The 54,559-nt window shown below is 36.2% G+C and overlaps 2 protein-coding genes and 2 long non-coding RNA genes across 7 annotated transcripts; all 4 read right to left on the bottom strand.

The window, feature by feature from the left end:
- Nucleotides 1–2,958: 2,958 nt before the first annotated feature.
- Nucleotides 2,959–5,923, bottom strand: LOC136209694 (glutathione S-transferase L3-like). Of its 2 annotated transcripts, XM_066001257.1 has the most exons (10): nucleotides 5,726–5,923; nucleotides 5,553–5,636; nucleotides 5,372–5,432; nucleotides 5,213–5,299; nucleotides 4,780–4,878; nucleotides 4,587–4,692; nucleotides 4,415–4,494; nucleotides 4,161–4,268; nucleotides 3,336–3,416; nucleotides 2,959–3,146 (listed from the first exon to the last, which is right to left on the bottom strand). In XM_066001257.1, the coding sequence occupies exons 1-10, from the start codon at nucleotides 5,731–5,733 to the stop codon at nucleotides 3,135–3,137; spliced, it is 726 nt and encodes a 241-aa protein (XP_065857329.1). In that variant the 5' UTR covers nucleotides 5,734–5,923; the 3' UTR covers nucleotides 2,959–3,134. The 2 variants fall into 2 exon arrangements, with proteins under 2 accessions (XP_065857329.1, XP_065857328.1); XM_066001256.1 differs by lacking the exon at nucleotides 5,726–5,923 and having other exon boundaries at nucleotides 5,553–5,650.
- A 5,485-nt stretch (nucleotides 5,924–11,408) lies between these two features.
- On the bottom strand, nucleotides 11,409–15,904 carry LOC136209602 (thylakoid membrane protein TERC, chloroplastic). Of its 3 annotated transcripts, none has more exons than XM_066001117.1 (14): nucleotides 15,640–15,903; nucleotides 15,470–15,550; nucleotides 15,253–15,368; nucleotides 15,081–15,157; nucleotides 14,478–14,565; nucleotides 14,233–14,313; nucleotides 14,079–14,135; nucleotides 13,512–13,593; nucleotides 12,867–12,916; nucleotides 12,665–12,721; nucleotides 12,475–12,553; nucleotides 12,022–12,080; nucleotides 11,792–11,849; nucleotides 11,409–11,702 (listed from the first exon to the last, which is right to left on the bottom strand). In XM_066001117.1, exons 1-14 carry the CDS (start codon nucleotides 15,791–15,793, stop codon nucleotides 11,611–11,613), a joined length of 1,131 nt encoding a protein of 376 aa, XP_065857189.1. In that variant the 5' UTR covers nucleotides 15,794–15,903; the 3' UTR covers nucleotides 11,409–11,610. The 3 variants fall into 3 exon arrangements, with proteins under 3 accessions (XP_065857189.1, XP_065857190.1, XP_065857191.1); XM_066001118.1 differs by having other exon boundaries at nucleotides 15,253–15,365; XM_066001119.1 differs by lacking the exon at nucleotides 14,079–14,135 and having other exon boundaries at nucleotides 15,640–15,904.
- A 10,662-nt stretch (nucleotides 15,905–26,566) lies between these two features.
- Nucleotides 26,567–27,786, bottom strand: LOC136208062 (uncharacterized). The gene is made up of 2 exons (XR_010677015.1): nucleotides 27,524–27,786; nucleotides 26,567–27,134 (listed from the first exon to the last, which is right to left on the bottom strand). It is a non-coding gene; the product is annotated as an uncharacterized lncRNA (long non-coding RNA).
- Nucleotides 27,787–39,223: 11,437 nt separating this feature from the next.
- On the bottom strand, nucleotides 39,224–41,064 carry LOC136207952 (uncharacterized). The gene is made up of 2 exons (XR_010676974.1): nucleotides 40,583–41,064; nucleotides 39,224–40,369 (listed from the first exon to the last, which is right to left on the bottom strand). It is a non-coding gene; the product is annotated as an uncharacterized lncRNA (long non-coding RNA).
- Between the last annotated feature and the right edge of the window lie 13,495 nt (nucleotides 41,065–54,559).

The following is a 54,559-nucleotide window of genomic DNA, read 5'->3' as shown; positions in this document are numbered from 1 at the left end:
AACTATATTCATAAACCGTCTCAATTGACGTAATTATATTTATCTATTCATCGAAAACCTTCTCTGGACGTGTATATACCATTTATGTCTCGAAGACCGTCATTCGACGCGTATATTGTCATTTATTTCTCGAAGACCGTCATTCGACGTGTATATAGTCATTCATTTCTTTCTTGAAGACCGTCCCTCGATGTGTAAATATTTATCTACTCTTCGAATACCGTCCCTTAACATATATATATTCATCCATTACTATTCGTAAAGCCGTCTTAATCGGCACCATTATTATTCATAAGCCATCCCAAGCAACGGAATTATGTTCATTACCGCCCCTAGAATGTTTCGAACCTCGCATAAATACTCGAAAGACTCTTGAAAGGGGGGACTACTTGATGAGGAATATGGATCGAAGGCCTTCTAAGCCCATAAGCCCACCACATTCACTATAAATACCCCTACAAAGGGAAGGTATGGCTCTATCTCTCTCTACACACAACTTTATCTCTCTACTTATATACTCCTACTAACTTAAGCATCAGAGTGTACACCGGGGGCCTCCCCCGATGCAGGTTCGATGAGCGGAATGGAAGCAACCTCGCCTTTTGTACCCGATGAACTCCGAAGATCCATTTCCTCATTAGGTAGTATGGTCAAATTAGTTTGTAAACCGTTTAAGTATTCATGCCTCACATACTTTTGTAGTGACTAACAATGATATAGTCAATCTACGATAAGCTTTTGCTAATGATCAAAGGATCCATAGCAATATAAATCACATATCAATTAAGTTTTGTTAGAAATTTAATTGCACATAAAGAAGTCAATATATGAAGTATGTATTTATTTATGACAAGGTATGAGATCCACTTACCAAACCTGTCGAGAAATATGTTAGTGCTAAACATGTTAGATCTCATTATTTGCTTTGGATCTAAACATACTTCTATTTCATTTATTTTGAAAACATGATTATTCAATTAAGATTGAATGTTTACAATACACGGGTGCAGATACCATTTATTGATATTTGTTATTATTCTATTATACATGCCAGATAGAAAATTAGTTTACTCACACGAGTGTTTACCCTTATTTTGTCATAATGATGATAAAAGGAGTAAGGATGAGGTTATTTTTTTTAGCAAAACGAGACCTTGCCCAATAAATTTGAGCAACCTTACATAAATGATGAAATTAGTTTCTAAAGCATAAGATGAATATATGATGGAAAACATTATACATAATGGATCTCAACTTTTTCCTGGCGTAAGACTCACATCGTAAAAATATGGTTTCTCGAATTCTATTCTTAGGACCCTTAACTTGTTCTGGAAGTATCATTTGATTTTACTTATCTTGAAAGGAAATTCTGAAGGTCATGAAATAATTCGAACTGTAAAAGAACCTGGCCATTTAAACAAATTAGACCATGATGGAAAGAACATAATAAGAAAAAAAGATTTCCACTTAATCACATCTAAGTGTTTCTATATTTCACCGTCATAAAATTTATGTTCGGACAATAGAGAAGTGTAATATATAACTTCAAATATAGTCCAAGATATTCAAAATGTTAATGTTGACATCTTACATAAGTATACTTACTATTCCCTCCATTCTCTTGTATAAATCATTTTAGGGTATTTCACGCAAATTAAGAAATATATTGTTGAACTAAAAAATATTCTCTCTGTTGTCACTATTGGGGAATAAGTATTGGAATATTAAAAAAAAACACATGTACCAATATAAAAAAAATGTAATATTTAGACCAAAAAACTAAACTAAAAGTCTTTGTAAAAAACTAATTTACTAGAATGACTTATATAATGAAATGGATGGAGTAATTTAATACGCTAATAAATCAAAACAAACATTTTCTCGAATCTATCTAACTTAATCTAACATGATAATAACTTATTATCTAACTTAATCCAACATGATAATAACTTATTATCAAGTTTCACGTAGTTTCTAGTAGACCTCTGCATGAGCCGATGAACCCGCCCGCCCGGCTCGAGCCCAGGCCCATTTAGCCGAGCCTGAACACATAAAATTGGGGGTCAATTACATGAATATCATAATTAACTACAAAATTACAACTAAATCATATTATCAAATTTAATTCTTAATATGTCATTATTTTTTATATATTACAAACAAAGTATGTTTTTACGTCCTAATTTAAAAATTCTGGACCCAATTCATAAATCCTAAACCCTCCTAGATACCTAATTTATAAATTCTAATCCTTAAAATATATTGAAAATGCTGATTTTACTAGTTTGACATAATTCAAAATCATTACTTGACATAATTGTAAATAATTTTTCAAATATGAATTTTTGTGTAAATTTCTCTAAAATTGGTGTCAGGTCCGGCCCGGCCCAAGCCCGAATAAACCCGCCTAGAAAATAGGCGGGCTTGGACTATATAAATATCCGTCTGGCCCGGCCCGTTCTCTCTCTATATATATATTTATAAATTATATATAATATTTATTTACCCTCATATATATACTCCTCAATTCATCTCCTCCTAACCCTAAATGCTGTAATTTTATTTCGAATTTAACTATTATGTTTATTCTTTTTTATTAAAAAAAAAGTTAGTATTTCATTTTAATTGAAATTTTTTTAATATAGATATGAGCTTGGACGGACGGGCTTGGGATTCCTTTTTTAGGTCCGAGCCCGTCCGAGCCCGAGCCCGACTCTAATTAGTGTGGGCTTGGGCTTGTCAGGTTTTATTAAAAGCCCGACAGGCCCGGCCCAATCCGGACCATACCGAGGTCTAGTTTCAAGTTGAGAATCAGAATCAAAGTCACATATAGTTCTCCCAAAAATATAGTTTTTTATATTCTTAATTCTAACTCTAATTATAAGTCTATGATCAAATGTTTACAAAAACTAAGCACACTGATCTAAGAAGGTAATTGAAAGTTGAAACAACATCAAATAGAATATAATGCTGAAGAGTTTTATTTTTTTAATTATACATTCTGGACACATACAAGTAATCATCCATTAACTACCAAGTAGCAATTTATTCACCAAAGATGACATTTTATTAAGCAGGCCATTCTCTAGTACACCCAACACAAGTTCCACATTCATCTGAAACGGCTCACAAGATCATTGCTCAGCCTGCACGATTCACATAATAATGATATTAGTTTTTAGCCGAGACGGAGTCTGCGGTGGAATAGGGGGAGTCACAGAGAGTCAGTTGACCCCTAATTCAGGGGAGTATTTTATACTGGCTGCCTCACTGGTTCTCCAGACCAACTATTTCATGTTATGATGTTCATTTAGGGATCTTGTCTTATGGCTTACCTGAAACCGCTTCTTGTAGTATGCAACAAGCTCTTTTGGATCTGTTTTGGTCTGCTTGTAAGCCCCAATCTTGTTGATCTCCTGCATGCATTTCATCAATGCTGAAGTCAGAAACCAACAACTGAAAACGCATCCAACCGCGACAATGACATACTCTTTTCAAAATCCTTGTTCATTAGATAATCAGTAATGAGTACTCATGTAAACTTATAGCTCCAACGTTCAGCTATGTAACAGCGAATGACTGCTCATAAGGTTTAACGAAACAAGAAAACTTCGTATATAAAACTCAACCAACATGAAGGTGCAGAATACTAAAACTGAGGTACAAGTAAAAACTGGAGTGTACAAAAGGGTTGTGAGTGAGAGTACAGATTTTTCCGAACTTCTATAATGAAAGCTTATAAACCCTGTAGAATAGAGCTTCGGCGAAGTCTGCATCTCGATCTACGAAGAAACTCCTGGAAAAAAAAAAGACTTTTTCTAGCCTCCCTAGCACTAACAAGCGTTCAGCCATTACTTGGTTATGTGAAGGCCTCTTGGCCATTATTCCCGTAACAAAAGCCAAGTCATTCTCCTTGTATTTTCTAACTTTTTCCAAACCAGAGCGTAAAGGCCAATCGGCCAATACGTTTGTACGTGTTCAAACCTCTCTTTTCTTTTGATTTCTGTCTCTTTTTTTTACCAAAAGAAATGCAATAGTCGATCTGCCATTAGGTAACGGTCGACCAACCATTACATATATTTCTTCTCTTTTTTTACTTTTTCTTTTTCCAATCCAAGAGGGTAAAAGCCGAGTTGTGGATATTTAGAAACAGCGCATACCTCAATCCATGCTGCAAGTTTAGGCCTGCCAGATGTGATGTCGTAGTTGTAAATCTCTGAGAAGTATATTTGCAATCTTTCAACAAATGGTATATATGCTATATCCGCCTAAAAAGAATAGTCATATTACCACAGGGTAAAAAAAAAAATGAGCAACTATAGTATGCATTTCTCAATCGCAAAACAAAGAATCCATCTTTTATGTGTTAAGACCAGAAGAAGAATCAAAAACAAAATTAAGAAAGGCTACTTACCAAACTGAACTGGCCACCAAGCAAGAATGGCCCATCATCAAATTTCTTAAGAGCATTTTCCAAGTAATCAAAAGCAGGACCTGAAGGCAAGTAATCAATACAAATAAGCAATAGTGCATATGCAGAAAGGAGAAAACTATCCATACAACAACAACAAAATCCCAGAACCGACCAGCTTCTTTTGTTGCATCTGCTCCCTTAAGTGAACCATACAAAGTTCCAACAAATTTATCAATGTAGGCAAACAACTCTTCAGCAAACCCTTTCTTAGCAGGATCCTGAAGTAAGTAACATCACATATATGTTTAATCAAACTTCCTATGCAGATCTCAAGTAGCTTTTACACGGAGTTCTGAAAGTCTTACATCGGGTAAAAGAGAGGGGCCTTCGAAGTTACTATCTACATATTTGATCAAATCAAGACTCTCCCCCATGATTTTGCCATTATGTTCCAAAGCAGGCACCTATAGAGAAGGAACATGCATTATCAAGTAGACAGAGTTTTAAACCTCTCCAATGGCTTATTCAATTAGTCCATTTCAAGAGCCTTAGAGAGTACTAAAGCATAATTCATCGCTACTAAAAAAAAAAAAAAACGGCCCGGTCGCACTACGCGTCCCCGCTGAGCGAGGGTCCGGGGAGAGGTCCCACCACAAGGGTGTACTGGGGCAAGCCTTCCCTGCCAATTTATTTGGCAAGAGGCCGCTCGTAAGACTCGAACCCGTGACCACAACAACGTTTACCATTGCGCCAAGGCTCGCCCTCAAATGAAAATCCAAATAATAAATAAAAGCAGACCTTATTGACAGAGTAAACTTTCTCCCCATACCAAGACGGTCTATTTTGAAGGTTGAGAGGAACTAGCTTGATTTTGTCTTGTAATCCCTACAATCGTCAAATCATAAATCATAAGAAAAAAAATGTTAAAAAAGAAAATAGAAAAGTGAAGAAGCCGACCTTGTAGTTCCTGGTGATCCACACTCTCTGTGCAAATGGACATGTATAGCATGTATACAGCCTTCAAATAGGGGCAAAAAACAAAAGTATAAGCATACACTAGACGCAATCGAATCTGAATTCTTATTTCTAAATAGATCAAAAAGCCAAAAAAGGTTCAATTAAGCAAAGAAACACTGACTTAATGGTTCCGTCGAAGAGAGGAGGCTGATCGGCGGTGGCATCCAAAGGCGGGGGCAAATTCTCTTGTACGCTCTTATCCAAACTTAAAATTTTCATAAAAGCAAGAAGAAAAATCAGAGATGAAAACAAAAATAGGCGCTAAAAGATGAAAAAAGGAATGAAGAATCTTACCTAGCCATTGTTGGTGTAGGTTAGTTGATCGGAGAAATGGTTCTGAACAAACGATTTAGGAGATGGTGATTTGATAGTGAAATAGTGTTGCAGAATGGAGAGTTGTCATTTATAGATTGTGTGAGAGTGTGTGTGATGTTTGCAGTGACGAAATCAGCCGTTATATCATCTTCTTCGTATATACCAGACTGACGGAATTTTTTTACGGTGATATCAAATAAGCTAAAAACGATTACATACTTTATCTTATGCACAGGCTTAACTTGCCAGCTGCTAGTTTATTTTGTTCACGAGCTTACTTATGAGCGGTTAGTTTCTTTTGTTCACGAATAGTTGTTTATTGAGTTTCTATTGAGCTTATTCACGAACCTATTCATGAACATTATAATCAAGATTATTTATGAACTTGTTCACGAGCCTATAATTGAGAGTGTTCAGGAACTTTCGAGTGGCTTGTTTATAAATTGAGTTGAGCTAAACCGAATTTTTATCAAGACGACCACTAGACCGCTTATGAGCGGCTCGGTTCATTTACAGCCCTAATGTTGACAAGTTACGACAATTTTAGACATTATAAAAAAATCTAAATATCGTATTCAAAAGTTCTGCATTAGTTGCATATTAATTGATTCAGAAATTAAGGTTTTTAGGTTTGAAAATGGACCCCCTTTAAGCTCGATAATGTTTGGATATTTTTTTTATCCAACATGTAGAGAATAAAATCCAGATAAGACGAGACTTATACTATGCCATGCCCCTGAGCTTCCATCACTGTTAAAAAACATTGTGTCTATTCCCCCGAACTTAGATAAAATGATTTATTGGTCATTTAGATTTGTTTAAAGAGATTTATTGACACCCTAAATTTTCTTGTAGTATTCTATTGATCTCGTAAATTTGTTGATTTAATTTTAACATATGATAAAATAAATATGTGTTGTATACGTTTCAAACCCAGTGATTATTCGGGTGCGAAAATATATCATATATTAATATAAACTATATCTTATAACTATTAGTTAACGTTTCCACGGTAATTTTTAATTTGCTAACCCGAACATCTTAATAGAGGTTTCTATTTAATTTTTCAGTCCTCTTAATTCTTTTAGCATTACTATTATTCTAGAGCTCTCTAATAGTTGGTGGGAATTTTGGACACATTTGTTGACTCTTCCATATTGTAAGTAGACACAATTCTTGGCATGATTAACACTCACGGTCATTATCAAAAAGAAAAAACACTCAAAGGGAAATGGGAAAGTGTAATAGGTAAATTATAAAATTTATCTAATTGATAGGCTCATTTATATATTTAGACTCGTTATATCATTCTTTACAAAATTATACATTTTTAAATTAGACTTTTCTAAAATACTCTTAGTATATATATATAATAACTTAACCATTTATTTATTTCTTCTTCTGTAAAGACTTATTCAAAAACTTGTGCGAATTCTTTGTTTCACCGCGAGTTATGTGTGCGAGTTATTGTTGCGATTTCTATGATAAAGGTCCGAAAGAAGGTAAGTCCCTAAGGTTATTTATGATATATTTTGTATTTTTGTTTTGTTGTTGGTTTAGGGTGTTTGGGTTCGATTAAAACTCCAAAAATCAGTCAATAGAGGTGCAAACTAACTTAAAATATACAAAACTAACCTATAAAAAAAATTATATATGAAACCGAAGTTGGAATGGAAAGGATGGGAAGTGGGATGAAAGAAATGGTTAAATGTTATATATATACTAAGAGTATTAAATCCAATTTGAAAATGTCTAGTTTTATAAAAGGTGATGCAATGAGCCTATCAATTGAACCAGTTTTATAATTTTTCCGAAATTAATGGTTTAATCCAACTATAACTCTTAATGCTTTTGCTAATCGATCAAATACAATTTTTAGGGCCATAATAGATACTAGTTTGATTCTTTTTTACCAAAAAAAAAATTATTTTGAAATTTTACCAAATATTTTTTTATCTCTTATTTAAAATTAAAAAGTAACTCCGCCTGTGAGGGTCACTTGGTGGCCTTTACAGCCGGTCCCAAGCCCGGACAAAGGAGGAGGGTTGCAGTAGGTTTGTGGCGGCCAGCGTAAAACTTAGCCACATCTTATGACATGAACCATAATATAAATACCGTTGGGGCGTTCCCTACTCAGCGACGCGCTGCACTTCCTAGACCCGGGTGTAGTGATAAATGTGCAAGGGTTGCTAGGTCGTCGCCCCGAAGCGGCGCGCCACCCCAGGACCCGGGGGTGGTGTCAAATATGCAAGGGTTGCGGGTAAATAAGCTAGTCCACGGTAATGGTAGGGGTAGGGGTAAGGGTAGTAGGTTACGCTTTGGGACATGGAACATAGGTTCTTTGACAGGAAGATTAGCTGAAATTGTAGATGTTATGAAGAGGAGGAGAATAAATATATTATGCCTACAAGAAACCAAGTGGGTTGGAGCCAAGGCTAGAGAGATAGCTCCTTGGGGTTATAAGCTTTGGTACTCAGGAAAGGATAAGGGTAGAAATGGAGTAGGTATTCTTATTGATAGGGAGTATATTGATGAGGTAGTAGCGGTGTCTAGGAAGAGCGATAGAATTATGAGTGTTAAGCTAGTGATAGGGGATGAGGTTGTGAATGTCATTAGTGCATATGCGCCACAAATAGGATTAGATGTGTCTATAAGACAAGCTTTTTGGGATGACTTAGAGGAAGTGGTGCAACAGGTTCCTAGGGATGAAAAAATGGTACTAGGGGGTGATCTCAATGGACACGTGGGTTCTAGGCGAGATGGGTTTGAGAGTGTTCATGGAGGGTATGGCTTTGGAGATAAGAATGAAGCAGGAAATGATATTTTGGGATTCGCATCAGCCTATGACTTGAGTATCATGAACACATGGTTTATGAAGAGAACATCCCACTTAGTGACTTATCGGAGTGGCGGTAATGCGAGCCAAATTGACTTCTTCTTAGTAAGGAGTGCTTGGAGAAAGAGTTATATTGATTGTAAGGTGATCCCTGGTGAGAGTACGACAACCCAACATAGAGTAGTGGTGCTAGATTTTCGAAGTAGGAAATGTATAAGAAAACAAACACCTCAAGTAGAGACTAAGATTAAGTGGTGGAAATTGCAAGGGGAGAATCAACAAAAATTTGTGGATGAGATGACCAAAAAAGATATTTGGACTTGCAATATGGATTCAGATATAGATTCGATATGGAATAAGATGGAGCATAGTATAAGGGAAGTAGCGAAGAAAGTTCTAGGGGAATCTAAAGGTAGCATGCCACCGGGTAAGGACACATCTTGGTGGACAGAAGAAGTACGACAAGCAGTAAAGAGTAAGAGAGAATCCTATAAACTATTGGGGAAATGTAGGAGTGACGAGAACTACGAAAAATACAAAGAGGCTAAAAGGGAAGTAAAGAAGGTCATACGAGATGCTAGAGCAAAGGTGAATCGGGATCTGTATACGAGATTGGATACGAAAGAAGGGGAAAGAGACATATATAGAATTGCTCGGATGAGAGATAGGAAGACGCGAGATCTCGGAAAAGTTAAATGTGTGAAGGATGTGGACCAGAAAGTCCTAGTTGGAGATAAGGATATCAAGGAACGATGGAGGTCCTATTTTGATGACTTATTTAATGGAGATCGCCAACAAGATGTTGGAGATATAAGTATCCATCACGATATGATAAATCATGAATGCCTGCGGAGAATTCAAAAGGGTGAAGTCAAAATGACATTAAGTAAGATGAAGTTGAAGAAAGCAGTAGGACCTGATGGCATCCCTATTGAGATTTGGAGATGTTTGGGAGAAAGAGGAATCGAATGGTTGACGACGTTCTTCAACAAAATTTGGAGAAACAATAAGATGCCATCAGAATGGAGGAAAAGTACCTTAATCCCTTTGTATAAGAACAAAGGCGATGTCCAAGATTGTGCCAACTATCGGGGAATCAAATTAATGAGTCACACTATGAAACTTTGGGAGCGAGTGATTGAACAAAGGCTAAGGAGGACGGTGAAGATCTCGGAAAACCAGTTTGGCTTTATGCCGGGAAGATCAACTATGGAAGCCATCCATCTAATGAGACAATTAATGGAGCACTATCGAAATAAGAAGAAAGACTTGCATATGGTTTTCATTGACTTGGAGAAAGCATATGATAAGGTACCAAGGGAAGTACTTTGGTGGGCCTTGACAAGGAAAGGCATTTCGCGGAAATATATTGACATCATAAAGGACATGTATGAGGGAGTATGCACGAGTGTACGTACTAGTGTTGGGAAGACTGAAGAGTTTCCTATTACGATTGGAGTGCATCAAGGTTCCGCACTAAGCCCATTTCTTTTTGCCATCGTTATGGATGAACTAACAAGTTCACTTCAACATGGTATACCATGGTGCATGCTGTTTGCAGATGATATTGTGTTGGTTGATGAGACGAAAGAAGGAGTGGAGATGAAGTTGGAACTATGGAGGCAAACTCTAGAATCTAGAGGCTTTAAGTTGAGTCGAAGTAAGACAGAATATTTGGAGTGTAAGTTTAGCGGCCGTAGGAGTAGGGAGGCAGGGACAATCACCCTAGATGGGAGAGTTGTTCAGGCCTCGGATTGCTTCCGGTATTTAGGATCTATTATCCAAACGGATGGAGAAGTAGATGGAGATGTTGCTCATAGGATTAAAGCTGGTTGGTCGAAGTGGAAGAGTGTTACGGGTTTCCTTTGTGATCCCGGCATGCCTAATAGATTGAAGGGAAAATTCTACCGGACGGCAATTAGACCAGCATTGTTATATGGTATGGAGTGTTGGGCAGTGAAACACTGCCACATCCATAAGATGTCGGTGGCGGAGATGCGTATGTTGAGATGGATGTGTGGTCACACGAGAAAGGACCGGGTGCGTAATGAAATAATTAGGACAAAAGTAGGGGTCACATCTATTGAAAATAAAATGAGAGAAAACCGACTAAGGTGGTTTGGCCATGTGAGACGTAGAGCGCTTGATGCGCCGGTTAGGAGAACCGAAGAGTGGCAAAGGGATGTAGTGGTGAGGGGTAGGGGAAGACCTAAGCAAACTTGGAGGAGGGTGATCGAGAGTGATATGAGTTTATTGGGAATTGAGGAAAATATGGTAGTGGATAGGACGAAGTGGAGGGAGCGAATCTGTGTCGCTGACACGACTTGATTTTCACGGTTTTATATGATGGTTCATGTTAACCGACCCCGAATCATTTCGGGACTAAGGCTTTGTTGTTGTTGTTGTATTTAAAATTAAAAAGTCAAAATTAGTTCCAAAAAATAGAAACAAACACACTTAATGTTTTTGTTGGAAATCCTATTTTACATGGAATTCAATTCAATTGAATTTTTTTTTTAATATAAGCCATCATCTCAAATAGCAATTGAATTCCTTTATATTAAAAATATTTTCCAAATTTAGCAAATGATTTGGTAAATACATTAAATTCCAGTAAGGAAATTTATTTTTATTTTTTTGCATGAAATTTACTCCAAACAAGAGGTGGATATATATGTGTGAATTTCCTAATTAGATTGCATGATACCCAATATCAATGGTTAAGAGTGAAAAGTCCTCTTACCAAAACTAAACTAGCCAACTAAAAAGGTTCCATTACCAAAATTCCCAAGGGTTACTATATGCGTTAAAACAACAAAAAGTAGCTTAAGAAAACAAAATGTAAAATCTTATTTTGACATCAAAATGTCTTTTTCACATGAAGAAAAAAAAAATCAGTTGTGTGTGGAAACCAACCAAATCACCATAAGAAAGTGACAAAAACAACCACTTTCTTCATTGAATAAAAGATCATTATTGTTGCTTCTGTACTGGATTACAGATCTATCATCTTCAGCTGCTTCTATAACTAGTCAGATTTCTTCAAAAGACTCAGTATTACACCTGCACTAAGACTTGTTGCTACAACACCAAGAGACGCCTCGGTCGATACATGAATCCCTGCATTAAGGATTAACAAGTCTCGTGTTGGTCCATTTATCGACAAGTGAATACGATGTGGATACATTAATGGGTTTGAAAATGCCTACCGAAGTAATCCAGGATCATCTTACATCCAATGAACCCTAGAACAACAGCTATGGACGGCTGAGAAAGGAGAAACCGATTAATCCAACTCAGCTTTTCAGTAAATTTTCAGTATAAAAGTTTACAGTTCAGGGTTTTTTATAGTCACAATATGATGATGATAATATAGGGGATTATAATTGGAAACAATGGTATAAAGTAGTAACTATTGTAATTAAAGAAATTTGATTACCTGTAAATACTCCAACTCTGCCATACCCTCAGAAATAAGCGTGTAAAGTGACCTCAGACCTACATTAGACAGAGAATAGGATTGTCAATTTCTTACACGACAACACGAATTACAGAGAAATCCTGCTTGACACGTCTCATTTAACAAGATTATCATATTTGTGTCATTTCTATTCAATCCTATATAATCATGTAGAATATATTGATCATATAACAGATTCTAACACAATAACCCATTTTGACACCCTTATAGAGATGGGAACGATTAGCCTCTACCTAGAATTACTTTTGTTCCACAGCACCTCCTCCATACAAGGCAAATGCATTTGTGACTTTGTCATCAATATAGAAGAATCAATGATGAAAGACCGAATTTCAGTACAATAATAATAAAGCTAAAAACAGGCGAAAAGCTTAGAGCTCAAAATTTAGCTAATTAAACAGAATATGTTACCTAGGATGGCAAAGAGATTGGAAGAGAACACTATGAAAGGGTCCCGCGTAACACCGAAAACTGCTGGTATTGAATCGACCTATAAGAATTGTGTCAATTGACATTATATTAGCAATATCAGGTGAAAGAACAAATTCATGTACTTTTCTGTTTATCACATGAATGAAGAGCAAGGACAAAAAAAACCTACTGCAAATGCTATATCACTGAGCTCAATAACAGCTACTGTCAAAAGTAAAGGCGTGGCCTGTCCAAAATGGTCGATGCCTGTTAGAAATGAAGCATACATCTTAGCAGACAAATAATATTGGTATGCTAGATCACGATCCATTGATTTTAGTGAAGGCTAGGGTAACATGTTGAACAACTCATAAGGTATATGAATGACTTACTTTCCAAACACCATCTTGATTTGTTATAAAACGATTGCCGTCGTAATTAGCTGCAACGAAAGGAGATAGATGAAAGAAGAATCTCAAGCATACCCAAAATGACAAATATTAGATAGTAAGTCAGATCAATGCCTGGGCATTTCAATGGCTTCTTTCTTTCTAAACTGTTCTTTGACTTCTTTTTTATTGTCTCAGGGAGGCATAATAGTTATCAGGCTATATCCAAGGTGGTTGCTTTCTTATCCTACAGAAATACCAATACAAATGGTGTATGAATGTAAAAACTCAAATACAAGCATACCGATTTCCAATTCGCAGCTTCATCAATGTAGAATCAAAATCTACCAAGTGAGACTGTTTTTCAAGGCTATTTTCTTTCATTGGCGAAATTGAAATTAATTCTAGCTGTGTTCAACTAATTGATCTTCCTACTTACATAGGCATCGGACTACTTTTTTATCAATGGGGTTTGACCTGAATTGTGACCTATATTTCTCGAGAAATAATCTATTACTGCAAAGCTCTATAATACTAAAAACATTTCCATCAAGCAATCCAACTCGTGCATGTCCATAAGAAATATAAAAACCTGAACAAACATATTGCAAAAATTACGTAGAAATATTTGTAGAGGCAGTATATTACATGTGACAGGAATGTATCTCTGGCAGGTCTTCACCAGAAAGTTGTCAGATAGATCAGAGTCATCCTCTTCACTGGCAAATAGCTGAAACAACATAGAAGGTTCGTCATGCATGAGAAGAAAAACCAGTAAAAATCACCATACGCACAAACAAAGTATATAACGTTGCTTGGTGATGATTATAATGATATTCATCCTAATAATAATAACAATCTAAGAATGACATGAAGTTCCGTCAATAGATTAAGCATCCAAAACTTCAAAAATCCGAGCCAATCTTGTTTCTCCCTGTTTTGGGGTACTTTCAATTTGAAAGGCAAATTAATGTGATTTCCAGACCCAAAGCTGAGGCTGCGAATCAAACGAAATAAAACTAACTGATTCAATCTTATCACATTCTTAATCTTTAGAAGGGCCATATCATATATGGTCTAACTGCCTAGCATGTTACCATAGCAAAAAAATAAAAAAAATAAAACTATTATATAGAACAACCTTTTAAACCCAAACCAAAAGTAACTATGAAGAATTGTAATCTATTAGTACTTCTTCATTCTAAAAAAAAGGACCTTGAAAGATGAGTACAACAGTATTGCAGCCAGCCCCAAGTTGACAGCTTCGAACCTCTAAGACAAGGAAACAAGGAAGAAAAGTGATTCTATCTAGTGGGTGTTCAAACAAATGGTAACAATATATAGACAAAAATATTAGGAGCTTGCCTACCTGGAGAGTAGCTGTTCCAAGCAGTATCAATGACAAACGAAAGATGATTGCACCCGCAATACCATAAGAAAGTACCCGATTCTATAGTTCCAACACACAAAATTTTAAATCACCACATGCCCAAAAATTACATATTTTTAGCACAAGATATAGTATTACAACAATATAACTTGACAACCTAAGGACAAGCAAATTGAATAGCCACTATGTTCATTTAGCAAATAGTAGGCTCATAAAGCACACACCTGATACATGAGTGGCACCTTGAAATATTTGAAAACCAGTACAAAGACAAATAGATTGTCCACTGACAAACTCTGCTCCAATATATACCTGAAAGAATCCATGATAAATCATGGTGGAAAAAATGAAGCTTAAAAGTAATGTTGGAAAAAGGTAGCAAAATGCAGGGTTTCAGACAGACAATTCAAATAACATAAAAAATACAGAGAACAAAGATTTAGAAAATGTAAGCTGAAAGTTACTAATTTATTCTTTGGGAAGCTAAGTAAAATATTCCCATCCATTATGTAATGACAATAGAAAGCAGCCAGGAAATGAATCCGAGAAAATGTAAAACCACAAGCTAAAAGTTAGCATAACCCATATTAGGAATATAGCATCCTTGCATAAGCTAAGTCAATATCCATGAATGCCGATTCAAATATTTTTTTTTAAAAATCCTTCATAGATAAATTGACTACAGCATAAAAAAGTCCCTTTCAGATTCTGTTTTCGTGAGCAGGGCTATCAGTTTCTCCGACACAATTTACACAGACAATACATGTGGAACATATATATTACATAACATGATTTTGACATCCTTATTCTGAGTTCAATTAGCATACCCAGCAAAAAACTCAGATGCTTTACCAACTCCATCTTTCAAACCGATACCAATGCCAAACGCCACAGCAGCGCCAACCTGTAAGAATCAATGACTACATTGACCTTAATTAATAGAATGGCACAGTGAATAGCCTCAGACGCCAAAATCGCAATAGGCTGCAAGCTACTCACACATAAAGCAACAGTTCTAATAGAGGTTGAATAATTTTCATGTTCCTGAGCGTTATCCTCCGGTTTATCCACTGAAGAAGCTTCATCATGTGTACGAGGACTGCTTCCCGCAGCTTCTACAGATCAATTCAGCGCAAAAATCCGCAATGTCAAATAAAAAAGGGAAGCTATCCACTGTAGAGTCGGAAGAATATAAGTTAAACATGCAAACATTAACCTGAGGTTGATAAATCAGCATCCGGTTTAGCACCTCTAGAACAAGCAATTGGATAATACTCGTAAGGAAATCTACGACTGCCTGCAATCCGATAATTAAAAACTCGTACGAATCAGTAGCAATGGTTATGAAGTGAAAATCAAAACATAAAAGGATGAAGAGAGAAAGACCTGTTTGGGAAGAAGGAAGGAAGTGAAGTCCGGTCGATTTGGAAGGTCGAAGTGGAGTTGGAATTGAAATTGAAATTGATGAAACCCTAACGGAGAGAGGATGAAAATTGAGAGGAGGTTGAATGGTACTGTGGAAGACAGAAGCCAATCCCATAGCTTCAAGGTAAGGAAAAGAAATTGGAAGAGAAAGAGGATTGAAAGAGAATTATGAATTATATCTTATCCACCATGGAAGCTCTTGGCTGGCAAACAATGGAATTTGAAGACGATTTTCTTTTCAAATACTAGAAAATTAAAAACAAATATCAAATAACGCTCTTAGTATTTTTAAATTTTATACATTTACCTTCGAATTAAGGTCATACGAGATGCTAGAGCAAAGATGAATCGGGATCTGTATACAAGATTGGATACGAAAGAAGGGGAAAGAGACATATATAGAATTGCTCGGATGAGAGATAGGAAGACGCGAGATCTCGGAAAAGTTAAATGTGTGAAGGATGTGGACCAGAAAGTCCTAGTTGGAGATAAGGATATCAAGGAACGATGGAGGTCCTATTTTGATGACTTATTTAATGGAGATCGCCAACAAGATGTTGGAGATATAAGTATCCATCACGATATGATAAATCATGAATGCCTGCGGAGAATTCAAAAGGGTGAAGTCAAAATGACATTAAGTAAGATGAAGTTGAAGAAAGCAGTAGGACCTGATGGCATCCCTATTGAGATTTGGAGATGTTTGGGAGAAAGAGGAATCGAATGGTTGACGACGTTCTTCAACAAAATTTGGAGAAACAATAAGATGCCATCAGAATGGAGGAAAAGTACCTTAATCCCTTTGTATAAGAACAAAGGCGATGTCCAAGATTGTGCCAACTATCGGGGAATCAAATTAATGAGTCACACTATGAAACTTTGGGAGCGAGTGATTGAACAAAGGCTAAGGAGGACGGTGAAGATCTCGGAAAACCAGTTTGGCTTTATGCCGGGAAGATCAACTATGGAAGCCATCCATCTAATGAGACAATTAATGGAGCACTATCGAAATAAGAAGAAAGACTTGCATATGGTTTTCATTGACTTGGAGAAAGCATATGATAAGGTACCAAGGGAAGTACTTTGGTGGGCCTTGACAAGGAAAGGCATTTCGCGGAAATATATTGACATCATAAAGGACATGTATGAGGGAGTATGCACGAGTGTACGTACTAGTGTTGGGAAGACTGAAGAGTTTCCTATTACGATTGGAGTGCATCAAGGTTCCGCACTAAGCCCATTTCTTTTTGCCATCGTTATGGATGAACTAACAAGTTCACTTCAACATGGTATACCATGGTGCATGCTGTTTGCAGATGATATTGTGTTGGTTGATGAGACGAAAGAAGGAGTGGAGATGAAGTTGGAACTATGGAGGCAAACTCTAGAATCTAGAGGCTTTAAGTTGAGTCGAAGTAAGACAGAATATTTGGAGTGTAAGTTTAGCGGCCGTAGGAGTAGGGAGGCAGGGACAATCACCCTAGATGGGAGAGTTGTTCAGGCCTCGGATTGCTTCCGGTATTTAGGATCTATTATCCAAACGGATGGAGAAGTAGATGGAGATGTTGCTCATAGGATTAAAGCTGGTTGGTCGAAGTGGAAGAGTGCTACGGGTTTCCTTTGTGATCCCGGCATGCCTAATAGATTGAAGGGAAAATTCTACCGGACGGCAATTAGACCAGCATTGTTATATGGTACGGAGTGTTGGGCAGTGAAACACTGCCACATCCATAAGATGTCGGTGGCGGAGATGCGTATGTTGAGATGGATGTGTGGTCACACGAGAAAGGACCGGGTGTGTAATGAAATAATTAGGACAAAAGTAGGGGTCACATCTATTGAGAATAAAATGAGAGAAAACCGACTAAGGTGGTTTGGCCATGTGAGACGTAGAGCGCTTGATGCGCCGGTTAGGAGAACCGAAGAGTGGCAAAGGGATGTAGTGGTGAGGGGTAGGGGAAGACCTAAGCAAACTTGGAGGAGGGTGATCGAGAGTGATATGAGTTTATTGGGAATTGAGGAAAATATGGTAGTGGATAGGACGGAGTGGAGGGAGCGAATCTGTGTCGCTGACACGACTTGATTTTCACGGTTTTATATGATGGTTTATGTTAGCCGACCCCGAATCATTTCGGGACTAAGGCTTTGTTGTTGTTGTTGTTGTTGTTGTTGTTGTACCTTCGAATTAAGGTTCAAAATGCAGTAACATCCTTTGCCAATAAGGATTGGTCCGAGTAGTAAGAAGTTGAATCTCTACTTATCTAAATTGAAATGTTAGAATAAATTAAATGGAAGGTAACACTGAAGGACCTAACTCCATATTTTAGTAAATTGGGAGAATAAATTCAAATTTCTAAAACTAGTTCTCCATAAGTCTCTCTCACACTCTATTGTTACGTAAGAGAGAACCTGATTCTTCTCAAAAAAAATTTGAACTATTGGGACGTAGTTTTTCTTTCCTTCTTCAGCCGCTTAGCTTGATTTCTTTTTTTCTCTTCAAAAAGAATCTGTATAGGGTAAATGATTTTGTTTGTTGAATATAATCAGTTTACTATCGCAAAAATTATATTGAAATTTGCTTTAAGTTCTCATTGACGAGGATGATGGGATATGTGGTAACATTTATAAAAGGGTTTCTTTGTTTTCGTTTTTCTACATGATTCTTGTAATTATTTTTAGAAAATGGTGGATAACCTTTCCTCCGCAATTGAAACAAAATCAGTTTTTCTTTGTGTTGTCCTGTTAATGGTTGAAATCTTGGGTATTGAAGGTAGATACCAACCTTATCGTATTGAAATAAGTTTTATTATGTTTTTGGGTCTTCAATTTTATTTCTTCTCATTGGTACAAGTGTAGTTGATAAATAATTTGTGAAATCTTGAGTGACTTTGGTTACATTGTTTTTTTTAGAGGTCTAGTACTTCTCATTGAACAAATATGTGGATTGGATCTTTCAGGAAGTCACTCAATTGATCTTTAATATTTTTACAAACATTTCATATCTATGAATTGATTTAATATATATGAGCCTTTAAATGGGTCTTTATTTTATGTTAGTTATTCTTCATTCTATTTCCTGCAGAACTATGTGGCTTTGATAATCAATTTGGAAATATCGAGATACGTAGGAAGCTTGATAATAAGATATTATCAAGTCCAAACCAGATATAGATGTAAAATTAGATATGTTGGGGAAAATGTGTATTTCGATTTATTTGCATATTAGATTAGCAAGCACTTATGTTTTAAGATTTCTTAATTGGTACAACGTAATAAACTTTGTGATAGAAATATCAATTTTTTTATTGTAAATAGAATTGGACGTTGGACTATAGAATAGTGACTATAGAGTAATGAAAAAGGTAATTAGTTATAGTTCGTAATGCCTAGGATCAAGATATTATAAATTGGTATCAAAGTCTTAGGTTAAATTCTTCTGACCTAACTTAAGGTATATAGTAATTGAGAAATATGAATCATTGATGATAGTTTATAAATAATTTGGAAGGAAATTTTCAAGGCATATAATAGAGACTATAATAGAGAATAATTTTCAATTTAATATAAATAATTTATGTGTTAATGTATTAAATATATATTTATATAATATATCTACTATTTCTGAATTTTTGAGTAAAAATATAGGGTAAATTACATACGTGGTGTACAACATTTACCTGTTATCACACTTTGGTGTACAACCTTTAATTTTGCACACTGAAGTGTACAAACTTCAGGTGACCTCCCACTAAAGTATACACCCGGTTATTATGACCGGTCAACGCTACCATATCATCATATTACCCTTCCAGCTTATTAAAAACGTGTCCCACCCAATGCAAAAAGACTTTTATATCCCTTTCTTATTTCCCTAAAAAAAATTATAAAACATATGAATTATCTCTCCTCTCTCCTATTTCAACTGACATTACGTCTTCCTCGTTCATCCATGGTTCTTCTTCATCGCGAGAACTGCAACAACAAGAAAAAACCCTAAATTTCAAAAATTGCGGGGGTTCACCTGTAAAACACGCAACGCAAGGGCGATAGGCTGCGAAACCCAAAAAAAGACCCAAGATGCCTTCTTCATCCTCTGCGCAAAATGTATAGAACTTTGGGGGAGGATGGATTTGCCATTGCGGAATCCAAGCACCTCTCTCAACGTCTTGGAACGATTCAAACCCAGGGAGAAGATATTTCAACTGTAAGAATTTTGGGGTAAGTCAGTTCTCAAACAAAAATTTGCGTCGTCCTCTTCTATGTGCTCTGTTAAGCTCTGTTAATTTTTTTCCTCTATGCCAGACTCGAAACACATGTAAATTCTTTTAGTGGATGGATCCTCCAATGAACGAAAGGACAAAATCTATCATCCTTGGATTACTGGGGAAGTTAGATAAAATTGAGAAAGAATGTGAGAGATTGAAGAAATGTGAAAGAGAACGAAACAATGATAATGACATGGCAATGGAAAGAGAAACAGAGGAAGGAGTGACACTAATTCAGAGCTAGAGAAATGAGAAAGAAAGCAAGAGAGGACAAATGTGCAACTAGGTTGGGATTTTTTTGTTATTTTGCTTGGTTGTAGTATTTCTAAGCTATTATTGGGTTAGATAGAAGTGATGGTTTTAAGTGCATTATTTTGTGCGTTTTGGTGCATTATTTTATGGGGCATTATTATGGGGCATTAGGTAATACAATTATATGTGCTTAAAACCAACACTTCTCTTTTGAGTGTGAGCAAACAATAATATGTTCCAACAAACATGTGCTTTTATTGATAAAAAACAGAGATTACTTTAGGTATATACATACCACAGGCAAAATATGTTCCAAAGATTTACAAAGGCATATGGAAAACATCACTTTGGGTATACACATACCATATCAAAAACGGGTCCCAAAAATTTATAGAACATATCAAAAACATGTGCCAGAACACCAAAAACATGTGCAAGAACACACCAAAAATAGGTTTCAGAATACACAAAACAAGTAACACTCAACGCCATGGCCTTTGTGAACTTCTTGTGCATGGTCTTCTGCTTGAATCATTCGTTACACTGATGTCAGGGCCGACTCCAGTATTTTAGAGGCCCTAGGCAGGGCTGGCTCTGATTTTTTTATGGGCCTAGATGAAAAAAAGAGATAAAGAAGCCCTTAATAAATAAAAAATTGTACTTAAAAGTTTAAAATAGAAATTTGGATATATTTTAGATCTAAAATATTATATTATTTGGTCATTTAAAAAATTACTATATACACAGTAAAAAAACAATTTGAGACCATTTTGGCTCAGGTCCTAGGCGATCGCACTCACGGCTTATGTTCAGGGCCGATCCACAAACATTTGAGCCTTTTTATGATTTATTGTCCTACTAGATTATAATTTTCATTTTGAATTTGTAAAAATATTCAGCATAATAAAAAATTTGATCGGTACAGGTTGTTATGTAATTAACTCAATATGTTATATTACAAAAAAAATATTTTTTATTAAATCACGTCATAAAACTCAAATACCGAGCTCATTCCATATAAGCCCAAAATATATATATATATATATATATTATTTTTAAGGATAAGAAATGATTTGCGGTGGTCCATAACGTTTTGCGGTGGTCCATAAATATTCGGACCTTCTTATAAATTGTTGTCCTACTAAATTATAATTTTCATTTTGATTTTGTAAAAATATTCACCATGAAAAATTTGATCGATACAAGTTGTTATGTAATTAACTCTTATATGTAATTAACTCAATAGCATGAATTAGTGAAAATTAATTGTCTAAAATATATTATAACACGTAAATCAATATATATTAGTTATTTTAGATTGAATATATATTAACATTTTGGTTTAAGAAAAAAAAATAAAATTATAAAAAAAATAATTATTAAAATTATATAATAATAATAATAATAAAAACAAAACATATGAAGAATAAAGAGAAAAGAATGAGAACCGAAATATATAATTCTGGGAATCAAACTCATACCCTCACAAATAGCTCCACTATGTCTTTACCATTCAGTCTAGCAATACATTTTGTTATATATCCAAGTCTACATATTTTTAACCATTGCAAATTTAATAATTATTAAATTTGAAAAAAAAATCCGATCGGAGGCCCTAGGCGGCCTCCCCCTAGAGTCGGCCCTCACTGCTGTCTTGAGTATTGCCTGCCTCAGTATTCCGTGTGCTTCTCCTTGGCCTTGAATCATTTGTGGATTGAGTGCGTGCCTCAGTTTATGGTCCACCAGCATTAGTTAAGGTTTGAGTTGGGGGAATGTTTTGGCTTGAACCCTACAACAAGCATTTTAATAATATCAGCCTCTTAACAAAGTGCAACATAAATTTTACAGCATATAACACATTCATTATATAGGAGTTACACTTACATCCATCATCCAATGAACAGTGGTTGGTTGTGCAGCTGGGCTAGGCACATTGGACGGTATGTTTGTACTGGTTCTTGCCCTCTTTGGCTGAAAAAAATTCAATAGAAATTCAATCACAATTCCTACATGCAATTCAATCACAATTCACTAGCAATTCAATAGCAATTCAATCACAATTCCTACATGCAATTCAATCACAATTCACTAGCAATTTGATGACAAGTAGAGAAATTCCGATCAACTTCCGTCCATGTGGGGGCGTCGTTGGGTTCGACGGGGGGAAGCTCCGATGCCAAAGTCAGTAAGGATGAATAGAAAGGCAAACTGAAATGACAAAGGGTAAAGGATACGAGTGTGTGTGTACCTTGATAGCCTAAGGATGTAGGCTATATATATAACTAGGAAGTTGTAACCTTCGGCAACCAGAAATTCGCCATTAATGTTCCACTAATGGCGGTTACAAGTTATCCTTAAACTGGCGGTTTAGCTAATTGATAGCTCATTAATGGCCTTTATGGCCGAGTCGGCTTTAGCTATTACAGTGACGAACCAAGTAGATGAGGAGATTCGCCTTATAGGTTCGCCAGCGGATCTCTTTGAGCGGGATCGTGGAGATCCGCCAGCCGGATCTCCTTTGGGGATTAATACGCGACGTTCTCTAGGTGAATATCCCTTTCGGTCCTCAGGATAATATCTCAATGTTATCACAATTCAATAGCAATTCACTAGCAATTCAATATCAATTCAATCACAATTCACTAATAATTCACTAGCATTTCCATAACCTTTACCTGCGGGGCACTTGATGACTGTCCTTGAGATGTACATGTCCTCTTGTTATGACCCTTACCCCCGCATTTCCTACATGTCATGTACATGTTCCCCTTTCTACTCAATTTGCCCTTCCTTGCTGTATCCTCTAATTCTTCTACTTCTTTCCTCCTTGCTTTCTGTTTTCTTCCACGCTTTGTTCTAACTAGGGATAAGGGTTCAGTTGGTACTCTTGAATCTTCTTCTGGCCACATGTCTATGCCATTAGTTGGCTCAATTATAAAGATGTGCACCTATAAATACAAAGTAGACCACGCTGTCATATAATGCTATTGTAAGCATTCACACATATAACACAAAAAATTAGGGGTGGGCACGGTTTGGTTAACCGGTCCATGGGACAATAAAATTAACCGAACTGAAACTATCGGTTTTTTAACCAATGAAACCGAAACCGGTCCAAACATATCGGTTAACCGTATGAACGGTGAACCGCTAATCTCGGTTAGGTTTTTCGGTTAACGGTTTTTAACCAATTCTCAAAGGTTAACCAAAAATCACCGGTTAACCATAATTTTTACCCAAACCTAAATTTTTAAATAAAATTAAAATACACATAATTTTAAATATCTAAACAAAATGAATTAATATAACATGAACATAACTTAATTAAATAAATACCATAACTAACAGAAATTTCAACATTTTTCATAATAATTTTGATGAATTATAATCGTAACTACAAAAAAAAAACTTTCAACATATGAATAATAATACATCTTTCATAATGTTTTTGAAAGACCACTGGTGGTCCTTGCAATCCATAGCATCTGTTTGGCCTTCTTCATTTTCTTTGTCAGCTCTGTTGAACTGCAAATACAAAGAAACATTGTAAATAAGTAATGGTTATTCATGCATAAACACATATAACAAACAAGGCCATAAAAACAAAGCCAAACAGCTGCACAATTATATGAGTATGATTTGATCTAAATAGGCATTTAACAAGAGATATTAAAAAAACTGTCAATATTACATGAACTATTAATGAAATTGAATTAAGAGAACATCCTAATTTCAATAGCAGAACACGTAAATCAGAGTTTTATCAAAGAACATTGCATTTTGAACAAACATGAATCTAATATCCAAGCGATTGAATCAGAATCATTGAACATTGGTTACAGAAACAAATTCAACTGATGGAACTTACCAATTACTATTTTTTATGAAAGGAAAAAATACATGCTTTTCCGTAGATCAGGGGAAAGGAAGCCTCTGGCTGCTAGGCTAACCGCTAAGAGATCCAATGTGGAGGGAGCGAGACCATCTTAAGATAAAGTGTAGTAAACAAAGTTCCAAATTTCGCCATGAGCCTGCACAGAGAGCTTAATTATAGAACCATTTAAATCAAATTATCAATACAAAACCAACAGGTTAAACGTTAGATAAGTTATTAAAGTTCCCAATTATGTTTTAGAAACAATGGCTTTCCAATGATACAGAAGCCACTGATGAGTTAAACTAATTAATGTGTGAAATGCAGGTTTTAAGCAATTCTATATACAAGAGTAGAGTACAGGGTGATAGTCAATTCAGAGAAAGACAGTCTCCGTAGCCATGTTTTACAACCTACAAGTGACTTAATCTTTCAACCTTGCCAACAACTTGTAACTAAGGAAACCCATGCTCTCCTTATGCTATGGAAATAAAACAAACTTATGTTGTGCTTATGCTATGAAAATAGAACAAGCTTAATAAAACAAAAAGTAACAGTCATATTTCTTGAGGAATTAAAAGCAATGGAAATAAACTTATGTTATGCTTATGTTATGGAATTAAAAGCAATGGAAATAAACTTATGCACAGTTGATAATCAAAATAATTACTCCAGAAGAAACTTATGCTATGCTTAGAGAAGAAAAGCCATAAACGTCTTACCTTGGCTATGCGCATCAACGAGAGAAGACTGTCGGTTCGTTCGAGATCGGAAGCAAGATCGGTGGTTTGAGATTGAGAGAAGACTGGGGGTTCGTAAAGGATGAAGCAAGGTCCGCCGATGCGAGATTGGAAGCAAGATCGGAAGCAAGATCGGACTTTCCTTGCAAAACCAGATCGGACAAGATACGAAACCAGATGGTTCGTTCGGCGGCGGTGCTGCTCGTTCGTTTCGTTCCTCTTTCTTACGGAGAAAGAACGAGGGTTTTTTAGATTCTTAGGTTAATTTGGTATTGGACAAAAAGAAAATATATAAAAATTATAATGGACAGTATAATACGTTATTAGTTAAGTATTTAATATTAGTATTTAGGAAGTGTATGATTTGTATTTCATGTATATATTTACAAACTAAATAAATATATATATTTTTTATATAGGTATATATTAAACGGTTCGGTTAACCGTTAACCGCGATTTTTGTACACTTAAAACCGAAACCGAAATCGAAATCGAAACCAGAATATTTTTTAACTCTAAAGCAAAACCGTCAGTTCGGTTAACCGTATTTTTCGGTTCGGTTTATCGGTTTTCGGTTCGGTTACCGGTTCGTTCGGTTTTTTTTGCCCACCCCTACAAAAAATTGTAAATATACCTTCAAATATGTCTCAACTGAATAGCAATCTGCTATAAAGTTCTCTGCATCATCATTCTGTGCAATTATGGCAGCACATCCATGGCAACAAGGTATACATATTAACTGCCATCTTCTGCAACTGCATTCACGATCATCCAAGTTCACAACATACTGCTCACCGAAGCCATTAATCTATACTCTAGGACCACCAGAGAAGGTTGCCATAAAATGTCTAGCCCAATCTTTGTTTGCTTCCAGTTTTTTCAATATCTTCAGATAAAATCTTCTGTTACTCCTCATCAACTCAGCTTTGCTCTTAATTCTTTTCATAAGCTTTACTTTAATCATCTCAAACATTGTAATGATGCCCTTGTCTCTTGTATCAAGTATATACTTATTGAAACATTCACATAAATTGTTCAATAGCATATCACATTGCGCCCTGCCAATGCACAATTACACAGTTACACACAATCAAATATTAGATCAGTAACAATTAATACATGTGCATTCTAATACCTTGATGAGAAGCAAGCCCTTGACCAATGCTCACTTAGCCTCTGTCTTAACCATCCTCTTGCTTCAGGTGAAATTGCTTCTATTTTATCCAGCCACTCCACATGTTTGGCTAAGTATGGTGCATTTGCAGCATTCCACATAAGTTCTTTTAACTCTTTCCCCTTGAATTTCGTCCTGAAATTGGTGTACATATGACGTACACATAACATATGCTCTGCTTCAGGGAATAGCATCTCAACTGCTCTAATCAGCCCCTGTCAAAGCACCAAGTATGTTAAATATGGACTGTAGATACCCATTTTGTCCGGGGTAAATTCTCATATTTTTATAATTTTTCCCTTTTAATCAATTTATTTTATAGATTTTTATATGTAGTGTACATATCACACAATGTACTATATTTGTTATAAGTCGATGTTAATTATACGAAAGGAAGGCGAAACTATATTTATAGCCCTTATAATTGGTTAAATGTTTATATAGGAATGAAATTCAATTTTAGAGTGTAGTCATTAGTGCTATAAACAGCTAGATAAGTAATAAAAAAAAAATATAAGACTCGTGCTAATTGAGAGTAGCATTATAAGACGTTTAATTAACTAACTTGTTCTTGGAATAAAAGTGAAAAAATACAAATGCAATTTTATTAATAATTCTTATTTGTTACAATTTATGGCCCAAAGGATCCAATCCAAGAAGCCCAATATAATCAACCCATTCCATAAAAGCCCAATCTAGAAAAACCATTCCTAAGCTAAAATACAGAAATACAACAAAAAAAAGAATACATTACAAATATGACTTAAATACAATAATATACACTGCTTGGCCACTAAGTCAGTTTTGAAGCTCTATAAATTGGGAGCAGCAACACAGCACAAAGGACTTTTCCTTTTCGGAGGCCGACTGCTTCTTCCAGCTCCATTTTTCTCTTGGCCATGTCTTTGTGACTTTTTTTCTCTTTCTCAGAAAAAAAAGCTTCTTCTTCCTCTGGCTCCATTTCTTTTGCTCCACTTTTCTTTTCTTCTCCTTCAGTCTTTCCATTTTTACGTTTTGGAGATTGAGTTTCCTGGCAAGGGTCTATGTCATAGGCACTACCCGGAATTCTTCAACCGAACAGAACAGAGAAATCTCTATGTGAATGTAGGAATATGTTATATTCATACAAATCACCAAGGGATTTCTAAACTCTGTATCAGAAATTAATTTTTTAAGCATTTGTCTAACCAAACAAGTTCCCAAAATCAATTAACACAAAAAAAAAATAAATCAACACCAGCAAAAACAATCAAACAAAAAAGAAGCTTCTACGCAAATACAGAAGCAAAAACAAGCTTGATCCCTATCAACAGGGGCCTTTCACACAACAAAACTCCAAGAACCTGTCAATTTTGGAACCAAAATCATCCATTTGTCCATTCTATGCTAAGTTTAGAAAACAGAGCATAAAAAAAATAATAAATGTTAACAGAGAAAACAGTAAAATCAGAAAATAAATTAGGAAGAAACAAGTGATAATAACCCAATAAAATGAACCAAGATCGGGCGAGCCAAACAGAAACGAGAGGAAGAAGCTCACCTCTGTCACGATTCAAACGACAGACAGAAGACGTGAAGCAGGATCCTCGCCGTGTAACTGGAGACGGCACCGCGACGAGGCACAGATCGGACGAACAGGAGCAGGCGGAGGTCGAGAAGGTGCCAGCGACTGCCACGGGATCTATCTTCGAATATCGAAGAAAAGAGAGAAAGAAACGAGAAGAAGAGAGGTGGTCGGGGCAAAGAATCACCGGAAGGAGCTCTGGTTTCGGTTTTGGAAGAGAAGAGGAAGAAGATCAACGATGGCTGCTGCACAAATGTGGTAAAAACCCTAAAAATCCTAATTTATACCATATTTATCTCATTTCGGTCCCTCTAGCTCCTTAGTCATTATAAATTAACCCCTGTATGTTTTTAATGTCTCACTTTTAACCCCATTTCTTTAAATCCCATCAATTAGATCCCCCATATTTTAATCAGGTCCCTGGTTGTTTGAATTAAGCTCGATTAGGTCCTCCCATTGCACACCAGTTTTTTTAATTGTCTAAAATTCTAATTTCGCCCTCAAATCTCTTTTAATTCTTACGTAGTTTAACCAATTTATTTTCATATAACATAGATGTGTTATATCATTAGTAAAAATCATTTGTTTTCATTTGGTTAAATTTAATCTACATTTTTTCTTTTATGAAAAATTAAACGACTTGATTCATAGTCCTATGTCATAAGGATATGAACCAAATGTGTACAATAATGAAGTTAAGACGAATCGACTTATACTTCCTACGTCATAGGGGTATAAAAACGATCAAAAAAATAAAGCTTAATTACCGCAGAACGGTTCAATTTATACGTTCGTGTTATAAGGGTATAAAAAATTTAAGAATAAATCAAACAAACGAATTAATTCATAGCTCTATGTCATAGAGATATGAATTAACCGTTAATAAATAAACAAAAGCCGAACGAATTAATTCATAACTCTATGTTATAGAAATATGAATCGACCGTTACTAAATTAACAAAAAAAACGAACGAATTAATTTATAGCTCTATGTCATAGAAATATGAATTAACCGTTACTAAATTAATGAAAAATGCAATCGAACGAGTTTATTCCTAGCTCTATGTTATAGAAATAGGAATTGACCGTTACAAGATAAAAAAAAGAGGACGAGATAGCTCGTAGTTCTATATAGTAAAAATACGAATTAAAACGTCGTCGGATTAACAAAAAACGAACGAATTAATTCATAGCTCTATGTCATAGAAATATGAATTAAACGTTACTAAATAAACAGAAACCGAATGAGATAATTCCAATTCTATGTTATAGGAATGTGAATTAATCGTTACCAAATTATATAAAAATAAACGAGTTAATTCACAGTTCTATGTCATAGAGACGTGAATTGCACCTTACTCGAATTATTGAAATTAAAAGCATACAACTAATGATCCTACATTAAATAAAATGCTAAATACCCACGACATTAGTTATGTAACAAAATTATACGTCTCTAATACATTATATAAGTACAAATAGACCAAGATAAATCAAATAAGTTTAGCACACAAAAATCACGTCTTTTAGTACCAATATTTGGGCGGGGTAGGGTGATTAATCAAGTTTTCTTCCCTACACGTAACCGACAAACGAACCAAAAATCTCGATTTCGCAGACCCCCTTATCCATTAAAAATTCAACCATTTCCGGTGTCCAATCACGCCGTAATTCTGATTAGTGGCGACTCTAAAATATAGTTTGAAAACAGAAAAACTATTAACCGAATTTTTAGCCTCCGGCGCCCGCGCCCGGAAAATCCGGTTGCGACATGGACCATCATCAATCTTGTTAACCACACACCAATGTTATGAGTTAGTTACCTTTTGTCTGTTAGACATGAATGTCCACTGGCTACTGTTATTGATTTTCAAATCATCAGCTAGTAATTCCAGAAACCATGTCCATGTTTCCTTACTCTCTGTCTCCACCATTGCATGTGCTATGGGGAATATACAGTCATTGGGATCTATGCCCACAGCAGACAACAATTGGCCTCCATACAGCCCCTTCAACTAGTAGCCATCAAGTGATATGAGTTTTCTGCATCCTGTTTTGAATGCTGACTTGAGTGCACTCAAACATACATACATTCCCACAAACTTGGTGTCCTTCCATCTGCCCATAACTATACTGCCGGGATTTGATCGTAATATCTCAGCTCTATATCTGTTTAGTAGTAAATAATAACAATTACAATAGTTAGTGCACAATTCAAGTTATAATATTAAGTGAGCAATAACACTTTGCATAACACTTGAGCAATTACAAATAGTTAGTACACAATACCTGGAAATGTGGTCGTACTGGCTCCTTTGATCACCATGTATGATCTTCAAGGCATAACACTTTGCTCTATAAGCTGTCATCCTACCAACTGTGAGTGACATCACTCTTGATATATCATCCATCATAGCCTCAACTTTCTAATCAGCATCACTTCTAAAACTCTCTAAGTACTTCTTACCTCCACTTGTAAGTCATATGAAAGTTTTTATGCACCTTGTTGTATTGGTGTTTGAAAGACCCACTCTTCAACTGCATTGTCTGGTTGGTTTTGTCCTTTCTGTCTACTCTAGAAGCATATGCTCTCCATGGACACTTCTCTTTCCCACCCACCATTCCTTTGCACACAGCCTCAATCTTGATTGGGGTATTTAAGGGAAACCAAAGCTGAAACCTATTTTTAATTCCATGCTGCCTGCAAGCTTCTTTGAACTCTTCACCATTATTAAAAAGCATCCCAATCTGAAAAGTGGGGTCTACTATATCCCTCTCTGAATTGAATTGTGGGTACCTAGGCCTTCTGCCTTCATTTTCAGAATCTTGCTCAGAATACAATGCATCAGAATCTGCATATTCTGATGAATTATCGTGTACTTTGAAATTAGTGCTTGGATCAACACCACTGCTCCTAACCTTAGTTCTAGTCTTTGGTCTTCCATTCGGAGCATTCTCAACACCCTCAAACAAATCTGCATCATCATCTTCAAGTACGTAGTCTGGATCAACAAACTCTAGCTCTGCATCGGGGATTGGTGCTTGTGAAGTACTTGTTTCTTGTGCTGATGCATCTTCCCTATTACCAACATTCTCTTCAATACCATCTTCTGCTTCACCATCCCCACTATACCCAGCATTAGCACGATCATCTGCCCCCATGTACTCAAACCCAATAGTAGGATGAACACCAACATCAACTTCATCATCTGCCCTTATGTTATCCAACCCTACTTGATCCTCTTCCACCATATTCTCAAACCAACCATGATCACCTCCTCCCATATTCTCAAGCCCAATAGCTTCACCTTCTCCCATATTCTCAACCCCCACATCTTCAGCACCTCCCATATTCTCATTCCATACATCTTCAGCCCATCCTATATTCTCATTCCCTACATCTTCAACCCCTCCCATAGTCTCATTCCCTACATCTTCAGTCCCTCCCATAGTCTCATTCCCTACAACATCAGCCCCTCCCATTTTTTCAATCCCCACAGCTTCATCTTCTCTTGTATCAATACCACCATCTTCAGCTCCACTCTTTTTCTCAATCACAACATGATCATCTTCTACTATGCCCTCAATCCCAACAACTTCACCACCTCCCACATTATCACTTGCACTAGCTTCTCCCTTATAACCAATACATAATAAGCCCATTGCCACTTTCTTTTTTCCTTTACCCTTCTTCCTAACATCAATACATTCTTTTCCTTCGTCTATCTCTTCCAGCACAACCCCCCTTGGCACATAAGCTTCTTCAATGACTATGTCCTCTCTAGTCAATGGCTTCACAAAGATGTGTATCTCACCACATTGTACACCAGCCAGTGCCATACGATATACGTCATCATCTGATCCTAAATGTTTCAAACTCATAGTAATTTCTTCATCAAATTGCATCCAGTAATATTGGAAATGGCCAATACAGTCTTAACTAACCACTTTAGCTACTATCCCAAGAAGAGACAATGTATCCCAATGTGCATCAGGCGATATATATACATCTTCCCCACCATATCCATGCCTATTCATATGGCCATTGTAATATAAAATGATATAGAAATATACATCTTCAGGATCTGCATTAAAATAAATAAATACTCACATACAGTTAACAAAATAAATGCTTTCCTAGAATAATAAATTCACAATTCAATAACAAAGTACATGACATCCTTTACAACTTTTACAACTTTTACCTAACAAACAAAACACATGAATGAATTCACTTTCCAAACAGAGACATTCCATTAAACAAAGTCACCTGAAGTTTGTACACTTTAGTGTGAAAATTAAAGGTTGTACACCAAAGTGTGATAACAGGTAAAGGTTGTACACCACGTATGTAATTTACCCTAAAAATATATGATCAAATGTTTTCTAGAATTTGGGCATTAAGTGGTTTTAGAAGTTTGATAAATTATTTGGGTATTAATAAAAGTTCATGGGTTAATTTCATGTTTTTAAAAGGAAAAAAGCATCTTGAGGCCCCTGATCTTTCATTGTTTGGTGCATTAAGCCCTCGATCTTTCATTTAGACACATTGAGCCCTTGATCTTTCATTTAGACACATTGAGCCCTTGATCTTTCATATATGAGTGTATTAGGCCCTTCCATAAATCAATTCATATATGGGTGTAGTAAAGGCCTGTTTGGTTCAACTGTTGATGTTGTTGGTTCATATATGGGTGTTTCTAATATGGACATGTTTTAAATTAATCTACAAATAAATTAATAAATAAAAAATATATTATACAAATTAATAAAAATAAATTATATAAAGAATAAAAAATTAAAAAAAAATATTGAACGGAACAAAACTTTGTTTTTCGATAATTTTGTTCTAAAAATAAAAATAATGTTAAAAAGGAACACATTTTATGGAAATAAGAAGGATAATTTTGTCAATAATAACGTAACTACAAACAACTGTCCATGAAAAGCTCTAAAAAGAGATTTTCGTGAAAAGCTCCAATATGTTGCAGTGTCTAGAGAAAATACTAAACACTGCGGTTTTATAAACCTAACCAAACGCTATATATTCTGCGGTTTGGAGTGAAACGCTAATAATTAACAACTAATAACAAACAGCTTACTACAACCGCAAACAGCTAACAACAACAACATCTATTAGCTAACAGTTGAACCAAACAGACCATTAATACACCCATATATGAATTTATTTACAAAAGGACCTAATACACTCATATATGAAAGATCAAGGGCTCAATGTGTCTAAATGAAAGATCGAGGGCTTAATGCACCAAACAATGAAAGATTAGAGGCTCAATGTGTCTAAATGAAAGATCGGGGGCTTAATGCACCAAACAATAATAGATCAGGGGCCTCAGGATACCTTTTGCCTTTTTAAAATATAAACTATAAGTTTAGGAAAATTTTATGATCCTAAGATTAGGAGGATGTAAATTGATATTTTTGTTAGAAAACAAGTATATTTACGAGTATTTTGGGTTTATAATCTAAGTTTTGATTTTGATAAACTTATCTTGAATTCTTGGGTTAATTGATTTTTAGTTATGAAATTTTTGATATTTTGACAAAAGGAAATACCAAAATTGATGTGGGAAATTTGATGAGATTAGTTTATAAGAAAGGAAGTTTTGTATATATATACGTAGTCCTACTTTAAATGTGTACTATGAAAAAAAAATTAGTATCCATCAAAAGTAGTCCAAACAGGTGGGTTTGTTACTTAAAGACCATATTTAGGGAGAAATATGGCATGCGTACATAGTCTAAAGACCTAATCGGTATGGAAGCGAAGTGTTGGGTAAGACTATACGGGATTAGACAATATTAAAGATATGTCACGAATATGTTTATATGTTATGGATTGATATATAAAGGGATACTCGATGATGGATACAATATTGAAATTTGGTTCGAACTTTGGTTTTAGTAAAGCATTTGTATAATGATCATTATGTTTTGATTATGTTTGATTTGAAGATATTGGATATAAATATGGTTAGTTTGATAATTGAATAAAAATGTTATTTTTAAATTATAAACTTTAAGGTATTCTTTTGATTAAATGATTTTACAAATATATACGTATAACTATTTTAAGTAAAAATTAGTTTCTATAGTTGAGAGTTACTTACTAAGATTTGTATCTCATATTTTCAATTGTTTTAATGTTTTAGGAGAAGATGTATGAGGTAGAGATGATTTAAAAAAAATGAAAGTAAGGTTTGAGTTTGATAGTTTTTGTGAAATTTTGGTCTAATTGTTATTTGAAGGAAAATAGACAAGTCTAGGCGCAGCGGAATAATAAAATTTTATCTATTTTATCTATTTCCCTTTCCAAGATCTGTTAATTGTTATTTCATATAAAGAGGGATAGAAAGTAATACCTTCGGTGAAGAACTATCTACGGTTGCAAACGAAGTGCCCACAACTCTTAATCTGTGTATTACGAACAACAAAAGAAACAACACAGAAAAGATAACTAATCAGTAATCAACCTTAATAATAGCAATCGCAATGATTGCCTCTAACAGAAATCGATACGAGATCAAAGAGAGAGTAAGAAATAATGTAGATTAGCCGAGACGAAGACGGAACGGTTCATCCTCCTTTTTCATTGTGTTAGGCGAAATATATAGGATATGGAGTCTATTTATAGACTTCTCAAAACCCTAATCCTAGTTGTGTTGGGTAATTAATTAATTAGAATCTTATTCGGAATATGATTACTAATTAGATAATTAAATAAACACTTTATTATTATCTAAATAATAACTAATTATATCTAGATAATATTATTAATCAAATTAATAATTTAATTATTGTTAAGGATAATTAATTAGAGTTTCAATCACGTAAAAACTTCTAATTAATATTATCAGATAATACTTTAATTTAATTTATAATCATAATCTAATTATAATTATTAAATCAAATTAATATCCCTGTTTAATTAATGAATTTCGGCCCATATATTGTGTCTCACTAATTTACACTTTCGTCCTCCGATTCCAAGTCCCATATGCGACCCATTAGGTCCTTTATTGCCACTAGCCGTATATATCCTTTGAAATTAATTCATTATGATTAATTCCAACATATATATAACGGAATACCGTCGCGAGCTGTTACTAGCAGAACCTATGATATTCCCCCAGAGCAATTAAGAAGTCAGGTTGATAACTGACGTTAACCTTTCTGCATTAGGTACAGTATAATACGATCCTTCATCAACTATATCCTGTCGGTCAATTCCTTATAACCATGGAACGTGTCAAGGTTATATATAACGAAGAGTCCGGTTTTACTTGTACAGGTTGAATTCACTCTGAAAATAAGTTAAGTGAAATGTTCATTTCTACTCTTAACTCTATCACCTTGCAAGGATTTCAGTCAATTCACCACAAGCGGCCATTTGGATATATCTCTCACTTATCGGGAGTGACGAATGCTCAATCTGACATTAACTATTCTGTAATTACTTTGTGTGATACCCAACCCTGCTCTCACACACCCCAGGCTCTCACCTGTTGGATCGTGCTCGCACAGAATCAAAGTATCAGACTCCATAATCCAGAATCACTAATTAACGAATGTTTGAGTCTGAGGATTAGTTATACTTACTAATACCAATGAGATGAACAGTTGACACTTTTAGATAAATTAATCCATGCTGTTATCTCAAGTCGGGTCCCAATCCTAATGAACTCCTTCACCGGATCCATGTAACTGTCTAGATATCTAAATATCTAAAGCTTGTGAGATCAGCTTTCTGTCTCGACAGAAAACACTGTTACATGCAAGTCTCAACAGTAATATGCCAACCCCTATAACATATTACTTGACTTGGGTTAATTTTAAGTCTATTGGTCTATTATAAAGTATAGTCTCACTTCATGCTTGTATGAACACTTTATAACTACTTAAATAAACTTAGGATTACTTTCTTTATGAAAGATTTGTGCCTTTATATATAGTTACATTTTAATGCTATATATCTGATTAAACAAATGACTAAATAAACAATTTATTCATTAATATTTATATCCTAAAACAATTGTCTTTAGGACACTAAACTCCAACATTCTCCCACTTGGACTAAAGCCAATTATTTGTGAAAACATTCCCATAAGCGTTCGTATGACGATCATGAACCTTTTGGGGTAAGGCATTCTTTTAAATGGATCTATAAGATTGTGCCTTGGTGGGCACTCTTTTAATTCTCACGTCTACTCTTGTTGTTATCTCTCGGAAGAGATAGTAACCACTGAGGTAGTGTTTTGACGTATTATGAGACTGCGGGCCCTTAGCAAGAGCAACAGCCCTATTGTTAATCTCATTAACAATGTCAGGTACCACGCCTAGTTCATTAATGAACTTGCATTCCAAACTTCCTTTTAGCTGCTTCCGAAGCTGCTACATATATATACTCTGATTTAACTTACTGGCTCGGTCACGATTTCCTGCTCAGAACTATTCCAGCTAATCGTACCTCTTTCAGAATAAACTTGTATTCCGTAAGATCATCTTTATCTGTGTGATGACTTATATCTGAAAGTCTCCAACTTTAAAATTTCATCTCCATATACCCGGAACATATCTTCAGTCATTTTAAGTACTTAAGAATGTGCTTGACAACAATCCAGTGATCATCACTCGGATTGACCTATAATCGACTTTGTCATGCTTAAAGCAAAAGTGATGTTAGGTCTAGTGCAAAACGCTTTGAGCACTTTGTCAATGTGTTTAGACTAGGAGGGGTCAAGCAGCCTTCTCAATCTATCTCCATAGATCCTAATCCTTAAGATGTAAGCTGCTTCTCCTAAGTCTATTATGGAGAATTTTATCCGATAACCAAAATTTTTACCGATTGCAGTATAGCTACGTCGTTCCCATTAGTAGAATATCGTCGATGTATAATACTAAGTAAATGACCAAGCTCCCACTAGTTTACATGTAAAAGCTCATACGAGCTCCCACTAGCTTACATGTATAGGTTTACAAGAGCCTTCTTATAAGTCGTAGGTTCATCGTCTAACACGTGAACCTCTTCGTCGTCTCCCACTAGAAATCCAAATCTCTTTGGGATTTGATGAACTCGACCAGACCTATAGTTAGTAATGTCACCAGTGTCTCATCTTGTGAGACAGATTCGGATTCCACCATCGCTTCCGCTATGTCAGCTAATCCTTCTTCTTGAACTTCTTCAAGTTCAATCACGCTTTCTACTTGTGTTTCTAGAAGAAACTCTTTCTCTAGAAATACAGTGTTTGGATACTATTACTTTTGATCATCCGAATGATAGAAGTAATATCCTACTGTTTCTTTCGGAATTCCAATGAAGAAATATTTATCAGATTAAAGGTCCAACTTAATCTGATGCTATGTATTTAACATGTGCTGAACACCCCTAAATTCTCATAAAAGAAACTGGGTTTTTTTCCAATGAACAATTCAGATGGAATAGAACTTGGCGGTTTTGTGGATACTCGGTTGAAGGTAAATAAGGCGATTTCTAGGGCGTAGCCTTAGAACATCTTTGGAAGAGAGGTTGTGCTCATCATGGATCGTACTATATCTAATAGAGTACAATTTCTCTTTTCAGATACATCGTGGTGTATACGGAGGAGTCCATTATGAGCGAATCCTATATTCAATTTAGATAATTTAGAAAAATCATTAGAAAGATATTCTCCACGACGATCTAATCGAAGCACTAATATTCTTTCTTGTTTGTTTTTCTTACTTTATTCTTGAAGCATTTGAACTTTCTCAAAAGCTTCTGACTTTATGCTTCATCAAGCAGACGTATACATATCCGATATGATCATCTTATGAAGCTAATGAAGTAATTGAACTTTTCTCTTGCTTGTGTTGACATATGATTACATACATCTGAATGTAGTAGTCCTAGAGTGTCTGATACACGTTCTCCTTTATTGCTAAAGGGTGTCTTTGTCATCTTTCCTTTTAACAAGACTTACATGTGCTCATTGATTCAAAATCAAATGAGTCTATAAGCCCATCTTAATGTAGCTTAGACATGTGTTTCTTGCTTACATGGCCTAGGTGACTATTACAAGTAAGTTGAATTATCTATCCTTTAGTTCTAAAAGTAAAAGCACCATCATGACCCTTCTTCTAGAGATAGTCTAAGTACTTCTTAAAGTTCCTCTTCCAATTTCCTTCTTTACCATATTGGTGGCATTCCCTTATTGCTTTTATTGACTTGGGTTTAATGCATTTGTTCCTTTTTGGAATCTTTAGAATTTGGGAAACTTCCTTTCTTCTCGTGAGATCCCTCAATAACAAGTGCTGACATCACTTTCTTAAGATTTGGGCTCAACTGACTTGAGCATATTTAAGAGCTCTTCTAGAGAGGTCTCTAAGTTTATTCATCTGACAGTTCGTGATGAACTTATGAATAAATCTCTGGGAGGGATTATAGAACTAAGTCGACACTTAATTCATTATCCATCACAAATCTAATACTAGAAAGCTTTGGTGATGTACTCAATCATCTTGACACAAAGTGCCACAACAGAAGAACCTTCTTGCATCTTGGAGCGAAATAATCATCGCTATCTCATAGCTTTCGCATTTGAGTATGTTTCTCAAAACACCTCCTCTAAGTGCATAACCATGGAATACATATCCATGTTCTTATGTTGCTTTTGTAGCTCTAGTGCCATAGCTGCAAGTATGATACATCCTATACGTTCGTCATCTGATTGGTGCTTCCGGTAAACATCAATCTTCTTGACAGAAGCATCATAAACAAGGACATTGGGTATCAGCGTATCTTAATACATACCCAATCTTTTCGAACTTCAAAACAATTTTGATGATGGGTATCAGTGTATCTTAATACATACCCAATCATTTCAAATCCTCAAAACAATTTTGAGTTTGCCAAAATAGTTGGTGAATTTTGAACTATTCAATTTGTTATCGGTTAAAATATTACGTAGATCCATTTTAGATATGATGATTCAGAGTATTTACTTGAGAGTGAGATAGAGTGACGGATGTTATTCATTTGCTTAATTCATTTACAATTTAAGTACGTCGGTCTTTTATGTTTTTAAATTGCTCCCACTATTTTACCAAATTAATAACCCTCTATATTAATTCGAAGGATATTCACAAATCCCTTAGTGAGCTAGAATCCTAACTCCTGAAATTTCACCTTGAGTTTGCTCAACAAGCTAGTTTCATTCATTAGGTAGATTTATGTGTAGATACCCATTTTGTCCGGAGTAAATTTTTATTTCTTTTAATTTTTACAATTCTAATCGATTTATTTGTAAATGCTTACATTGTAGATATTTTGCTTAATACATTGATATTTGTTGAAAAATCGGTAATTATGCAAAAGAAAGTGAAATTATATTTATAATCTTTATAATTGATTAAATGTTTATGTAATAAAGGTTTAATCAATTAATTTATGGTGTTCATTATTAATTAAAGGAATGTTATTTCTTTAGTTAAATATGGATTTTATTTTATTTGACTACATTGTCTAGTTATAATATACTAACGATTGTTAGGTCGTAAATCCTTAGTTAAGTGATTAATTTAATGATAATAAAACCAACATACTTATTATTATTTAGCATTCTAAACATTGAATTAACCTATTCTTAGAATTAAAATAAAATGAGAAAGTAGATAAAATAAAAACAAGATAAAAGTAGAGGTTTATTAGCAATTCCAGAATTACAATTAATGGCCCAAAAGTATAAGGCCTAGTCTACAAAATTCATTCCAACAAGCCCATGAAATCAAAATACAGCAAACTCAAATACATGATACAGAAATACAACAAGCTCAAATACATACTAAAGATGTAGTAATACAAATACAATATACTACTTAGCCAACAAGTTCTGTTGTTTCTCTATAAATAGAGAGGCAAAACAGATAGAAAAGAGGGCAGCAGGGTCCTCCATCCTCAATTCCTCATTTCGTGTCCTTCTTCCGCTTCATCAAGGTTTGAGTTTCTCCATTTTTAATTTTGGTCTGTTTTCTTCTTCATATTTCCTCATTTTCTTCTTTGTAATCTTTGTTTTCATCTTCATCTTCACCATCTTGTTACTACTCTGTTATCTTCACCATCTTCAAGCCAGGTTCTGGTTTGAAGGATTTCTGTCTTGCTCTTCATGCCAGGTTTTGATTATGAGGAGAAGACAAAGCAGGTTTGGGTATCTTTCTTCTTCACCCATTGCTTCTTAATTTTTGTTTCTTCTTCTTCTTAATTCTGGAAGCCAGGTTCTAGCTCTGAGGAGAAGTTCTGTTTTTCCTCATTTTTCTTCTTCTAAATCTTTGTTTTGTTCTCCTTCTTCAATTTTTCTGCTTCATCTTTTGTTCTTCTTCTTTTATTGCTCCCTCTTTCAAGCCAGGTTCTGGTTTGGAGGAGTTCTGTCTTCCTCTCAAGGTCAGGTCCTGGTTTTGAGGAGAAGACAGAGTAGTGACTTTCTTTTTCTCTATTCCTAAATTCCCATCTCCCACCATTTTATTCTTCTTCTTGATTTGTTCAAGCCAGGTTCTGTTCTGATTCTGAGGGGAGAGCCGAGTCTTTTTATCTATTCCTGAACATCCATCATCACCATTTTCTTCTTCTTAATCTATCTTCAATCCATCTTCAAGCCAGGTTCTGGTTTTGAGTAGAATTTCTGTTTCTCATTCTTAAATTTTCCTCTTTTCTTTCTTCTAAGTTGTCTTTAACCCAGGATCTGGTTTTCAAGATGAGTTCTACCAAAAACAGGGCAAAATCTTTCTTTTCTCTCTTGCACCCATTTGAACCTCATCAAACTCCAATCCCTGTCAAAATAAATCAATACCAGCAAATATAATCAAACAAAAAGGAACCTTTTATTGTTCCAGCAAATACAAAAGCTAAGGGAAGCTTGGTCCCTGTCAATGGCTACATTTCACACAAGAAAAATGCAAGATCTGAGTTTTTTAGTGAGATTACGGAAATCTCATTTCTGTTCTAGAATGAAATGTAACTATACTGAATCAATGCAATCTTACCTCTGAGGGAGTCTACGCCAGAATGGACAACCATCTGCCGCCTCTAGACTGTCACCGCAGATCGTCTTCACCCGATCCGAGTTACTCGTGATTCAGATGGAGGAGGAACGAACCGCTGTCACACCAACTCCATGGTCGTTCATTCCGAGCAGATCTAAACGAAAGAGTATAGATCAGAGAAAAGGTAAGCAATAAAACGAAAAATGAAAAATAAAATAGCAAGAAATAAAAGTCATAGAGGAGATGAGAAGCGGGATCCTTATCGTGTAACTAACGATGACACCGCGAAGAGGAGCGGACCAGAATGACGGACAGTTGGAGGCGGCAGAGGTCGAGAAGATGGCGACGGCTGCAACGAGATTTGTCTTCAAATATCGAGAGGGAGCACAAGAGAAATAAATAAGAATAAGAGAGGTGGCCGGGGGCAAAGAATCACCGGAAGCCATGGGAGCTCTGGTTGCGGCACAAATGAGGTAAAAGCCCTAAAAATCCAAATTTATACCCCCTTTCTCCCATTTCGGTCCCTCTAACTCTTTAATCATCATAAATTAACCCATGCATATTCTTAATGTCTCACTTTTAACCCCGTTTCTTTAAATCCCTTCAATTAAATCCCTACAAGTTTTAATCAGACCCTTAATTATTTAGATAAAGTTCAATTAAGCCCTTCCATATCACAATTACATTCCTTTAATCCATTTGAAGTTTAATTTGACCCCAAATCATTTCAATTCGTTTTAATTAGGTCCCTTATTTTATTTACTTTTTCTAATTTAACACCTTTATCATTTCATTGATCTTACTTTAATCCATTTGTAATATATTTGGTTAAGGTTTAGCATTAATTTTATTTTGTAAATTTATGCACGCATACCTCATTTAACAGTTGCGTTCACATGGACCCTAATGATCATGTAAATTTGATCATTCACCGTTAGATCTAGGCGTATAAAATATAAGCCTTATGATGTTTTGAATCTCCATCTTAGGATTTTAATCCGCCTGGATCTAACGGTGAATGACCAAATTTACGTGGTCATCAGGGTCCATGTGAACGCAACTGCCTCTTTTTTTTTGGTAAGAAAGGAAGAAAAAAAAAACAAACAAAAACCTAATCCGGGATCAGTCTAGGAAGACTGACCCCAATCCTATCCTCAAGAAGAGAAGGTAACAGAAAAGAAGGAGGAACGGAAAGGGTAGAAACACCTAACATCCCCCCATGCCCAGCAGCTGCCAAGCGATCCGCCATGCGGTTTTTCTCCCTATAAATATGGGAGAAGGTAAGAGAATCAAAGGCAGGACGAAGCCTCAAGATGGCTTTAATGAGATTCTGACTCTTAAGATAAATAGCCTGTCTATCCGAAATCCTGTTGATAGCCTCCAAATTGTCAGACTCCAAATTGTCAGCATGTCTATCTCGAATATAATAAATCAAACTCGGTCCAAATCGACGTGAAAATATCATTCGGACCTAATAAAAATATTTAAAACGTGTTCTATTAAAATTCATATCTTTCAACGTGCATGTGATGTACGTAAAACTAACTTTAACTCAATAAATAGAATTACGTGTATGTTATACACGTAATTCTAAATCAAAATAAATCAATTCGAGATGTCATATTGAATCAATAAAATTAATCAAACTAATCCGAATCGACATGAAAATGTCATTGGAATTCATAAACTCAAAGTCCTCTTTATTAAGATCCTTATTCTATTTATCGTATATGTGATATGCGTAAAATAAAATTAGGATTTTTCGATAAATACAATTACGTGTATGTCATATACGTAATTTGAAGTTAAATAAAATTCAGACCCTAAACCTAAAATTTTGAGACACGAGAATACTCGGCTTACATCGACAATCCAAAACATAACAAACAGTTAACACATAAATCACATCTTTTAGCACCTATATTTGGGCGGGGTAGGGTGATTAATCGAGTTTTTCTTCCCTACACGTAACCGACAAACGAACCAAAAATCTCTATTTCGCAGACCTTCTTTTCCGTTAAAATTCAACCATTACCGGTGTCCAATCACGCCTTAATTCTGATTGGTGGCGACTCTAAAAAATAGTTTTAATTAGGAAAAACTATTAACCGATTAAGCTTCCGGCGTTCGTGCTCGGAAAATCCGGTAGCGACATCATGTAATCAATCACATCAAACATGTGACTTCTAGGTTGTTGGGTTACTAACCACATTAGTAACTGATATGTGTCGTTTATCAATCCCAATCATATTGCCCATTAGGTTAGAACAACATGAGTTTGCTCATCCAATTATTCTAGCCTAATTTAAGCATTACCCGATATTCGTGAAAATAATTTTTCGATAATTCAGGTGTTACCATAAGACCCCGAGCTTGAGTTTGCTCAACAACCCAAAGGCCCCCAGTACTGCCGGCTCAATTATAATATTAGGGAGGGGCAACCGATTTTAATAACTTGCTTATTTACTTAACTTTTAATTAGTGAGGGATTTTATTTTAAGTCTCATAATCTAACCTAGTCTTGATTTGCTTTAGCATACATTAGACACATACAATTTACATTGGCGGTTATGGACATATTATCTAAATTATTCCGTCGAGCCATAAACAGAATAAAAGGTCAACCCTAGGGAAATACTAACTATTACATATTTCTCCTTCAGGTTCTCCGTCTTTTCCTTGGCGCCTTGATTTACAACAATATTTAATTTCTATACTACTTTAGAATACTTCAACTAATTTGAAGGGATTTAGGTGAGAAGAGAAATACAATAGAGAGTAGATAAGGCAGGACACGCATGTCCTATTTTCCAAAAATACCAAAAGACTAAATAACTATTATAGAGGGTCCAAATATGTCCATAACTCCAAACATGCAAAGACTCAATTAAATAAATTTAATTGGTTGATTACATAAACCCTTTATGTAATATTTAAGTTAATCAAATTAATTCTTTAGATTAATTACATTTTCAATTTAGTCCTTTAATTAACTTTACTATCTAATTAACCTTTAATTAATTTTGTATCATCTATATTTTATCTTAATTAAAGTATATCAAACATAAACTTAATTAGACTTTCAAAATATAACTATACAAAATATTAATTATTTGTGTTCAATTATTTTACCAAAATTATTTAACGTGTTTAATTCAACCGTATCACATACAAATAATTAAACTTTGTAAAATCAAATCCAGAACACAAAACTTTTAAGACGAGAGATTATACATCATTGTGTTTAATCATTTTACCAAAACCGTTTAAAGTGATTAACTAATATATCAAGTATATTTATTAAGCACAAAACAGTTTGCAAAATCAAATTAAAACACATATCATTACCATATCCTTTTATTAATTATAACGATTAATAAATTTATATGGGCTGATTTGTTGTTTCTAAATTTTAATTTTGTATCAATGAATAGTTTATCTAATTAACCGTATCAAAGCATCTTAATTAGACAACTGAATTCAATCTATATAATTTAAAATAGACAATGATTAAATTCATGTGGATTAATTTTTTTTTTGGTAGAAAAGGAAAGGAAAGCAAAGCAAAACAAGCAACTACACCGGGATTAGCCTAGGAAAGCTAACCCCAATCCTATCCTCTAAAAGAAGAGGAGAAAGAGCGATAGGGGGAACGGTAAGGGTAGAAACACCTAACACCCCCTCATGGCCTGCCGCCGCCAAGTGATCTGCAACACGGTTCTGCTCCCGGAAAATGTGGCTGAACTCAAGGATATCAAATGAGGGGCTAAGCCTCTTAATAGCTTTAATAAGGTTGCGGCTATGAAGACTCATGGCATGACTACCCAAAATCATATTGATGGCCTCCAAGTTATCTAACTCCACAGAAAGCCTCTTAACACCCAGCCTAATCGCCAGCTGGATCCCAGAGAGAATGCCCCAGAGCTCCGTAGAGAAGGAAGAACCCAAACCCAAATTCTGGATAAACCCAGAAAGCCAGGCGCCTCCCGCATCCCTAAGAACACCTCCGGCAGCAATCTTACCATTACTGAGGCAGGAACCATCAGTATTCAGCTTCACAACCCCTTCTCTCGGCCTGCTCCAGCTCACGAGGTGGACATCACTACTCGGGGAAGATCTGGCAAGGGACTCACCTTTGAAACTATCAATAATAGAGGAGAGTTTCTTCAAGAAGAACTCAGTTAAGTTAGGCAAAAGCACAACTTTATTATCAAAAATCTCCTCGTTCCTCCATTTCCACACTTGATGATAGATAATGGCAAAGAAAATGTCCCCATGCTCCATATAAGACAATAACTTTCCCCTAATACCATCTGAGAACCAGTCGTTCACAGAATGGGACATGAAGGAAGAGAAAGTATGATGAGGGAGAATTTTCTTCCAAACCTCTTCACTCTTAGGGCAATCCCTAAGAGCGTGGCACAACGATTCAACATGGCCTCTACATCTACCGCAAGCTCCAGAGGTCGCCAAATGCCTTCTGTATCTATCTGAGTTAGTAAGTAATCTGTCTTTAACGCCCAACCATAGGAAGCTCCTCATGCGGTAGGGGATTTTAAGGGACCAAATGGTCTTCCAAATATCCGAGGGATTATCAGTCATGTTAAGGGAAAAAGCTTCAAAGGCAGATTTGCAAGAATAGACTCCATTGTTAGTCAGCGCCCAGCAATGCTTATCCATGTCTTCCTCTTGATTACTCACCTTCACTCCTCTAATTCTAAGGAGAGTCTCAAGGCTAAAGAAAGAATCAAATTTAGGCCAAACTCAGTCCCCTTCAGAGTCCACCACATCGGCTAACCTCCAGTTTTAAATATCACTAGGCGGGGGGGAAGTGCACACATCCACTAAAGGTTTATCCCCAATCCAGGTATCAAACCAGAAGCTTATGGACTTACCATTACCCACATCCAGACCAACCCCCGAGCAAAACTCAGAAAAAACGGCGCTAAGCCCTTTCCAGAGGAAGGAACAATTGATAACTCTCTCTTTCGGGCCCCAAAGATCTTATCTTTTCGATACTTACCACAAAGAAGGCGAACCTAGAGAGAGGAGGGGCATTGCCACATACGCCAAAGGAGTTTCATTAATAAAACTTTATTATTATCCTTAGCTCTCCTAATGCCCAAACCCCCTGAATCTTTGGGCTGACAAACCTCACTCCAAGGCACCAGGTGGATCTTTCTTCCCTCCGCAGCTTCCCCCCACAGGAACCTTCGGTTAATCTTATCAAGATCATTAAGCACATGATTCAGAAGCTGATAAGCCTGCATGATGTGGTTGGGAGCAGCGGAATTCACAGAATGAATTAAAGTCAGACGGCCAGCGAGGGAGAGAGTCTTGGCTTTCCACGTGGCACACCTCGTATTGGCTTTGTCCAAAGTATCTTTAAAAGAAACTTTAGACACTCTCTCACTATGGAGAGGAATCCCCAGATACTTCCCAAGAGAATTAGTAAGAGGAATACCAGACAAATCACTTAATCTTTTACAAATTCTCGGATTCATATTCTTAGAGCACATCATCCTAGATTTTTGGATATTAAGTCTCTGACTAGAGGCCGAACAAAAACAATCCAGAATATCCATAATGACACTCAACTGCTCCTCATTACCTTCAAGAAAGATAAGGACATCGTCCGCAAAGAATAAGTGGGTCACCTAGGGACAGAAACTGTTGATGGCCACCGGGTGAAAACTCCCAATATCAATGGCATCTTGAATAAGGTGGGACAGCCTCTCCATAGCAATAACGAAAAGGAAGGGACTCATAGGATCACCCTGACGGATGCCCCGACCCGGAGAGAACTCCTCCGACATATCCCCATTCACCATAACCTGAAACACAGGAGAAGTAATACAAACCTTAATAAGATTTCTCCAACTGTCCGGGATCCTAGCTCTCTCCAGACTCTCCATCAGGAAGTTCCAGTTGATGCGATCATAGGCCTTCTCCAAATCCAGCTTAAGAGCCATAATGCCTTTCTTCCCTTTCCTAATCTTCATAGTGTGCACCATTTCTTGGGCAATCACCACATTATCCATCATTTGTCTACCGGGTACAAAACTACCCTGATTCTGACAAATGATCTCCGGAAGAATGCCACGGATTCTATTAGCCACAATTTTTGTAATCGTCTTGTAAAGAACATTACAAAGACTGATGGGTCTCATATGCAAAAAGGAAGAAGGCTTATCAATTTTAGGAATAAGGACCAGGAGAGTTCTGTTAACCAGCTCAATATCCTTAGACCCATTGAACACACCTATGATAAACTCATAGATACCCTCCTTCATAACACCCTAGTGCTTGTGGTAGAAGCCAGCTGGAAGACCATCAATACCAGGCGCTTTAGACGCCCCAATGCTGAAGATGGCATGGTCAATCTCTTTTCGGGAAATAGGAAGAAAGGCACTCTGACTGATATCCTCACTGATCAAAGGAAAGGTAGCAATAGAGTGAGCCCTCTCCAGCTGAACAGGATCCTCTTTGAAAAGCTCCTTATAAAACTCCAGAGCCAAATTCCGAATCACCTCATCTTCATACACCCACTCCCCATCAGAATCTTTGATAGCCTCAATTCTATTCCTCTGCCGCCTGATCATAGTAGACAGATGGAAGTACCTGGTATTACGATCCCCATCCCTAATCCAAGATTTCCTAGACTTCTGGAACCAGAGAAGCTCCTCCTGCCTAAGCACAGCTTCCAGCTCCTTCTGAAGGGTTCTAAGGAGGCCATCTAAACTGTGATCAAACCTCACATCCAACCTACGCTGAATGCCCTCCATCCTTTTTAACAACTTATTCTTTCTTCTAATAATGTGCCCAAAGACATTCTTATTCCAACCAAGCACCTTCTTCCTGAACCCTTCAGAAGCTTGCAGGACATTCGAATGAGGTTTCCAATTATCTTGGACGAACTCCTTAAACTTAGGATGGCACTCCCACGCCAGCTGGTACCGGAACGGTCTCTTCCCCCTAGGCCGGTTGCCTCTCAAAAGTCTAAACAAAATAGGGCAATGGTCTGAATGACGGAACGGAAGATTTAAAATAGAACACTCAGGGAAAGAAGTCAAGGCAGCTACATTAGCATAGACCTTGTCCAAACGAACAAAGGTACTATTGCGTTTCCAAGTGAATCTATGACCCGAAGCCCCCAAGTCGGAAAGCCCACATAAATCCATATTATTTTTATGGTGAAGACAGCGATTAACATAATGATTGGAACCTCCTCTCTGGTCACTCATAAGGCCGATATCATTAAAGTCTCCCGCAATAAACCAGGGCTCAGAGATGTTGCCACTCATCGAAAAGAGGATCTCCCACAGCCGTTTGCGATTAACTAAGATCGGATCAGCATACACAAGGGTAGTCAAGAAGGGAGTAATACCAGAAAAGCTCACTTTACAGTGAATGAACTGCTTATCGATACTAATAACATCAAAATGAATCTGATCTGGCCTCCAGAAAAGCCAGATCCCACCAGCTCGGCCAGTAGCCTCCGATCTAACACACCTCCAGTTCTTAAACTTATTAACCACCTCATCTGCTTTCTCTCCACTAATCTTAGTTTCTAATAAAGCAAAACACGAGGGGTTAAACTGTTTAATTAGGTCATTAATATGGATACGGGTAGCCTTGCTAGCCGCACCCCTAACATTCCAGCACAACAAGTCCATAGAAAGGAGGAGACTGACCGCACCAACCTACCTAAGCCAGGTATTTACTATGGGCTCCTGAGAGCCTCACCGAGGTACCCGCAGGTCCCCTCTTCTCTGAAAAAGCCAAGGAATTCTGGATGCTTTTTTGTTTGCCCTTTGGCTTTTTCAAGCCAGGTTTAATAACCCCCATTGGATTCCCAATTCCAGGTCCACCAGTAAGAATAGAAGAACTACCCTCATTAGTTTCCTTCATCTTTCGGGCCGCCTGAACCAGGGGCCCCCCCTGAGCTTCATTCTTGGAAGCAAAGAGGGGATTAACAGAATCAACTGTTGGTGTGCCCTAGTTCATAGGCATTGGTTCTTATAAAATGTATTTGTGTCACATTAATAAAGGCATTAATCTAGTTCATTTATATTTTGTGCTATAATATGAATAGAGAATCCATTGATTGATAATCGTAAAACCATATCCCAAGTCTATTCTATCATGGGAATGATTAGGACCACAGACTTGTATATTCGACGACTGTATGGTAGTAATTGATACTGACCATAGCACTTGATAAGTCAGTTGTGAATATAGGTACATGTTGTATACATGTGACTGGATCGATCCGCCCGAGAAAACTACATGGTGGTTGTGACATTAGTCTTTTTAAGTAGGTCTCTAACTGTCTTCAGACCAGATTTCATTATAATATCAATGTGGGATCCGGTTCACTTTGACATACGCCTAACAGGTCTGTAACAGGATGCCAAATACGGGTATGATTGGGTGAACATGTGAACGCGTTGGTATTGATAGTGAAGTGATGGAATTACCACTCACATAATACTGAGATGATATCATAGGCCACTTGATAAGTGAGATTGATAAGTGTGTGGCCACACCCTGATAAGTAGTTTACTTATCTGATTCATTAATCTACTTAAGATCAAGAAATATCATAAACATCAGAGAGGATGACAGCCGCCATGCCTCTAGTTTATAATATCGATATCAAATGGTAAAAGACTGTTGAGAGATAACTACAGGGTCTCTGCATCTTTAGACTGCTGAAACTCTGTCTTAGTTGGGGGCAGTAATGGTTTGCTAGAACCCACTTACTGTCTGTGGGCCATAAGCCCACTGCTAGCTAAGGACAGTCCCATAGGATCGTGCACATCGAACATCTGAGTTAGAACTTATAGAACGGTACATTGGATAGATGGAATTAATTAATTGATTGACAGTAAAATGTCAAGGTAATTAATTAGTGGTTGATTAATTGATACTTTGTATCAAGGTAATTAATTAATGGATTTAGGAGTTGAGTATTTAATTGATTAATTAGTTTGCGGAATGTAATTAATTAATTTATAAATTAATAAAATTGCATTCAGTGAACAATTAATTAAAATTAATACGTCAATTTATTAATTAGTGTTGTTTATTTAATTGGGGTGATTAAATTTAATCTAATTATAACTAATTGCATAAAATAAATACTATTGGTATTTATTTAAGTGATTAAGTTAGGATTGGATTAGTTTTGTAATAAACCAATTAACCCTAAACCTAGTTGGATTAGGAATACACTGTATATATAAATTAAACTCCCTAACCCTAATTAACCAAATTGATATTCGGCCACCACAAAAAGTAAACATAATTGCGTCCACTACATTGAGAAAGTGGAGAAATCTTTTGGCAAATATCACAACCTCTCCCGTTCTTCGTTCGTTCTTCGGCTAGCACCGGTTCTGGCTCGATAGATGTTCGTGCACCTGACTACGGAGATCTTACTACTTTGTGGATTCTTCAGCCATCTCTAGAAGAGACAATCCGGGTAAGTTTTTACCCTTAAATGGATCCAAAAGGTTTTATTCAATCAATGGTTAACGGACAAAAGATCAAACTAAAAGGGATTAGAAATAAATTTTAAACCGCAATTCCGCTGCGCTACAGTTGATTAACTGGCAATAATCCCTAACAGTGGTATCAGAGCCATGGTTTAGTCCGTTTTGATTGATTGAAAATTAATAAGATTTGGTTTTTATTATTTTTCCAAATCAGTTTTGAGAATTCCTATTAATTCCTCGTGTAGAAATTGTTCTAGGAAGTTTTCTATTTATTATTTCTGTCTGTATTCGGTATTATTTGCTTCTGAAATTATTTTTAAAATAATTGAAGATTAAAAAAAAAATACAGCAGCCATTTTTAAACAATAAAAGAAAAAAAAAAGTTTCGGACACGGAACAGCAGTCACGGGACTGCTGTCCGCGAACAGCAGCCCCGCGGCTGCTGTTGGGCGGACAGCAGCACTACTGCTGTCCACGGACAGCAGCCCCGTCACTGTCCCGGGTCCGTTAAAAATTCCGAATTAGTCTAATTTTGGATTTAACGGGGCTGATTTTAATCTTTAAATTTTTCACGGGTAATTTTAATAAAATCAGGGCCCTAATACCGTTTAATTTATTAAACGTGTTTTGAATAAAAATTAATTGGTATTAAAACGTTTTTGATTGGCATGCATATTTAATTTTTGATCGAATTGATAATTTGTATAAAATTGAATATGGTTAATTTGTGAAATTGGCCCAATAGACCGTGACACCGGTTTAAATTGGGAGAGCTAAATTTTAGATATGTGACGACCCTAAAAATTCAGTGGGAGCAAAATTGTAATTTTGTATTTAAATGGATGTTAACTGTTTGGGCCTTTATGGGCCTTAGTCACATATGGTAAAATTGGCGATTTCACCCTAAGTAACTCGGCTTAACTTTATTAGATGATTTTGGAATGCCATGATCATGCATTATATTTATATGTCTTACCGTTCAGCAATGTGTTATAGAGTTCTATGGGCCCTAAATTAAAGTCGGTTTGTAATTAATTTATTTTGGGAAATATGGCCTGCGTGCCATTCTTTCATTAATGTAATTTTAGAATAGGTTCTATTCATAAAATTGTAATTGGTCGTGAAGAAGCCCAGATGGTCCAAGCCCATGGTGGGAGCCCAAGGAGACTTGAAGCAAGCCCGTGAAGATTAGATAGTTTATCTAGTTTCACTAGGATGTATTATAAGGCCCATAGAGTCTCTATGTTTATTTTATTATACAATTGCTTAGTATAACATGAAATATAAGTAGCAACGATCACCAGATCATCACCCGCGATAATTATATGTTAAAGTCGTATCACTTAATTCATCCGGATAATGAAATATTGAGTCGCTTAAAAGTGCTTTCCAGATTCACACCTTTTCCTCCCAGGTAGTGCTACAGTGTATGACGTGCCCTAGCAAGTATGTTGTAGTAATTAGTGGGTCGTCGAGGGTTAGGATACTTCGGTATGGCTAACGCGTGTATGGTGGTTGGACTCAACGTGGGTAGCATTAGCTCAGAGCAGGCCCTAAGCACAGATAGGCTAAGTGTCACAAAGCCCATCAAACCAAGAGTCCTTACGGAGGATTGGATAGTTTATCCTACCAAATCGTCAATGGTCGACGGCGGAGCCCTAGCTCGGTCGATTATTGATGGATTGTGGATCTTGGTCAAGATAGCCAAATAAATATCACCAATAACGAATTAAAATGGATTATTAATTTGATCTTTGGCTTAAGCCCTTTATTCTAACTCTAATGTAATTTTTCCACGTAGATTAAACTCCACATCAAAATTACACGAAAAGAAAATTAAATGGCTGCAACAAGCAACAACTCACTCAGACCACTCCTGGAAAAGGAAAAGCTTTTAGGGACTAATTTCCTTGACTGGTCCAGGAACTTGCAAATAGTTCTTAGACACGAGTCGAAGGAATATGTGCTGACTGATGCCTTACCAGCAGCTCGTCCTGCAGGTCAGGGCGTAACCGTTGATCAAATAGCGGGGTACGACCGACATGTTAAGGATGACAGAGATGTGTCATGCATTATGCTGGGTACCATGGTTCCTGACCTTCAGAAACAGTTCATGGAGAAACACGCCTTTGAGATCATGGATCAACTCAAAAGGATGTTCCAAGATCAAGCTCGTCAGGAAATATACTTGACAACAAAGGCGCTATGCAGCACTACGATGCAAGCTGGGACTTCTGTTAGCACACACGTGCTAAAGTTGAAGGGTTTTATTGACACATTGTCAAGGCTTGGCTCACCAGTGCCTGCACAACTAGCAGTCGACATCATTCTTGGATCACTTCCGGCATCCTACAATCAGTTTATCATGCACTACCACATGCAGGGCGTTGATAAGTCTGTAGTAGAATTGCATGGCATATTGAAACTTGCTGAGCAATCCTGCAAGAGGACTCCAGAAGTTTTGCTGGTTAACAAAGGGAACGTACCTAAGGGAAAGGCCAAGTCCAAGTCCAAAGCGAAGGGCCAAAAGGCCAAGCCCAAGGCTAGGAAGGCGGCAGCTTCTAAAGGTAGGATGGCCTCAGCAGATGATATCTGCCATGAGTGTAATGAGAAGGGACACTGGAAAAATTCATGTCCAAAGCTAAGGGAGAAACAGAAGGACGAAGCTTCTGGTTCAGGTATTTATGTTGTTGGAATTAATCTGGTTATTTCTACATCTTGGGTTGTAAACACTAGATGTGGTACTCACATTTGTTGAAATGTGCAGGGACAAAGAAATAGGAGATTGCTGGGATCTGGTGAAGTGGATCTTCGAGTTGACAATGGTGCTCATGTAGAGGCCTTAAAGATCGAAGATTATTCTTAGAGATACCTAGTGGATTGGTTTTAGAAATTAGAAATTGCTATCTTGTACCTGCAATGCGCAGGAATATTATTTTAGTTTCTATGTTGGATATTTATGGTTTTAATTTTAATATTGGACGTGGTATGATTTCCATACATCGTGGCAATATTGTTTATGGAACCGCATTTCTAGAAAATGGTTTGTATATCCTTGATCTAAAACATAACGAATCAATCTATAACATAAAAGCTAAAAGGATTAAGACTAATAAACTGAATCCTACATATATCTGGCACTGTCGTCTTGGCCACATAAATGAGAAACGCATAACTAGGCTTTACTCTAGTGGAGCGCTAGGGTCATTCGACATACAGTCTTATGACACATGTGAATCTTGTTTAAGAAGGAAGATGACAAAGGCGTTTTTTCACCAAAACTGGTGAAAGGGCCATAGAGTTGTTGGAGCTGATACACTCAGATGTATGCGGTCCAATGAGCACTAGTGCTGGATCTGGTTTTCTGTACTTTGTTACCTTCATAGATGACTATAACCGATACGGGTATATGTATCTGATGAAACATAAATCTGAAACTCTTCTGAGATTTAAAGATTTTAAAAATGAAGTAGAAAATCAACTTGGCAAGAAAGTAAAAGCGCTCCGGTCTGATAGAGGGGGCGAATACTTGAGCCAAGAGTTTGTCTCATTCTTGAGAGAGTGTGGGATTGTTTCCCAACTCACTCCTCCTGGTACACCCCAATGGAATGGAGTGTCAGAAAGGAGGAATAGGACCCTGCTCGACATGGTCTGCTCAATGATGAGTCAAGCTTCTCTCCCTATCTCCTTTTGGGGATTTGCTTTGGAAACTGCTACTCATATAATTAACAATACACCGAGCAAGGCAGTTGAAGGAACACCATATGAATTATGGACAGGCGAAAAGCCCAACGTTTCCTTCATGAAGATTTGGGGTTGTGATGCACATGTCAAGAAATTGATAAGCGGCAAACTAGAGTCCAGATCTATTAAATGCCAGTTCGTGGGTTACCCTAAGGAAACTAAGGGTTATTACTTCTACAACCCAACTGAGAATAAAACATTCGTGGCTAGGTTTGCAATCTTTTTGGAAAAGGAATTCCTTTCCAAAGTAGACAGTGGGAGTGATATTGATCTCGTTGAGATTCAAGACTCACAAACTCCTGCAGCTTATGCTGAGGATGCTTTGGGAACCGATATAGATCCTCTAAATAATGAGGAGGCTAAATCGGTTATACAAGTGGTGTTTCAAGTAGATTCGTACAGAATTCTGATGAACCCTGTGTGTATATGAAATTCAGTGGGAGCATATCCACTTTCCTAATATTGTATGTCGATGACATACTGTTCATTGGAGGCAATATATTAACACTTCCAGATCAAACAGTGGTTGAGTAAATGCTTCACAATGAAAGACTTAGGAGAAGCCTGTAATATCCCGTTTTTTTGAAGTATTTTAATTTGAGGATCAAAGTTTTTTTTTTCTTTTTTAGAAATGAGGGATGTAATAATCAAATGTTAATTTAATTATATGCTAAATTGAATTAGTCAATTAAGTAATTTTAGCTTTTGTTATTTATATATATTATAATAACTT

The sequence above is a fragment of the Euphorbia lathyris genome, chromosome 10 (genome assembly GCF_963576675.1).
Source record: "Euphorbia lathyris chromosome 10, ddEupLath1.1, whole genome shotgun sequence".
Classification (NCBI taxonomy): Eukaryota; Viridiplantae; Streptophyta; class Magnoliopsida; order Malpighiales; family Euphorbiaceae; genus Euphorbia; species Euphorbia lathyris.
The sequence above is the reverse complement of the archived record's forward strand: the minus strand, read 5'-3'. Positions and strand labels throughout refer to the sequence as shown.

Excerpts from the sequence above, each read along its gene's own strand:
- LOC136209602 (XM_066001117.1), bottom strand. The coding sequence starts at position 15,793 with ATGGGATTGGCTTCTGTCTTCCACAGTACCATTCAACCTCCTCTCAAT. Across the intron at positions 15,369-15,469 it reads TGCTGATTTATCAACCTCAG|AAGCTGCGGGAAGCAGTCCT; the intron begins GTTAATGTTTGC and ends ATTGATCTGTAG. Across the intron at positions 15,158-15,252 it reads TTAGAACTGTTGCTTTATGT|GTTGGCGCTGCTGTGGCGTT; the intron begins GTGAGTAGCTTG and ends TGATTCTTACAG.
- LOC136209694 (XM_066001256.1), bottom strand. The coding sequence starts at position 5,650 with ATGAAAATTTTAAGTTTGGATAAGAGCGTACAAGAGAATTTGCCCCCG. Across the intron at positions 5,433-5,552 it reads CTCTTCGACGGAACCATTAA|GCTGTATACATGCTATACAT; the intron begins GTCAGTGTTTCT and ends CCCTATTTGAAG. Across the intron at positions 4,879-5,212 it reads AAGTTTACTCTGTCAATAAG|GTGCCTGCTTTGGAACATAA; the intron begins GTCTGCTTTTAT and ends CCTTCTCTATAG.